The 72,089-nt window shown below is 41.4% G+C and overlaps 1 protein-coding gene across 12 annotated transcripts; it reads left to right on the top strand.

Annotated features, from left to right (window-relative positions):
* Positions 1-14,051: 14,051 nt before the first annotated feature.
* On the top strand, positions 14,052-51,750 carry LOC133957154 (neural cell adhesion molecule L1-like protein). Of its 12 annotated transcripts, none has more exons than XM_062392604.1 (32): positions 14,052-14,226; positions 16,299-16,457; positions 16,909-17,017; positions 17,144-17,322; positions 17,430-17,552; positions 19,778-19,948; positions 20,281-20,319; positions 20,518-20,629; positions 21,059-21,240; positions 21,385-21,519; positions 22,050-22,190; positions 22,806-22,917; positions 24,169-24,335; positions 24,849-25,014; positions 25,338-25,462; positions 25,622-25,726; positions 29,886-30,083; positions 30,812-30,882; positions 30,985-31,207; positions 31,409-31,444; positions 32,109-32,224; positions 34,397-34,601; positions 35,092-35,214; positions 37,182-37,364; positions 43,376-43,414; positions 43,761-43,823; positions 44,275-44,388; positions 45,041-45,202; positions 45,608-45,739; positions 47,300-47,372; positions 47,571-47,634; positions 51,257-51,389. In XM_062392604.1, exons 2-31 carry the CDS (start codon positions 16,376-16,378, stop codon positions 47,632-47,634), a joined length of 3,750 nt encoding a protein of 1,249 aa, XP_062248588.1. In that variant the 5' UTR covers positions 14,052-14,226; positions 16,299-16,375; the 3' UTR covers positions 51,257-51,389. The 12 variants fall into 12 exon arrangements, with proteins under 12 accessions (XP_062248588.1, XP_062248587.1, XP_062248586.1 ...); XM_062392603.1 differs by having other exon boundaries at positions 45,608-45,787; XM_062392602.1 differs by lacking the exon at positions 47,571-47,634 and having other exon boundaries at positions 14,074-14,226; positions 51,257-51,750.
* The last annotated feature ends 20,339 nt before the right edge of the window (positions 51,751-72,089 follow it).

Below are 72,089 nucleotides of genomic sequence, written 5' to 3'. Positions count from 1 at the left end.
GATTTAATTTTCAAAGCTTTCTAAATGCTAGTGGACTAGATCTCATCGGTATTACCCATTACGATCTGACTGTCATTCACCGATTTGAGTCGCCTCAAAGTAGTGAAAACGTGAGAGTGTTTTCTTTTGTAATGACGCACAGTAATCACTTATTTTACATATCAATAGTCTGAGAGAAAGCACTCGTGTGGATTAAGTGTTTTGGTGCCGTTTAAGAAGATAATCTGCACGAATGAATCAAGCAATCTGTGCACTTCTAAATCTGCTCTCGAGAACGTAAGATAGCAGCTGACGGTGACAAAATGTGATCTTTGCACATTTAAATAATGTCTTGTGCAAACTGAAATTGGTACAGATGCATGTTTTTGTATTACACCCAGTCTCCGGTAGCACTGTCCATCATGTGCACGGTCTCCCGTACAAACGAAATATAAAGAAGAATCTGAGCGTTTGATAGGAGATGGCAGGTGGCTCTGCTGTGTCGTTCCCATGGTCCTTCCTGCTGTGAGTTTTAGTCTGTGTAGAAACTCCCTGCTTCTGGGCCATAAAAGGACAAGCAGAAATCCCTTCTCCACCTCCATCTCTGTAAGATAATGACGCGCGGTTGACTTTGATCGGAGAGATGACCATGAAAGAAAAACTTAAGGGGTTGATCGGCGATGTGTGTATTTGGCGAGGAAATTTATTGCTCCGCTCCCAGGACTGCCGGTCTACGTTTGGAATGCTTGTGAAATATTTACAGGGCTCACTGACACAGGAACTCACCACAGTCAACACCACGGCTTAAAATAGAGGGGTCGCTGTCAGGAACTGATTGTGTCTTCAGCCTGTCTGTCCCGTCTGCCGGCATTTGTTGACAAATTTGATAGCGATCAAATGTTAAGGGGCTCAAGCTCGTGTCCTGTGGAAATTTCTTTCAGAATCCTCAGTAAATCTTTCCAGCGCAGAGGCCGGCGGTCTGGTTACCATGGTGTCTGGCTTTCAGCCTGTGGGCTCTGGCTGTTCCTAACAACCGGGAGCAAAGGTCGCGACCGTTCCAGCCGGCAACTGCTTGGTGAAATCAACGCCCCACACAGGGGGCACAAATAACTTTGCTCCCTGTCTGAATTGGTGCGTCTGAAGTCTCTGCAGAGAGCTAGGGGAGAACGGGATGATCTGGCTTTGAGGGCGGTCACGTATGCTGTCCTCAGCCTCCCTCCAACCACCCCCCCCCCCCCCCCCCCCCCTCGTGTGCTGCACTTTCAGGAGCTTTTGCACCAGTTCTTTTGACAATAGGTTGCATTCCTCCTGGTGAGTGAGTAACATGGTCTGCTGGCACTTGAAACACTCCTCGCGGGATTAATCTGGACTCTTGGTTTTGAACAGTGCCCTCCCTGTTAGGACCTCTCTTTTCGGGGCACTCACTTTGAGACAGAAACACAGAAATAAAGTGTGACGTGTAGAGCGTGTTGCCTTGTTGACAGTGACAGCATGTCCCAGTCGGAAGACTATGGAGTAAACATCCTCTCTGTGTGTGGTCACCTCCTGTAGATTTCTGAGTGGATCACCGCACACTCTGTTTTGTTTTGGTCCTGGAACCTATAAAGAAGAAGCAACTTAAGATAGGCGAGTTCAATATCAGGGCATGCCACACCATCAACACTATAAGTCAGACTGAACAGTAGACACGTGTGTGTGTGTGTGTGTGTGTGGAAACACAGGCTAATGATAAGATGCCTTCTGTGTTTGACAGATGTAAAGAATTTTGCTGTGACGCATAGATTTCATGTTCATACATGTTATTTCGCTGTAAGGCTTATCTGCACAATCCACAACAGGTCCCCATGAAAACGTGAGAGAAACTAATAAAGACTGGTCTCTTTCCCGGCTCTGCTGCTGACGTGTAGAAAGTCTAGGGGTTTCATGATTCATCACTACCATATACAGTAGTAGACGGAGGTTGAAGTACTTAGATCTTTACGTAGGTACGAAAAGCCCTGAAAGGAATGTGGTAAAATACAAGCAAATGCCCTAAATTCAATATTACAATTCATTTTCAGCAAAATGTGACATCAAAAGTATTTTTATTTAGCTTTATAATCATCATTCGTATAGTTTATATTAACACAACAACAAATTATATATACATTATTTTTCTTAATAGACTTATTCATCACATATCAAGTATCAATTTTATTCACTATACTGGATGACTGTGCTCATGTGAAATATTATCCAGCTGCCAAAAGTGGATCATTATCTGGATCTGTATTGTTAAGTGTTGAATCTTTGGATGCAAGTAATGATCATTTTCATTTTTTATCCATTTGCTGATTATTTTCTTGATTAATTTGCTATAAAAAGTAAGAAAATAACATAAAACGTCTGTTGCTCATAAGTTCTCCAATGTTTTTAATTATTAGAAGCAACGTTCTCTTTCATGTTCCGCCCTCTGCTTGTCACAGTGCACACGAGTTGTACAAACTTGTATAAATTCCTGTGTCATGGTAATATATGTTTTTCATAATTTTCCATCATATTTCCCCCAGGCCTCTGAAACTCGTAGCTACTTTTGAAGCTCACCATGCAATGATTTTGCTCATCTACTGATGGTATTCCTAACAACGGACTCTGGACTGAATGTCTGTCTTTTTTTTTCTTGCTGCTGGAATTTGATTCATATGCTAATGAGCTGAATTCCCATGGATTTCTCTCTCCTAGGCCATAGATATTACCCCCAAAACTCCCCCTTCTCACACTCTGTATGTAATCGTCTCTCACGCACTCACCAACTTTTATTGCGTCTCTGGGTCACAACCTTCCTAACAATAATCTTACACAAGTGGATATGTGTGTTCTGTCTTGACGGCAGGTGTTAATATGTAGAGAGTTCTAGTCAACCAAAGGCAGTCTTTGTCGACTAAAATTGTATCTCCTCTTAAACCAATTGATTTGTCATTGGAGTAAAACAAATCTTACCGTTCCCTCTAGATTAACTAAATTAACCACAGTTGAGTGAGTGTGCTCTACCTGGAAGCCTAAATATATCATAAAAAAACATTGAAAGCAAATATTTGCAGTGTATTAAATCAGTTTAACCTAATTATTAGACCAAAGATATTGCGGAAGCCTCAAACACACAAGGTTGGCAGAGCCTCCCATCAGAGAGAAATTAGGTCTAGTTTAAAATGATAGTTCATGTTGACGATTGAGCTGTCATATGCAAGCTGTACTTTATTAATGTTCGTTGATTTTGCCATATTGCAGCTACATTGACTCAATTTTGACCGTGTCAATTAGTTTGGAGCCAACTCCAAGTAAATGTGAGGAATTTGTGAATTAATCGATAGTTAGCATACCTGCTCTGAATGTGCAGGATATTTGGCTCTGAATGTGAGACAAGAGTTCAGCCTACCCACATATTCAGTGAAGTATTCATTAACCTGACTGATGAATTCACTTCTTATGTGGTCCACCTGTTCACAAGCTGATAGCAGTTCATCGTCTGCATACGGTTTGATTCAGGCCATCATGTTATTCAGAATTTATATTTTTTACTTTGCACTTGCACTCTCGTCCACACACCAGCTCCCAAACATCCGATTCCAACACAGTAGAACCCCTAAAACACTCCTTAATGGACCCTTTCAATTGGGAGCACAGACCAGAACAAACACTTTCATTCATGGGGTTCCAGAAATGCTAATGAAGCAAGGCCCTGACACTTTCACAGGGATACCCCTGTCATGGGCCTGTGTTGGACAGTGGTGAGGCTATCACTCACACAGGGTGATGCAAGGTACAAGTCCTATGGTAGCTGTCCTAATTGTGATTTGGACCAATGAAGTTGATGAGTCTCCTCAGGCAGCATTGGCTCAAACAAGCAGGAATTAGGAAATTAGTGACGGTTGCCAGGAGCAGCTTGTGAAATGCTGTAGCTGCCTTGAGTGATGTCATTGTAACAGATTTTATCTACCATTTGTCACGTTTAATAAGGATGAACCTGAGGTTTTAACTTTTCCATGTATAGATTCTCTTTGCTCTGAACTCCGGATAATCTCCATAATCTCTGGAGTGTGTGAGAGAGCAAAAGTCCAAGTGAGAGGCTCTGGACTTTATCCAGGCAGCTCTTTAGTAAAATCTCTGGATAATATCTGAATGAGCTCATGTGAGAAAACAGCAGGAGATCCTCAGGAGGATTCACTGCAAGCGAGTGGGGGTGTTGATGACCTTTCTATCATGTGACGGATGCAAAAATGAAAAAAGAACCAAACACAAATAGGAGGAAAAAGGTGGAAATCACCAATGAATGTCAAGCGTGCTTTTGGTGCTAGGGGTTGACGCCAGTGTCAAGTGACATTTTTTGCTGCAAGTGTGTGACTGGAGAAAACTCCCACTTTCTTGTGCATGTGTGAAAGTAAAATATCAGAGAAAGCCCAGACCTTGTTGTGCGGACATTCTCTAGAGTTCATATCTGAAAACAGCTTATGAATTAGGTATTTTATTCATTATGCTGTGTTATTTCAACATATATATGGTTCGATATACATTTTTCTAATTTTGAAAAAAGTTTCTACGAATCTGATGTATTTGTGTTGAGAGGCCTTGTCGGTGCGTGATGCATATGTGGCAATATTGAGCAATAGCTTTGATGGAACACGATGAGGTGACTCATGAGTCCCATTCTCCTGACATGTTGCAGCAGATGCCTTCGAACTCACTAATTTCCAGCTAATCATGAGTAAGCAAAATCAAAATGTACTATCTGATGAGTTTCTCACGAGCATGCCGATTTTTTTTTAAGTGCAGTAGATGCCAGATGAGTTGCCCTCGCTGGTTTTTAATTCCAGAAAGCATTCACTGATTAAGAATTGCCGCCATTCATTATCATGAAGGAACCACATGGATTCTCTCCATCCCATCTAGAATTGTAAAAATCTTTTCTGTAGATGATGCATTCCATGTTATCATTTGTCATTATTACCCCATAGTTCAGTGATGAAAGGGTATCATGTGTTCATATATACACAGATATTTATAGACTGTAATATACTATAGAGTTTATTATTAGACTGCTCTCATCCAGGCAAACACATGTCATGGTGGAAAGATCACTCGTTGTCCTTTTCTGTCTTATTAGAGCAGAAACTAAGCTGCAGGTGCTGAGGAAATCACCACAAAACGTTTTTTTTTTTCAAAATGACAGAAGTGACAGGAAAAATTACTCCCATTTTTTCCTTTTTTCCTTTAGTCTGCTTAAAGCTTGAGGACTTACATGATCCCCAGACCTTGTTTTCTGTTTTCTGTGTTTAGAAAGCAGGGTTGCAGAGGGCATGTCGCAGAGAGAATGTTCACAGTGGTGAGTGCACGCACAAGATCAGACAGGTCTCGTTCTGAAGTGAGCCCTCATTACTTTCTGTGTCATCTCCGTGGAGATGAATGTTAATCCCATGGATCGAACAACAGCTGTTATTTCTAAACATCATAAGATGGCATTTATCACAACTCGACAAGGCGTCTGTTGCTGTATGGGTGGCTGTTATTGTCAGAGAGAAGAATAGTGTAAGTAAGCGTTAACAGGTTTCTCGATCATAGGCTTGAACATTGTCTCAAGTGGAACTTTTACAGTTACATGTATTCATTTTTTGTTGGTATGAACCGTAGATACATTTATAAAACAGACTGAGCTTGGTATGAAAAGTAGACCAATCATGACCCACTTGATCTATTAAGCAAAAGGAATATGAGACAAATTGCTCTGCATTTGAAGCTCCCAGGGGTAAATCCCTCTTAATTTTCTGAACTGAATTCACAGAGTGTCTCATGTTTTCTTTATCTAATCCAGCATACAAATAGACACGTATACACATAGTTGTGTGTTGTATATATAGGTTGTCTACCCTCAGCAAATAACCACATGGAAGTTGTTGTTAAAAATAAATAAAAGATGTAGATGCAAATGTAAAGAAAATGTCGGAGGGACTGGCTATGACAAAATCTATCCATCCATCCAGCCGTCCCTTCATCCGTACATCCTGTTCATTCTTTGAGATTCGAGCGAGAAGCTGGGACTCATCCCAGCTGATATTGGATGAGAGGCAGTGGACACCCAGGTCGGCAGCGTATCGCAGGGACATCATAGAGAGACAAGCAACCATTTACACTCAAATTCACACGTGGACAATTTAGAGTCTCACTTACAAGTCTTACCTGTGTGAGCTCTTTTAGAATGTTGGGGTGTCACCTAGTTTCTAAAAGTACCAGAGCAGAGAGTGAAAATGATATTTCACAACAGCTTAAATGTCTTTGTGTCGAATGTGTGTCAAATATTTGGAACACTTCCTCTACCTTTTACAAAGTGAAAGCACTCATGCGTTTCTATTGACTGGATCATTCATTTTTTTCTTAAAAGGTTTAGATTTTTATTGTAGGTCTTGAAGATGAAAAGCTTCATATCGTACAGTCCTTGCATTTCGTTGGGTACATACTTCTACATTTATTTGAGGAAATACAGTAATCATCCCAAGAACCTCACCTAGCTGCTCAGCATCCCAAACACTCCCTGTGTGAACAAGATCCGCAACATGCTGCTGATCAGCAAAGCGGCCGTCACATTAAAACAAAACAAACCCTGTGTGACCTGGGCGTAACCCCGATCTATATGTGGACTTTGGGAAGAAGCCAAAATACCAAGAGAAATCAAATGAAGACAGGAAGAGAATATGCAAACTCCACCCAAAGCTGGGATACGGACATGGAACCTTCTTGCTGTGGGGCAGGCGTGTGAAGCGCTGAACCACCATTCCGCCCAAACACCAAATCATGGTTGGTTTAACACATTGATGTTTCAATAGGTATTGATCAGCATCAAATTTAAGTTTATTTTCAACTATAATCCAAATATTTGTTATATTTGAAGTCTTTTGCAAAATTTACTTTTTACTCCACCAACCCAACGATATACCACTTTAGGCCTTCAACATTATCCCATAAACTAATTACCAGCTTGGTTTGGAGCAGGGAGCGCAGCGCTGCTCGCTTATCTGCCTCTTCTTCAACTGCGATGAACAGGGGGAAGGAAGATGTGAAGAGGTCTTCTGGTGACCTCTGCGTTGTAAGGGAGGGTAGCTGACTGTGACTGCTTGTCTCCACTCTGTCTCCCTTCGTGCTGTTTGCTGCAGAAAACAGATTAAGCTCCTGAATGGCACTCTGTCACTCGTCCTTTCCACAAGGGACATATTTCTGGAGTGATTCATGTTGTTTTTCAGTCAGTGTCACTCAGTGGTCTTTGATTTTCTTTTTTTTTTGCATGGAAATCCAGTATTTGTATTAGACTAACATGAGATTGTAAAATGCAGGAGATGTGACTGATAACGCAGTAGTCGAGGACAGGAACTTCGTTTATTTTTTAAACCGTATGGCATGTGTTTAATGGCATGCTACGTGTGCGTGCCAGGCTTGCTGCTGTTTAGAGAGACAACCCTTCATGTGTCATTCAACAAAGCACTGTTTGCCAACACAGGAACCACTTAAACCGCACCTGAGTGTGGCTGGGTGGCCCTTTAATGAACAACACACCACAACTAACTGCCACACAGTACATGTGTACTGCAAACATAGCATTTGGAGGAATGAAACCACTGGAACCATTAGAAAGTGAGGGAGCATGTGATGTGCTGTAGGGTACCAAGTACAAAAACAAGTTTTAGGTGAAATAAACCGCATGGCAGTGGTACAAGAAATGAAAACACAAGGCAGAAGTACTCAAATACTAATGATTTTTCCTTTAACCTTTTCCCGCCCATATGCTTTGCAGCGCTTTTGTTGATGTGCTTAAAAGTTTTGAAATCTAACCTACTTCATGCTTGGCTTTAAACCCTTTTGTAAAATTGGAGCGCTGCTGCCTCTTTACATAATACTGGAAGCACAGGTTTGTTTTGGTTGTGTCTGAAGTGTGTCAGAGAGCTGTTTGCGTGAATTCCAGCCTTGAAAGGTGATTACTAGTTTCTCAAAGTGCTCGGGGAACTGACACAGGTAGTTTGAGTCGCTGCGCTGAAATGTGATGACGGAAAGATGCACCGACCTTAAGGGTAAGGGGAGTTGTTTTTTCTTCTTAATGATTTAAAAATCTTGATGTGTGTGGAGGCAAGCATGGCTGTCGGCGGTTCTGCTTATACGATTTGTCAATAAGGATTTTTTCCGTCTCTACTTCAAACACTTGCGGTAAATGCCTCATGTTTTTATGCATTAGAAAGTCATAACTGATAAGAATTGATTGAATTGGCACAACTTCAGTGCATCTGTTACTTTATGGACAAACTTGAGTTATCTTCTGATAAGCTGAGCAATCATAGAAAGCCATTAAAGAAGACTATATAGTTTATATATAGATTATTGGTATTAATCATTGGGATTCACCACACAACTTTGAATCGGTTTACATCTCCGGGGACTGAATGATTTACTTCACTCCTCAGCTGACATCTGGTCAAGGTTATGGATGGAAACCACATGAGATCTACCAGTAATATACACAAACTAAACATGAGACACATAAAGGAACACATTCCTCAAAGCCTCAATCCTGTTTTATGTGGTTTTGAGGCTTCACTCTTCTGTCCCCGAACTACATTAAAATAAAAGATTGTGAAATCCATGATGCCTGGACTGTGTTTATATTTATCACCTAATTACAAATGAGACCTTAAATAACCCAACTCACTGAGTTTAAATTGGTTTGTGTACTTCGCTGAACCAAATAAGGCAGAGGAAAGTGTTGGTGGCAGTAGCCCTAAACTATTTGCTCTTTCAAAGGTTTGTCTTCTGACGGCTGGCTCACTGTCTATATGTCCCAGCAGGCTTTGTGTGCAACGCTCTCTATCATTCCTGTCATTGTCTATGTTGAAAGCAAAGCTTGTCATGATATGTTTCTTAGGGGCGTGCAATCGTACGTTAGGTGTCTACACACGCAGCGTAGCATGGGTTCACACAGTCGCTGAAATTGTCTCTATTGTGATTTCAAACTGTGTGCGAGAACATAACAGACACATAATAGGTCACAACATCCGCTGCCTCTTTATAGTGTTGCAGTATAGATTTAGGTGTGTCCTGTCTCGCCGTCTTCTTTGATTATACTCATTACAAACATGTTCATTTTGTCCGCCAATTATAGTGTTCGTCATGAGATATGAAGTACATATTAGCTTTTAATCATATGTTAAGGATTCTATCTGACCTCCCACAAGTAGGTTATGATTTCACCCCTGTCTGGTTGGTTGTTCTGTTTGTTTGTTGCGGAGCAGGAAATACAGAAAAAAATACTTAACAGATTTCCACAGATTTATCAGTTTCAAATGATGTGACTGTCACTACCCACATGCCTCTATACCTTGGCATGGTTGTTAAAGTGATATACACTAGAGGGCAGCACTGTGTCTAGATTTTGTGACGAAACCAAGACGACAGATAAGATTGTTATGACGTACTTCCAGAAAGAGGAAAAAGGGTCTGTTTGTTCCTGTGCACAGATACAACTCGAAAAGTCTCTACTCAAAAAGTTCCACAACTGTTGAAATTGCTTGAGCTATGGGCAACACTGTTTTGCCATATCCGTAAGTTTTCAGATGATACGGAGGAAACGAATGCAGAGTAGAATCAGAAGTCTCCGTTCATTCCTGTGTATATATCTAGCATTGAGTATTGACAAGTCTTAAAGTAAAGATACAACAAAATTAAAACATGAGTCAATCAGAGAGTAACAAAGAAAAAATACATCTGCAACAGAACCTTATACAACACCAACCATTCAGTTTTAATTTTTCCAGAAAAGTTGATTGTGTTCTGTAGCTGTGTCGACCTTAGTGGTAGTTTTATGAGAGTGTGACAAGATAGTATTTGGAGTCTGTTTGCACATTGAGGAAGCTAAACTTTCGGAAGCTATATACTATGAACTGGCCTGACTTCATGTAGCTGCATTCCTATAGCATGTATGGCAATTACGTTGACTTGTATTTTATCATCTATGCAACACAACAGAAACAGGTTATAACAGGGTTGGCTTTTGGCACAGGCGACATATGCGGTTGCCTAGGGCGCAAAAGGCCGAGATGGCGCCACAAGCACGGATTTATCAGGACTTGATACATACGTTAACCAATGCAGTAACGTCACGGAATCTAGCCTAGGGCTCTCACATTGCCAACATGGCTGCTCATGCTACTGCATTTTTTCCTCATCTGTGAGCAATGTAGAAATGTTTTGTAGTTGTAAGATGCTAATAATACAGCCAAGTAGGACCTAGGTTGTTTCCTCAGGTTTATTCCCAGTGGTTTTGGAGCGATAGGGCAGAAACAGATCTACACAGCCACTCTCAATGGCATTATACATAAAGTGGGTCCTAACGTCAACCTGTGTTTTTCCAGTCATGTTTTCTACTCACTGTATGTTATTTGATCTCCTATAACCACAGTGCATAGCCAGGACCAGTCTGGCACTGCTGTCAGTGTGTACATGGTTGGAAAAGGATTCAGCCGTGCAGTAGGGGAAATGTGTATTGGAGCCATTCAAAGTTTGTTTCAGTTATATCACAATAATCAAAATCTCCATTTATGTCAGCAAAGAGAGGAATTATATTGAAGATACAATTTGATCATTGTTTTCATAAAGTTAATTAACACTCGCATAAACATTAAGAAACCCAGTGATTATCAGTTGGTCGAGCTTTCCGTACGTTTATTCGGAAGGAATTTTGCAATTAATTTGTGTAAGTGAGCTTTGCAGAAAGACAGAAGTAAACGACTTGTAATTATCAGAAAGCACCAGAGGCAAAGGACTGTTTGGGAGGAAACGGATTGAGACAAAGGCAAAGGGCAGAGCTGCCTTTTCAGTTAGTCACCACAGGAGACTGAGAAGTTGGTGGAGATGTGAAGTTGGAATCCACAAATGAGGTTGTCTCTCATTTGTTTAAACATTCACGTTAGTTTACCAAGCGACTCTCAGCAGAGACCTTGAAAACACAATACCCAAAATCCTGTGTTTTCTCCTCCAATGTTTTGGGGTTGATTCTATTATGTAAGTATATATGAATCAGTAAGCTGTGATTAATTGTGCACACTATGATACTTTGAACCTGAAATATTTTAGTATGTTTATTTAATAGATATAAATAGAAAGACATTTCTTCAGTTAGCAGAATTAAAAAGCAAATATTAGTCCTTTTGACTTGGGATGTCAAACTCAATATGACCATGTCCATGTGCCAGCCTCCTCTTCTAAGTTTTCACATTATTCTGTTCTTGTACAATAAAAGTTATTGTTACTTTCCAAAGAAAAAACAGGAAACATGCAACATTTAAGGCGAAGACAAATTCCATGAAGCTCCGATGTGTGTTGCTCACCATCTGTCTGAGATATGGTGTAACCATTATAATTAAATTACATTATGTAATGTATTAGCTCTGTTCTTATATTTTTAGTCTCTTTTTTTCCTTTGCTTGTACCAGTTCTCACAAAACACAACCAGGTGTCTATATGTGCATGTTTACTTTGGCCTGACAATGCATGTTTGGTCATGTTACAGCTGTTGGTTTTTGATTTACATTAAGCTTTTGTGCACATGGCCCCCACGTCTACACAGCTCGTCCAGCTCTGAGTGAACATGTGAGTCCGTTAGACTTTGCCTCCAGGGCTTCTTTCTCTGTGTTTAAATAAGCTCTTCCCTCTTTAACGTGAAAAAGATCCATTTGAAGTGATGACAACAATGGACGGCGTAATGGTATCCAGCCATTCTGCTCTCACAGTGACTTTAGGCAAGTCACTCACTGATTTCAAAGAAAAAGCTGAAGGACAGTATGAGCTTAGTCAAAAGCTTAGTTGATGTAATTTGTTTATCAGTGGGAGGATCCAGGATTTCTTTCTAACATTCTGTAACATTGCAAGATATGGCTTTTTTTTTACTCTGAACATTTCATTGGTTTCTCAGTAAATATAGAGAATCACATTATTAATAGACCTTGATGAAAAATCAAGACCTAGTGAATTCAGTGATTACATGAGGGGACTGTTGGGACATGGCAGAAGTATGTGCTTTTCTTTGTGCCATTCTACTTCCACTTGTATCTGTCTGCAGATCTTTACTGTCATTTTTCCAACTGTCAAAGAGGTTTAGGGTTTCTTTATACAGTCTTTTTTCTGTGATGTCCTTTAGAGGCACAAACACTCAGGTCAGGGTGTGTTTAAAGCCAGAGATTTTTAAATGGTCCATGTTGGGACTTCCAGCTGACACCAAGTTCCACACCTTACCTCTAGAGGTGGTTGAAAATGGTTGGTGCTGTGGCTTTTGCTTCACATTTGTGGCTTTTTTTGTGCTGGTACTTTTGCATTCTTATTTTCCACTGATGCACATGAGTGTAAAACTTCTAGGCCACCGTACCACACTGACTAAAGCTGAATAAAACCCTGCAGATAATAGCCAAGCTGCTGGTCCCTCAAAGCCACAGCTGTTGTACACGGCCTCCACACTGTTCCCGTCCTGAAGTTGACCAGAGCCTTTAGTCTGAGGGCCAATGTATCTGCAGCACTCAGCCTTTCTTTGAGCTCCTCTATTCAACTCAGACGATCATGGTCCCTCTGCTTAATGGCAGCCTCCTCTCCAAGATGCTGACATTAATTCTGCTGGTTCAGTTTCTCCGTTTGCCACGTCCAGTTTTACAGTGAGAAGAGCAACTGTTAGCTCAGATTGCCTAAAGATCGACCTCTTCTAACTCACACATCTTGGCCATGAACCTCCACTCTTCAATATTGAGGATGATGTGTGCCGGTTGAGGAGAGTGGTTCCCAGCAGAGCTCCAACATGAGCCTTGTTCATCTAAAGCTCTCTGACTTTGTACTGGACAGTGGATTTGACATTAAAGCTCCTCTTGTCTTTTGCCCCTGAGTCTCCCAGCAGAGCTCTCAGATGAGCTTCACTCCTCTTCTGCTCTCTGAATTTGTTGGACAGTGGACTTGTTTTTTATAGTTTAACGTTGTCACTCTGTGTGTATTGGTTGGTGTGTCTGCTCTCCAGATGTGTTTGCTCTCAGCAGTGTCTGTGACAGTACGGACAAAGCTCTTTGCCTAAAGTACATCTTTGAGTTGCATTCACATTCAAATATGTGTGATGTCTAAATAACAACATGCCCAGAAAGCTCACTTTTTGTAGCATTTAGAAATGTCAAGAGTTAGATCATTTCAGTATAACAGCAGCAAAGAGCTTGCACTAGTTCTTGTCAGACTTTGATTCACTGGGCAGTGAATGTCCTTCTCGTTTGATGATCTTGCAAAGTACTGCTTAGTCTACTGGTATATGGTCATTATGGCCCCATAAGCAAATTATGTATAGTTCCCATTATTGCCAATACAGTGCAGATCAGGACACAAATGTGCTCCACAGAGTATAATGGGTCCTAATGAGATAATTACAAATAGCTACTATTAGAGCCTTCCATAAAACAGGCATTTAAGTTTGTGGAAGAGCTTCATGTTGAATGGATTTGAAAAAATTGAAATGAAAATCAAATCATGTATCTAAAGAACCTGGCCTTCCATCAACAACATCATGTCTATTTCAGGCACGTTTTCCCAAGCCTCCATCTGTATCAATACCCTGAAGCACTGTATGCATGTAAATGAAAGTACACTTTCACAAAAGCTCTAGTCTCGTGAGATAAGATGACTCCTTCCCTTTTCAATGGAGCTAAGACACATTGCATTAAGATCACTGAGACGGAGCAGGGTGTAAATGGGCGTGTGTAGTTTGTAGAGGGCAGGATGGAGGAATCAAGGCAAAAGGGGACAGAGAAAAAGAGAGAGAGGGGGAGAGGCAAGCCTGTACTTCCTCTCTGCCCATTCTTTAATACTCACTGAGTCGCCCTGCAGTGCAGGCTTTGTCCCACTCATTGTCACAGACTTAGAGAGCCTCTTTGCCAAGTGAGAGGCTTTGGTGACATATGTCACTTCAGTGAGTCTCCTGCCGCTTCTTTAGCCGCCTGAGTGGAGGGGCGGGGGGGGGCGTATCCGTGCACCAGGAGAGGAGCAACGAGAGGTGGCTGGAGGAGGGAGGACATGTCAGAGATGTTGGCTCAGAGAGAGTTGTTGCAATGACTCCTTGAAGGTTTCTGTCCTGCACTTTCTCTATGGGTCTGTAGAGCTGCTGCCTCCACCGGCCTCTGCAGGAGGTGGACCTTAGATGTAGAATGACCCAACAAATGAGTGAGTATTATTCACTTGATGAAAAGTCTGATGTTGTTAATCCTAGGGGAATGATTTCTCTCTGTGCTGCAGGTTTGTTTGAGTAGAGTGCACAGATTACTTCTGCATTACTACATCTACAACAACCTTTACTTTGCAGCCACACCTATAGTCTTTGTATGTGCTGGTGGGTGTGAGGCTGTTTGCCCTAAGTTTAAGTTTAAAGACGTTTTAAGTCATTGTGTACAATGTGAGTTGGCAGGGATTAGTTGTGAAGTCGTGCTCCGGCTGAACCATTGGTTTAAAAAGCATAATCCCCGCAGATCTGGGGCTATGATCTGCCATGTGTTCAGGTAATAGATCCCTCGGCTTCCAAAACAAATGCTTTGCTTTGTGTTTACACAGGGACTCCACCCTGTTTTACGCTCTGAGTATTTCGCCTTTTAAACAGCCCGTGGCAGCTTTGTTTGAGTTCTGCTCAAAGTGGCAGGTTCTGCAACTCTCCACGTGCGTCTACGCAGCTTAGTAATTTGCCAAACCCACATGGGTCTTTGAGTGTGCACCAAGGCGGGGGATGTTCTGCTCATGAATGAAAGTTGTCCATTTGGTTGTCGCTGTGTTGTCAGGATGAAAACAACCGTGGATAAAAGAGTTCACTTCTCATGTCACTGGACGAGTGAAGGCCTCCCACCCAATCAGGACTCATGTGTGGTTTCTGTCTCCGACTTAAACCACAAGCCTCTCACGTCACTTTTTTTACCTGTGTAATGGTGCTGTCGGCCTTTATCCAATGTGCACGTGTTTGTGGGCGTGTGTGTGCCTCCCTGTGTGAGACTAAGACTTAGAATGAAAGAGGCTTACTCCTTTATTACAACATGAAATAAATGTTTACTCCACCAGAACAGACATCTAACCAGCTTTGTGAATCCTTCAATCCAATTCACTCAAACTTCTTACTTCAAATGTTACTTTGCTGCGATCTCTCAATTTGTTCAATTGATTCTAAGTCAAGCAGCTTAATCCTGATTGTTGTCGACAACGATTACCACATTAACCTTTTTTTCACTAAGACCAGGAAAGACACACCGCCTCATGTCCTCAGCACAACCCTGAGCGGCACTCAGTCATTGTTAAGCAGCGTACTGTATGACTGCTGGAGCACCCTGCCTTCATTCTCCTCGATTGCAGGATTACCTGGAGGGTGAACCCATTTGGCATCGCCGGTGCTGCCGCCACCCTCTCCACGCTGCGGAGAACTAAGCCGTGAAATACTGACAGGCTTAGGCCAATTTATAGTCTGCCATCTTGGATCTAGCCATCGCAGCAGACAGCAGCTTAGCTTTTGTGCCAGCCCGGGTTTACTGTAAGCATGCCATGCGATGCCACCGCCCAGGCTTCACAGTTCAAAGGGTAATCTCCAGACAAGTGCTGCGCTGCGCTGAGCTACCACATCACAACAATGAGGGGCAACTGACATGAAATGACTCGTGTCCTCAATGGGACATTTTGCATAAGATAAGCACAAGTTCTTTGGAGGAGCCTCATTACAGAGCTTTTAATTTCCTCTTTTTTATTCATGAGAATCTTAGATGTGTAATGTGTTAATGGCTGAAATTTAATTATTTCTTTTCAAGCTTTTTAAGTATTTCATTTGAAGGAATATATTCGTTTGCTGATAGCTCTGCCTTAAGAGTTCCCATTCCCTTAAATGCCCTTTCGCTAATCGACATGTTCGTGCAAAACATCACGAAGAGCATTTTCTTCCCCTGAGGCACACAATCTTTAAAAATGATTTTCATTTGGATTATCAGAGAAAATGGATGGATTGTAATGCTGTCAGATCACAAATATTTATTTTACTTCTGGTAGTCTTTAAGTTCACTTCACAATAAGCCACACACAATAGAACATTTTTAACATTACTGCCATTTATGTGAGAATTTACAGCCCAGTCAGAACCAAGCAGATATCCCCCCCTGCGATGTCTATTCAGCGGTTTATACCTGTGATAAGTACGCTTGCTTGTAAGCTCCCTATAACCGAGCTATTGAACCCGGGACTTACACAGTTTGATCTTATTCTGACTCCTCCAGGTCCTCTGTGCCTTACGAGTTCCAAGTGACGACAACGTTTTCCTGATCGCAACTGTCTCCAGTAACCAGTGGAGGGGATGAGGCGGGCGGGGGGCCTTCAGCTGGTTCTGTTTCTGGCCTTGACCTCCAGAGCAGCAGGCCTCAGTATCCCTCTGGAAGGTAGGAAGTTGTACTAGCTCACTTGATATCCAGTATAAAGGAGATTAAAAGTTTGATGGACATTGAACTTAAAATGTATCATTATATAGTAATCTTGATTTTCCTCTCACTCTGTGCGGAGCAGAAAAAAATTTGTCAGAAAGGCCTGTTTATATCTTTAGCTGTAAGTGTTTGTAGATTTCCATCCTGCCTGAGCATAAATGTTTGGAGCTGTTAGAAAAAGGACAAACAAATCTCAACTTAAAGTAAATTGTTTAAGTCATAGCTCTTGAAGCAGCAGAGGTTTCTTTGTTTTGCATTCAAGTCCCGGTGTGCCACTGTACCTCCCTGACTGTCCAAGGCGCCTTATTTGTCCCGATTACGCTGCTTTCTTGGCACCCAACTTGTTTTTCCAAGACTTCTCAACATCGTGACAACATTTAACATCTGTGTATGTCTCTTCATGTTCTAGTGGAGCAGCCACCGACCATAATAACTCAAACCTCTGGTCCCGTCATTGGCCTTCCCTTCGACAACTTTATCACCATCAGGTGTGAAGCCAAGGCCAACCCCCCACCACAGTAAGTGACCTCAACATTACAAAATTAAATCATCCGACAAGATCAGAGCTCTCATCAGATCACTAATCCTTGATCACTGATTGGAGATTGATTGAAGGAAACCCACTGTGTGTTTTGCTCTCATAGATACAGATGGACAAAAGATGGCGAGGACTTTACTCCTCCATACATCCCCACCAACAACACAGGTGGAACTTTTGTGCTTCACTTCAAACAGCTCACCCAGTTCCAGGGTAAATACAGATGCTATGCCTTCAACAAACTGGGAACTGCCATAACGGAGGAGATTGAACTGATGGTTCCCAGTAAGTAATCTTCGCACTGTTAACTCAGCTGTCATTTAAAGTTGCTGACTAATGCTTTTCAAAGGCATCACACAACTGTGTTTAAAAGTTTTTTTTTATGTTATTAGATATCCCTAAGTTTCCAAAGGAGGAAATTGATCCGGTTGTTGTTATGGAGGGAGAGCCAATCCTCCTGAAGTGCAACCCTCCGCAGGGTATGGGTCAGCGGCAGATCTACTGGATGACTATTGGTGAGTAAAGAAGCAACTGTAACTTACACGGTGGATATGCCTTTGTGTCGGTTGATGACATGAATGAAGATAATATAAACTTAAACGTTGGATAAACGTTGAAATCCCGGCTGCTTTCACTCCTCTGCCCACCTGCTAATCACAGCCCAGTGTGTGTGGCTGACTGTTTCAGAAAATTACTAAACGTGCTGGGAGAGTGTTTAAGAGGCTGAAAGGCCATCCTAACGTTATTTAAAGATCATGTGTGCGACGCTCGTCAGGCATCATGTCCTTATCAGTGCTTCTGGTGTCGAGGCCGGCTCTGGGGTTGGTGTAAATACTGTGGACGTCTGTTTGTGTCACTCCTTCCTGAGTTTCAGAGCAGGCAAACAAAAGTTGCTGTTGACCTTTGAAATGGTGCTTTGTGTTTTCTTAGAATTTTGAACTCACAGCACCCTTATCCCCACCACTGCCAAACAAAGTGATTCACTGTGATGAAGGTCACCTCACTTCTGTCTGAAGTGCTCAGTGGAGAGAGGCTGAGTTTTCTGTCCGAACCTTCAAGAGGTTCTTACTCGTCTTCAATTAAACTGGCCGATATCAGACAGAAAGACATGAGAGGTTACACACGGGCTTGAGACACAAACAATGAAAACACTGTTTGTTTTTTTGTCTTGGTTTATGAGTACTGGTCTCTGTTTGATTTAGTCTTAGTTTATATTTATGTAACATTTATATTCTGTCACAACAACGGATAGATCAAACATTTAAAAAATAGTTGAATACATATATAGTAGCTTCTCTGAAGTGCAGACAAGTCAGGGGGAAAACAGTGAATGGAAATATTTTTTAATTATGGCCCATGTTGCCCTTAAGCTACATTTGACATAAAAAGAGATTGTTTCTGATTGTCTGTTTTTCTGCACATCCAACTTTCGTGAACTTGACATTTTGAGATTCCCTTTTCAAATGTGGCCAAAATTAACTAATGAGATTTTGATGACCAAAGGTCAAAGGTCACAATCACTGCAAACCTCACCAGCACAGTTTTTCATTTGGACATTTTACCTCACTAGCTCGATATCTTAGTAACACCTGGAGGACTCATATCTGTAACTTTGGAACAAGTATTCACTTGGACTCAAAGATGGACTGATTACTGAATCAGTTTTCAGTTATATGATTAATTTTTGTTGGATAAAGCTCAAGGATACTTTGACCTCACAACATGTTTTTTTGTCCATAACTCATCTCATCAGGTCATTTGCACATTAGGACAAAATGCTAATAATTTGGTTTAAAATCTCCATTTCTCCATATGACCTGGACATGTATGTAAACTGCAACCTGACTGGCTGGCGTATGCTTACACCCATGAGGTGGACAATTTAGTTCACGAGTTGTCTTTGTCCAACTAATGTCTGGAGGCTGTGTTTTAAATAAAGCTGTTAAATATTGTGAATGGGAAGACGAAGGAGTGAAACAGAGCGTCGCTGACCCATAACTTCCAATAATAGCTTGATCTTAACCAATCTGCTCTCCCAGTGAAGTGCACTGTAGGGAACTGCACTGAAAGAATTCACTGGCTCTATACTACACAAGGAAACTCTTCAGGGCATTTCCATTACTGTCCAGTGGAAACAGTATGAGGCCGTGCTGTGTTTCAGTTTGATGTGATGAGGTTGGTGAAGTAATTTTCGCCTTTTGATTCCCCCCCTCCCCCCTCTGGTGCACCAAGTGAATCTATAAGAGAATGCATGTCGTCCTGCTTGGACAAACTGGTGCAGTGCTCGTTCAGTTCGCTTGACCTGCGGTGACGCTGGTTGCAGCTTTCTCTCTGGAACTGTAAAAGTGACAGTGCAGTAATTGAGCCGCGGCAAATGAAGACCAGCTGCCGGAGTCATTCCACTGAACCCCGAACTGGAGAATCAGTTGTGGTTGCGGTTGTTGTGAACCTGCTGTTCTTGTGATCAACAACGGTCCTTATGTTGATGGGTCCCAGCAGCTGCCGCCAGAGAGCACTGGTCACCTGTTTATTACATTTGATTAAAATTGAACATATCGCTTGTCCAAATTGACCAAATTTGACACTACACTGAATTGGGCCTCTAACAATACACATGCCCAATGTAAAGCCGATAAGATGTAGAGTAGTAGGTATAGATAAGAGAACATGGGTCGACATTGGACACGTACATTTTCGACACTGATTGCAGATCACTGATTCACAAATGTTCTTTTTCCAGATCTCCAGCACATTGAGCAGGATGACAGGGTGTCCATGGACGTCGACGGCAACCTGTACTTCTCTAACGCCTTTCAGAAAGACAGTCGGAAGGATTACTGCTGCTTTGTCGCCTTCTCCATATTTCGCGCCATTATCCAGAAGTCCCCGATGGCTGTCGTGGTCAAGAGCTGTAAGTTTGAAAAGTAGTCCTGTTGGCTTTAAGTCAAACTTTGAGTCAAAGTTATTTAGCATTGGCACCAATAACAGATCCCTGCGAGGCATAATGATAAGAATCAGTTACACCCATTTCAGCTTCCACCAAGAGGGTAAAAACAAAATGCTTGCATGTTATTGGTATATTTAAGATATTCCTCTGCTGCATACCAAGAGGCAGGGCTTGCCTTGTCATGTTTATGTTCCTGGAAACTCTTGGTGTGATTGAGAAACACATGTTGACGAGGACAAAGCCACAACCTTCACTGCCTGTATTATTCTCAAGGCTTTCTCTGTTTTCTTTTCCAGTGAAACCTGACAACAAATCTGCTAACGCCAGCAATGCCAGTGAGTCATATTATTCCCACATCAAAGCCTTCACAATTCAAATCTAAAAAAAAATTCTGCTATGTGAACAGGAAACACTTTTCGTTTGACTGCTGAACAAAACTGCAAATGCGATATTGACTGTGAGCTTGTGTGTAATTTGATGGACTGATTCAAATGAGTCATCTGAGTGATGAAGTCTCTCTGTGGTCGCTGCAGTTGAAGCCCCCCCAGTGAGAAAAGCTGGCCTGCTGCTGCCCTCTGGTGTTCAGACAGAGAAGGTGCTGTTGAAGGGGAGAGATCTGAAGCTCGAGTGCATACCAGAGGGATTGTATGTATATGCTACAGTAACCACATTATTATTTAGTTTAACATTATTAATTACAGTGGTATTTAGTTTGTTGATGAGCAGGATTACGCGAAAACTACTCAACCAATTCCCTTGAAATGTTGTGGAGGGATGGGGCATGAGCTAAAAAAGCTCTGGTCCCAATTAAATCTTCAATCAGGACACTGGTCCAGGGATTTGTCCAACAGTTTGTTGATTTCTCAGAAAATAAGTCATGGATCTTGAAGAAAAATTATGTTTAGGAGGACTGATATTTATGAATGTGTGTAATTTGATGCAGTTTCAAATATAAATTTGAATCGAGTACATTTTTAAATGGTTGCATACGGGGACTGTTGGGCCTGGGCAGAGGTCTGCGCTCAACCGAGTGCCATTCTACGTGTCATGATATGTCTTTGTTTCATGTTGTAGTCCCACTCCGACCGTGAAATGGATAAAAATGGGGGAAGACCTACCAGCAAGGACAAAATTCAAAAACTCTGGAAAGCTGTTGACCATCTCTGCAGTAGAGGAGAGGGACCAGGGGAAATACATGTGTACCGCGGAAAACTCTGGTGGAAAAATTGTCCACTACTTTGACGTCATAGTGGAAGGTAGGTCAACATCAGGGCCTGATCACTGTGTATACGGTTTGCATGTTTCAGTCCATTTGTTTTGGCTTCAAAGGCAAAGCTGTTGACACAGGCATGCCAGCTGTTTTGACTCAGACCAACACACATCTCCTTAATGTCTCCCAGAGCCGCCAAAGTGGCTGACAGAGCCTCCTCAGAGCCAGCTGACTGTGATCGGGGCTGATGTTCACATCAAGTGCTCGGTCAGCGGAAAACCACTGCCAGACATAAGGTGGAGGAGGAACGGAGAATTGTTCGAAGGTGACTGGGAACGATTCTTGTTGTTGTCATTTTTGTGCTGCTGGGCAGGAGGACGGTGCAAAACTTCAGGCCTACAACCAGCAAGCAGCTGTTCTGTTACGTGTCCTTCAGAGACCGGCTTGAAAATGAATGATTTTTTACTCTTTCAAAATATAAAACACAATCCCCTAAGTTAAAGTATACACCGATACTATTAGTGAAGCAATATTTATTATCAGTTAATCTGGTGATTATGTTTTCTATTTAGAAATTCATCATTTCAATGAGATTTGAGGAATGTTTTCAAATGTCATTTTTCTCCAATCATCATTTTGAAACCCAAATATATTTGATTTATGATTTTTATGAAACAGCTGCAAATCTTCACAGTTTAGAAGCTGAAAACAGATTTTGGCAAGTTTCTTATTAATCAATTAGTTTAATCCTAACAAATGCTGCCATCAGCATCAGCCTTCCAACATGTGATCTGTGATTTAACTGCTGTGGAAGGATCTTAATGTTCTGTCCTTATTAATGTGTGTTTCTGTCAGATGACCCTGGGAGCAACAGGCGAGTGCTCGACGACACTGTGTTGCTGCATAACGCCAGACAAGAGGACAGTGCTGTGTACCAGTGTGAGGCCTCCAACACTCATGGCAGTATTCTGGCCAACGTTAACATCATGGTCACGAGTGAGTGTTACAACAGCAGACTACAGCTACGCTATCGGCTACACCTGCAGCTAGTTTGTGCTTGTGAAGTTCTTCTCATAGGCTGACCACAGTCATCTACTGCTACTTTAAATAGAATAGAAATCATCCAAATGCCACTTGAACCCGACAGGTTTTATCTGTTTGTATGAATCCAACACCATACTCAGCCAGAAGCAGTTCATGTACGCTGCTCTGAGCTTGTGTGACCCTGTACCTGACATAGTTATTGCTAATTATATACATGTGCATTTTAAAAATGTAAGTAGGTTCGCCCAGCCAATATGTTTTAGTATACAAAATTATATGCATTATAGAAATCATAAGGTAAAAGGCTATTTTTATGTTTTGCTTTTATCCGCTTGACAATTTTTTTACTGTTATTCAATGTATTGAGTAAAACAATTTACATACTTTTATATTTTTTTCCTGGTTAACACTCCTAGACTTTAACTTATTGCACCATTATGAATTGAAGTATATACGTAGAGTTTTTCATGTGTAGGTGAATATTATCCGTGTTTCAGCGAATCTGTCCCTCTGTGAAAACTTGACATTTGAGCAGCAGTTATCTCTCTGCTCTCCACTGTCCTTCAGATGTGACTCCTCTGATATTGACGAGGGACTACCAGGAGTATGAAGTAATACTTGGTGATCACATCATCATGGACTGCACCGTGTTCAGCTCTCCACCAGCGACCATCACTTGGTGAGTCGTAAGAATATGAGGATTTAGTCTTGGTGACATCTGTCAAGCTTGACGTCTTCATCTACTGTGATGTAACTATGATTTCATCCGTGTAGTAACATCCCAGCATCAGTATGCATTGTGCGATCCCTCTGCGCCGTCTGTGCTGCAGCCCAGAGAACGAAACGCCGCTTGGTTTAATAGCAGAGAGTCATGCTATCAGTTCCACGCTGCTTCAGGTGTTTGCATGAACTAGTCTGATGATGACACTTGTGTCTGTGTAATGAGAGAATCCTCCTCCGCTCCATGGAAAAGGTCTAATTAAATGTTTCAACGAGCCCGTTGTCTCTGCTGCAGCTCCACAAATGGGAAATAGGATCTCAGACAGATCGGGACAAAACCTGTTTAACCTTACAAAAAGACACCCTCAGAATATCATTAAGATGGCTCCTCTGTTCCTATTAAATCATGCTCCACTTTAATGTAATCAACAAGCCTAGATCTGTTTTCCTTTCATTGAGATTATGATTTAACCCATTCATGATTTCCAGTTATTGTCAGAAGTAAGTGAGCAACTAACTAAACCTCAAAGGAAAAAATTAAACAAGATAAATTACAAGACCACTGTTCTAGCCTGATATAAACAAATGCTAACATCCAACCTAACCCCTTAGCCTGAACTAGCCAGGTATGGTCGAGCCATGTGGGCGTGGTTCAACAACCAGTCTTTATCCGGCCCACCGCAACTCCACCCAAGCTCTCTCCCATTTTTGGATTAGCTGGGAAGTAGGAGGAGTAAGGCACTGGCAAAATGGAGACAGGTGACCCGCCCAATTTTGAGCTTGAAATTCGCTCTCTTCGGAATCCTAGGGCGGATTTTGAGGAGGAAGTTGTTGGTATATTTTAAATTATATTAATATTGAACGTATCCCTCGCCCAAATTACAATAGCTTCCCCGGGCCCTCAAAAATACAGATAACGTGTGTGAAGGGGATGAACAGTTCTTTAATATGCAAACAACATACAGTCAGATTTCTTGAATTGTTAGATAGACAAACAGTATGATAAGCTGAGGATGATTTACTGTATGGAGGAGAAACAGCCAAAATTATAATCAACATAAAATAGGCATACATGATTTGAATCAAATCTGACTTAGATTGATTATTTTTTTAACTTAAAATTCAAAGTGCCTCTACATTGACAATGATTGATTAGCTCATCAGCTCTTATACACACAGACTCTAAAGCTGTGTAAACTTTGTCTTTCAGGGCCAAAGACTATGATCCAGAAGCTATCAAGGGAGGGCGATTTTTGTTTCTGCAGAACGGAGCGTTGCAAATCATCAGAGCAGAAAAAGACGACAGCGGGGAATATGTGTGTGCCGCCTCTAATACGGAGGGGGAGTCGGCCGTCACTGCTCTGCTGGATGTCAAAGGTCAGTAAAATGATACTGAATAATTTCGCTTCCTTTGAACAAAGTCACTGCACACGACCAGTCTCCCTTTTTTTCTTCGTTCAGGTGAACTGACCCTTTAAAGTGAAAGGGTGGTTGTGTTATAAACACACTTGGCCTTAACTGTGACAGGTTTCTGCAGGACCCTGGTTAAAGAGAAAGCTTTGCCTTGTACACAAAACGACAACAAAAAAACAGTTATGTGGTGTTGCATGAAACGTGCATGTTTACGATGAAAAGCCACTGATTGTCTTTGCATTTTGACTTAAATTAATCTTGAATTTAGGTTACAATAAGAACCAGCATGAATTATCTTGTGAGTGATTGTTGCATTTCATACATGCAAATGACCATGTGAGACATTTTGGTAACCCATCAAAGTCAGCATAGTCACAGTGAGAAAGAAAACTTCCAATATATCTTATCGTGATTTCTCTGGCTCCAGCCTAACAGGATAATCGTTTCTGTTTGTTCCCGGGGATGTTTTATCTTTAGACCCTACGAAAATAGTAGCTCCGCCTCAGGACGCGGAGATCATCAGTGGGAGCACAGCCCAGTTGACGTGCCAGGTAGAATATGATAAAACCCTGCGGAGCACCTTCCACGTGGTGTGGATAAAGGATGGGGAGGAGATCCTGACTTCCTTTGAGGAGAAGTCCAGGTAGAGTGGATCAGTGTTCAGTCAGTTTTCTGATGTGTCTGTTTAAATGGTTTAGTTCAGTCTCTTTTACTGCACGCTAATGCTAAGCAAGGAAAAATAACTATTAAACAGCCCAAAAGATGATTTCCTTATTCTTTATAGACTTAACATATATTTTGGTCTGGTTAGTTAAGTTAGTTTTTTTAACAATTGCACTCATTTATTGAAAAAGAACACATACCTTTTTAATACAATGTGCATTTTGTTTAAATGACACTCTTTACTTGATACTTTCTGAATCCAAATTCAGCAGTTAATAAAATCTCTTCTCATCACATGATCAGATACTTTATGGACGATGGCATGCTGCAGATCATCAATGTGAACCTGAGTGATCAAGGAATATACACATGCATCGCTAGAACCAATCTAGATGAGGACAATGCCGCTGCACATCTCACTGTACTGGGTAAGATACTTTGTTGGTAATATAAAGTTCATTCATTATATATGAATAACACATTTCTGCAAATGATTTATTAATCTATTTTTACCAACTGTTGTTTTAGGTGTTGAATTGTACAGAAAGTTCCTGATCTGAGGTTTCTGTGTGTGTTTTGTGTTGCAGACGTTCCTGATGCTCCAAAGAATATCGAGCTTTCTGAACATAAGGGCCCACGGAACGTCACATTGTCTTGGAAACCTGGAAGTGATCACAACAGCTCTGTAACAGGTAGAGGACAAAGTGTTATCCTCTTTTATTGGGTTGTGGAGGTGCAAAAGAAAAATGTGACCCTCAGTTGTTACACCACACAGTTTATGGCCGGATAATGATGTAATTATGTGTGATTTTAATTTGATTACAAAATAATAGGCATGCAATACAATGTAACTGCAGAAGAACACATCAAAAGAGTATTTAGGATTTATGATGTTGTCATTTGAAACAGATTATATCGTATCAGCCTTGGCCAATAGCAGCCATCCAACACAACCTGCTGAGAGGATAGAAGAGGTTCAAATAGATTTACTGTCAGAACACAATTCACAGTTCAATCTAAGATTCCAAAAATCAGAGACATTTAAAATTACTAATTTGTTTTCATTTGAACATTGAAATTATTACAAGGTGTTATATTATGAAAAATTAAGAAGAAACACTGATCAAATCAATTTGTATCCCATCCAATGTTCACCTGATATGAATAAGCCTGTGCCTTATCAAAAAGAGAACTTTCTCAGTGTCAGTCATGGTTAGACTAAAGGTCGGTGCATCACACTCTAAAACGCTTTGAAGAAACTGAATCACTTTTACCCAAACTACAATTGATCGGACCACAAGTGACTGCACCATCGGAAGATCAATACGTCAAGCCCTGCTACCCGAGAAAAGCAACTTCATCACAGAAACACGATTTTGAACTCAAGACTCCAATCAAAAAAAGGATTTTCTTGAAGAGGAGTAATGGCAGTTTCTAAACCACTTCTCAGGAGAGGAAACAAGACCAACAACTTTATAGTGGCCTAAGAAATACCAGCAATTCACAGAGGAAAAGGGTCCAGTTTGCTTATAAATCCACGCTGGAGATTGAAGGTATGAGACAGAAGCATGTCTCCAAGGAGACAAACAGGAGAGAGCATGAATCAATTCAATGTGAAACCTGGTAGTAGGAGTATTCTGCTGTGGAATTAGACACCTTTAGCTTACTGACTACACCCTGACTGAGGAGAAGTACCAGTCCATTCCTCAGACATGCTGAACCCTCTGATTTATGTCTTACTGGAGTAGATAATAAGCCCAAACACGCCTTGAAGCATTGCAAGAACGTGAAGAACAAAACATGTCATGAATTTCCTCCGTCACCTCAACATGATTCACGGGGGGCCCTTGAAGACGGTGAAAACCAAACATTTTTGTAATATTACGAAAAGATACATACTGTTTTTAAAAGCAAAACAAATTGTATTACATTTAAAGTAAATACAAAATGCAGGTATCTTGACTTCTCAGACAAATGCACATATATTATATATATATCTAAATACGCCTTTAAACAAGTAACCGGTGGTTGCGAGAGACACAACTTAAAAACATAATGAGGAGAAGCTAACGTACGGAAATTTGAATGACCAAAATGTTGCTTACCTCTCTGAGGGAGTAAAGGGGAGAGATGAATCAGGAGACACACGCTTATAACGAGGGGTCTCCCAAAAGTGCATGTGAAGGCACAGAAAGCAAATGCTATTTGCAACATTTTGTGTAGTTACAACAGTAAATGTTTCAAATGCATATTGAACTCTATCATACATCACCACTGTGTAACTGAATAGGGTTACATACCTGTTTCCAAGGGAAGATGGGACTTAGCCAGTTCCTGCTAGTTATGGAAGCCAGACCACATCTCAACATTATGCAGCACTTAGAATCTACAGACCGTTGTTAAATACTGGATTAGAGTCTCTCTTTGATTCTCCTCATTTAGCTCCTGCACATCACTAGTTACCACGTCTCCTCTGTTGTGAAAGGGGTTGTTAACAGCTTCTGCTGCTGTGATCACTGCTGAGTGCAAACTGAGTGTTGTTGAAAAAGACATGGCTGCAGCTTGTAAAGTGCTGAGGATCCTAGCGAGGAAGCTGGTTTCCTATTTACGCCTCAAAACAGGGACTCGTTTATTTTTGGAACTTAGTTTTGATCAGAATTGAATGGAGTGATAGATGTGTCCTGTCGGATGTTTGAACTGCCCCTAAGATTTGATATGTGAGAGCACTGAGCAGAAATTAGAACAGACTCACCTGAAGATCCTTGGAGAGAGAGAAATGTTTTAATTCTTGTTAGTTTTTTTCAAACAACTCCGAGCAAGAGACGAGCAGTTTGAGGCCAGCCCTTTTAATTAAAGGGGCCTGTTATTATTATTGACTTGTATTATTATTATGATTATTTATATGATAATACAATGTCGGAAGTCCATATAAATAATGTGTGTGGCAGGAGGCGTTATATTGCCAGTATTCAAACACAATATCTCAAGAACACATTGAGGGGAGGTTCTTCAATTTTGGCATAAATGTTCAGTTAGATGCAAGGATGAGCAAATTAGATTTTGGTTGTCTAAGGTCAAAGGTCAAGGTCACGGTGCCCTCCCAAAATCTTATTTTTGCTTTCTTCTAAGAATACATGAAGCGAATTCTTTCAAAATTGGCCGATTGAACATCATTTCTGAGTTCCGCCTCAAGGGAATTTCTTCAAATTTTGACCAGATGTGATTTGGACTCAAAGTGTTAGGATGTCAGGGGTCAAAGGTCATGTTGACCTCCCATTATTGTGAATGCAGTATGTCAGGAACAGCTGGAGGGACAAACACTCACAGGGCGATAATTCTTGTTTTATGTCGAGGGCGTAATATCCACAGAACTGAGACGTCCTGCTTGTGCACACTCATATTCTGGGCCAATGTGGGCTCCAATATGTCTGAATTGATAAAAAAAGATGCCATTTTATGTTGCGTTACTTAGATTTAGTTACTAGTTACCTCGTTTTACAGTACATCTTCGACCAGTTGACCGGTCAGAAGAAAGTGAGCTTTTCGGGATCTGAGCGTATATTGTTTGTTTCAGTCAAAAGCTCAACTGAGGTACTGCATAACTGGCGCTTTGAGATAATCAAGTCTAAATGGGAAGCTTAACGGAGTCCCAGAATAAAAATATAAAGCTAGAAATCAGCGTAATAGGTTCCAATTAACATTAACTGTGGAACTGGCTGAGCACCAGGTGGATGAGTATTGAAATATTAATTTAATTTAATTAACTAGTCATGAAAATTGTCAAAGGTACTGAATGTACTGTGTCTGAAATCCTCCCTTTGTTTACTCATTTATTATTCCCTCCATGACAAACACTCACTTGAGGCACTCTATACCAAGTAGTTAATTGGGATTTTGAACAGTTCATAATTTTCAACACACTCATAGGTGTAGTGTTGCTTAACTAATTTACACATCCATCATTTCAGAAGCAGGACGGACACTGTTGTGGGATTCTGGAAATTAGTTGCTTTTTATTGTTTTTAACAGTAAAAACATGGGACTTTTAAGTTTATGTAAATTCAACCTATAGAAGATTTATGGGCGAGAAAATAATGCAAGAAATGATACGATCAACACCTCTGGGATGTCTCAGCATTTAGCACAGAGATGAAGTCAAAGGGTGATTAACCCATCTTAGCCTGGAAACTAGCCTGGCTCTCTCACATCGATCTACCAGCACAACTTAAGTTCACTAATAAACACATGATATCTACGGTGTCCCTGAAGTGCCAATGTCAAAGGCAAATCACTCAACACAACAACACATCACAAAACACGTGGACAGTGTCTCCAGCCAATCAGCGATGGGCTGTGGCAATAGCAAGCACCTCAATACGTTGTGTTTTGTGATTTATTATTGTATTTTCTTATTGACCATGGTGTTTTGTTTAGCCGTTGTGTTTTGTGATTTATGGTTCTGTACTGTGATTTGCCTGCTTTTTGTGGTTTGCCGTTGATTTGCACTTCAGGGTTCTGTAACTATCCTATTTGTTTAATCTGTGAAATAACAGGAATTGCCAATTTGGCTTTAAGGCAAATACGTGTCCTTGTATTAAGGAAGCTGAGCTAATCACCATCTGACTCCAGCTCCATTCTTCCCTAATGAGCTTATTGATCGTCTTATCCACTCATCACATTTATTACACCATTAAACATCTCCTTTATTAGTCTACCTGTAATGTAGGTTGAAGAATGTCTAAATAAAATGAGTTTAATTCATGCTCTCCCAGCGGATGTGATCATCAGTTCATATGGTGATGACTGGATGTGTAATTGTTATGTGCGGTGCCATCTCCTCTGTGAGCACAGAATTTGTAGTGGAGTACGAGGAGAGCCAATGGGAGCCCGGCAGGTGGAGGGAGCTACAGAAAGTCCCCGGTAACCAGGCAACAGCCGAGCTGGCACTAAATGGACACCTCAACTACCAGTTCAGAGTGTATGCTGTGAACGCGGTCGGACCCGGACCCCCCAGTGAGCCCACTGAGAGATACAAAACACCCCCTGCTGGTAGGACCTACTCCTTTTAATTAACATTTTCTGATGTTGTTATCTGTGAGTGGTGAAAGTGTGCAACCTTCTTTTGAAGTTTGCAGAGAGGTGCCGTGTGGAGAGGCTACGGCCTTTGTCAAAAGGACCATGTAGCAGTAGAGCCGGAAGGCCCTCAGCATTAGCGCCTTTCAATGTGGCTCCTCAACCTTGACTTTCATTCCTTCAACTTGTATTTTAACTCAGAATACATTGAAGCAGAGATTTACAATAGTCAAAACAGAAAATAAACAAAACGTGCCGAGACACCAAGAAAACACAAAGAACCAAAACAGTATTACAAAAGTGAAAAAAAAAACATAAGTGAGAGCAGTAGAAATAAATACAGTTCTAAGATTTAAATTAAAGCGAATGAAACGATTAAAACAACTGAATACACTCCAGCAAGAACAGATGGAGATACAGCTTTAAACTAAACCAAAAACTTAAGTTGCCGTAAGGATTCAAATTTGTTAAGTTTGTATGGTTTTTCTTGTTTTGGCTGCTTGATGGGATAAAAAAAGCATTTACCAAGCTCATATATTGTTAATGAAATCAGGATCTCTTGATGCTGAATAGTAACGATAGGCACGTGCACTTTAGCTGTAAGAGGCTGCAGTAGATATACTGTAGTGAAGATTAACACAAATTACTTCATTATGTTTCATTTATTGTTATATAATCATACAATTTAACAAATTACCCCAAAGCTCCTGATAGGAACCCGGAGAACATCAAAATTCAAGGACACCTTCCTCATCAAATGGACATCACCTGGGAGGTGAGGGAAAGATTGTATAAGAAAGTATATCATATACGTAAGAAAACATATCATGGTAGTTTTTCGTGATTGCTAAGTCATCGGCATATTGTCTCTTTGTAGCCGCTGCGGCCGATCGAACACAACGGCCCGGGCCTGGAGTACAAGGTGAGCTACAGGAAACTGGGGGTGGAGGACACCTGGAAGGATCACATGGAGAAGAGACACTCGTTTGTTTTGAGGAACACGAGCACGTTCGTCCCGTACGAGATCAAAATTCAGAGCAGGAACAGCCACGGGTGGGCACCTGAACCCAAAGTCCTCACGGGCTACTCTGGAGAAGATGGTGAGTTGTAGAATTAATACTTCCTCGACTCTATATTTTATTACAATATAATTTCATTATATAACATGTCTATAAGCACATCGGTTTCAACTTCATTAAAACACGCCCTGAGGCTGAACTGGCACATGTGAGTGTTGCTTTATTTGCGACTTTCTTGTGAACTTCTCGTGTCATCATCCCCCCCCCCCTTCCTGTCTTCAGTTGTCTTTTGGCATTGTCTGCGGGAAAATGTTTCAGGTTAGGTTCTTTTCTTTTTCTTTTGCCCGTGGTGTTAACCCTGTGTGAGTGAGTCTGCAATAGTGACTTTTTCCTCCCTCCTCAAATCCAGCAGGTGGCAGATAACCTTTGTAGAGCAGAGGGATGTCAAATTTGCGCTTCTGTCTCAGAAGCTGTCGGAGATTTGACAGATCGCGACACACTTTGCACTGTCACATTGGCTGCTTCCCACTGTAGTGTCTGCTGTGCTTCCATCCTTCCCCTTATACCAGTACAGTACCATGTAGAGAAGAAATTATTTAGAGTATTTATTTCATGCCGTGTCTTGAATTTCTTCTGGCCTCAAGTAAAAAACCCCAGCTTTGAACAATTGAGGTGTTTTATCTTGTGTCCAGCTGAGAAAGTATTTCTGCACCTTAAAGCTGATCTCTTAGCTTTTCTATTTATTTACCAACGCAGCCAGCAACAGATCTCATCTACACAACCTGAAGCGAAAGAATGACCTCCTCCGTCTTTTAAGATATCAGCTCAGAGAAGATTCTTTTTGTTGTTGTTCCGCTCACTGTATCTCAGTCAATAGTCTTTCTTTAAACACGTTTCACGGTGGTGAGAAAGAGGCTCTGCGAAGGTGGCCTGTTGTTCGCAGGTTGTGTGCGTTGCTGACCTACCGCTGTGTGTTCCTCAGTTCCAACTGCGGCGCCGCGGGACATCGCGGTGGAGGTGATCAACACCACTGTTCTGAGAGTTAGCTGGACCCCGGTTCCATCTGCCACCGTCAGAGGTCATCTCGGGGGCTACAATGTAAGTTTCCTTTATGCTGGATCAGGATTTCATTTTTTCAGGCTACATTTAACTGAAGACTTAACCTGAGTGACTATGGAGCCCTTTTCATCACAGTGATGTGTTAGTAATTTTCCATCAGATGCGTACAAAGATGGAACTTCAGTCAATTTAATAATGTAATAGCATCAAAAGGACATACCAAATAACATTTGGCACTACTGAGGTGAAGGTAAAATGGTTAACTTTTTTATTATTTTAAGAGAATTTGCAATTATTGGACAAAAAATGAAGGGAGCAATATTTTGCTTTTAATTTTCTTCCCTTTATTCTAGTGATTTCTAAAGATTTGTGTTTATATAAAACTTCTTCAAAGATAAAAGGCTAAAAGGCCAAAAAACACTGCTCCTGAAACGCAGTGGGCCAGCTGGCCAATCATAGCAGACTGGGCTTTATCAGGAGGGGGGCCTTAAAGAGACAGCGTTTCAGAAAGAGGCTGAAAAGAGGAGCTGCAGCAACTAATACCACTAGCTTTGATGTGGAAAGTTACCTTTGGAAAATCTATGTCCTCTACCTGGTTTAGTGCAATTATATTTTTATTCTGGCATATTTTACTAGGTCTTATAATATAAATACATCTTCTCTTACCCCTTGTCACTCACCTGTCTCCAGCGTGTCATAACGGAGGACATATTTCCAGGAAAAAGACACTACTCATTTCCACTGTTTCCTACATGTGCCCTTATCAACCAATACTGTGACAGCAAATTAACATTTTAATGTGACAAGTCAAAACTGAGACAGAGACAAAGTTGTCTCTGTCTCAGTGTGATTTTAAATCAGTAAATCTTATTATTCTTGCGATACTGTACCCAGAATTTGTCAAACTCCACCTGAGCCGCAGCCCTGAGAGAAATCATTTGAAATCCCAGCTTTCCCTCATAATTTGGCTATTTGATGTTGATAGGTTTCACAGGTTCCACAGGACAATGTGAGGGACACATTAAATGACACATTGTATCTATTTTCTAAAAATAAAGTAAAATGTGTAACATATGCATTCTACATAACAATGAGAATCCATTATAATGAAGCACATTTTGAGCAACCCAATTTGTTCTCACTTTCTATGTTTCAGACTTCCCTAATAGGAATATTATACTGTTACTTTCAGAATGATCTTGACTCAGTTTTGATAGAAGTAGTAGTAACTTGCTGAATTGACAAAAATGGGGCTGCCGCACACTAGAGGATAACCATGCAGATTTTGGACCCGATTTCCCTTTCCGATAATCTGGAATCGCTATACGTGTCTAACGTTTTGGCCAAATCATCTAGTGTGTGCGTTCTGAAGATTAGAAAATCAACTATAAGATAATAACAATAAGTTTAACTGATAGAATCCATTAAATCTGTCATTATGTCTGTGGTCGCCCATGTTTTTAAAATCAGTCAAGGGTTGAAAATACTCTTGTATGCAAAGCCTTAAGCTGTGCATGATAACTGTGATATTATGTTACATGACCTGTAAAAGAGATGCTCTTTGGCACATCCTGCCTCAACTTCACTCTGCCACCTGTGCAGGTGTCGTCTCTTAAAGTATATACATTCCTTAACACAGTGTATTAATTCGTTCAGGGTTAACATGTGTCAGATATCTGCCTCAGTGAAACTAGTCTTTAATAGCTGCTCCTCTCCATCTCTATCCATTGTCTCTGTGCTGGGTTGAGATGTCAGGGTTTGATAAACAGGACCCAAATGCAGATGATGGACAAATACAAAATGTTGAGTTGTATAAACAGGCTTCCAGTCACCTGAGGAAGGAAGACAAGTTCATAGAAAAAGTGCAACGGTTTCAAAAGATGATGAGCAAAACTGAAACACTAGTAGCACAAAACATGAAACAAAGACAAACTGCCCAAGACGGAAGGAAACACATAGACTTTATGAGAACCAGGATATAGAACACAGGTGAAACATATTAGGAACAGGTCCAGACGGTCAGAAACAGGAAAAAGACAGGAAGTCATACAAAAGAGATAAGACAAGGTACAAAGTAAAAAAAAACAACAGGAAATGAAAAACTCGAAGGGCAAAAAAACGCAGGTACAAGAATCCCAAGCACAAGTAAATACTGAGTCCATAGCATAATAAAGTTGTTCTTCAACATTTTCCCTTACTTCCTTGTCACAGGTTCACTGGGTGAGGAAGCACAGTCTGCTGAATCCCAACAAGATTTTTGATGACCGCCAGTCGCTGTCCTTCACAGGGAAGAGGAGTCACGTCATCGTACCGGGTCTCAAACCTTTCACTGAATACAGACTCATTGTGAGCGTTTTCAACAAGAAGGGCAATGGGCCCAACAGTGACCCGGTCACCTTCAACACTCCAGAGGGAGGTGAGGTCATATTGGTAATATTGTTAACTTAAGTGGGTTTCTCACACACTCAAGCTGCTATCAGACATACACTCACCTCTGGATATTTTCCTGACATTTTCAGGAGGAGCTTTATGAGATTTGCTCCAGACATTATCCCCTAGTACACAGTCCGGATAATTTCAGAGTGAACCCATGTGACAATACAGCAGGAAAACAGACAGAATTTAAACGTCATGTCCTGCCCCTTGCATGCTCTACCAGGTTGCCACTCCTATCCTGAATATTCCAGACATTTTCCTGTTGTCATGAACACGTCTGACTTGCCGAATCTCCCGGAAAATAATAATAACGATAATAATAACTTTAATTGTATAGCACTGATCTAAACATGGTTACAAAGTGCTTAATATATGAGGCATAAAAGGTAGCATTTAAAATAATAAAAAAAAGGACTAGGAGGAACATATCCTTGCAGCAGATTAACTAACATTATTTTCATTTTTCATAGTTCCTGAACAAGTGCCTATCCTGACCGCCTCGAACGCACAGAAAGACTCCATTTTGCTGGTTTGGGGACCCCCCCCGGAGGCGAATGGCATCCTCACTGGTTATCTCTTGCAGCACCACCTCAGTACGTATACCCAATGTTGTTGTCATTCACAAATGTCTGTGCAGTAGTTCGGTTAGTAGTAATCTGAAGAGGTGATATTTTGTGTCTGTGTGTGTGTGTGTGGGGGGAGAGAGGAGGGGGGGGGTGCACTGCAATTAAACTTTAAGCATATTAGAGTTTTGATTCCCAATTGAGAAACCTTACAAATATGCAGCTCACACCCTCCACTAACCCTTTCCCTTATTGTCACCACCTGTGTTATCATTCTAGACACTAGGTGACAGTGTTTGACACTGAGCACTACACGATGGGGTTCAAACAGCCTGGTTGTGAGTTGAGCAGGTGACTTCAGATTGTGGTTTGACAGTTCCCTGAGTGTTTCTCATCTCAGATCCTCTCGGACTGAAGCTCCTCTCGCAAAAAAAAGAAAAGAAAAGAAAAGATCATTTGAGTCGATTCTGTTTGTGCCTCTTTTTCATATTTCTTACCGCATTCATCTTCACCCAGGAGCGTTTTCTCTTTGCACACATTCACTGCAGTTATTGTGAATAAATGTCTTTCATTACGCTCTCCCTGTTTTCAAAGCCCACAGTCTCATAGGCTGACATTTCTGAGGTCCTTTGTGTGAAATGTGAAGGCAGAGACTTTGCCGTCTCCACCAACACCCACAGAGTCCGGCCTGCTCTTCAATATCTGCTCCTCTGTCAGACCTTACACAGATACTCCTACACATGCAGTGTGTGTGTGTTTTTTTTCTTTTTTCTTTTTCAGATGAAATGATTCACCGTTTAACGTGTAAGCCCGTTTCAGATTTTGTCTTCTATAAACTCTATGAATAAAATATATGCTGTGCTATACGCGCAGTCTGCACATCCGCTGGAGTCATGAAACTGCTGTGTAAGTAGTAAATGAATAATCTCACTGTGTTCACAAACACATAAAATAAAATATCCACAATTCTCACCTGCATCTCAACACGCGCAGAGCTCTGACATCAACGAAGGGGGTTTCAGGAGAAGTGCGTTGCTTTCCACAGTCTGCACACATACTGTACTTTGATCTATAATACATGCTTAGAGATACGTTATGCTGCTTGTGATTGCCACTCCTCTAATTTCCTTTTCCGGCTTCCTCCTCACATTTTCCTTTGCCACTGCCTTCCCTCCGCTCTCCCACCTGTACCACCTCAATCTCTTCTTTTGAAAGTGTTGTTCTTTAAGCGTTTCCTTCATTATAAGACTCATTCTGGCATTCTTACAAACCTGGGTCCTATTTCCCCATCTTTCTGGCTCTCAATGATCAATAGGGTCATAAATATTTGCAGTATTGAGCCTATCTGCTGCATCTATCTCCGCAGGAATCCTATTCATAATGCTGCCAGACAGATACAATAACAATCTGACAGTCAGTGGTAAAAACCAGCACTTTGGTGGACATAGTGTGACTTGAACAAATGCCCCATTTTATTACAGTCCAGCCTTCTCGCTGTTGCCGGTGATTTCCCCTCGATTACTGGACTGATTCCAAACAGTTTTGCTCCTATTAATCATTTAGACCCAAAAAGACGGGAAAGCAGGGCCAAGTTTTGAAAATACTGGAATTATCTTTTAAGTTTCATTTCCTCCTCCTCTCCCCCTCTCTCCTCTCCCTCCTCGTTTCATCCATTGCCACTTGTTTACTCTCCCCCTCCCACTCCCTCTCGAGCTCTCTATCTGCTGCTTTCATCTTCTCTCGCTTTTCTTCATAATGTATTCCTCCTCAGCTCACCTGTCAGGACATGTATCTGCCACGTTCACCCTTCTGCATGAGCGAGCATGACATCTCCTCATCCCTAAGCGCCCCTCCCTCGACCATTGACCCTCATTGTAGTTGTGTTCCATTCACACATAACAGGGGACAAACAGTGACGACTCTCAGCCGCGTCCTCCCATTATAGGCTCACTTCAGGCCACGTGAACTGACCTGACATCTTTCTCCTTCATCTATAGTTAATGAGACCACACTGGAGGTGGTTGACTCCCAGGAGACGAACATCACTGGGGCTGACACCACTCAGTGGGAGCTCCACGGCCTGCAGGAGGGCAGCCTCTACCGCTTCCACCTCAGTGCCTGCACTCGAGCAGGTTGCGGACCTCCACTCGCCCAGGAGAGCAACACGGTCACTCCGGAACGTGAGTAGATGAAGTCAGTGTACCTGTGGTGATAGTGTGGCTAATCTGCATTGGTATTAATTTGAAAGCCCTTCCAGTGTTGGAAGCATAAATCACTGTAGACGTGAAATTTGATAAGTCATACAAATTGGAGATAGTTATGTTGATGATTTATTGTACTGTCCCCACAATGAAAACACTTTTTTATCATTACAGTGAGTAGCCTTTCTGCATTTGAAAACATTTTGTCACGTCTAAAAAAATAATAACCCCCTCATGACGTCATTACTGTTATCTGGGCCTGGAAACTGCTTATTTATGCAAAGCTTATGCTGCAGACTTGAAGCATGGTGTTAAAAACCGGGTGTTTACAAGGTATGGATGATCTAATGCAAATGCTCTGCTGAGTCGAGGGAATTGGGTTTTTGGAGCTCAGCTCACACTGAATAAAAGTTTGGGTGTTTTATCGACACTTCCCTGTTACATATTCTTGCCTCTCTGGATTTTCAGTGGTGGCCTTGAAATGAAAATCAACTTAACAACAATTGTGCCCTTCACACAAATAAAAAAACATTTAAAAACAATGAGTCAGGATGTGAAGAATAGACAAATAAGCCGTTTTCAGACATGACCTGCGGGTAAATTCCAGAGACTTGGCTAAGGACTTCTCCGCAGTTTGCCTTTAATACGGGCACAACACAGCGGGAGGTTCTCTGCACCGACGCGTTCCCAACAGAATCAAATACTCTGCCTGCATTACTCAGGCGAGAGGTGGAGCTGCCAGGTGCAGGAGACAGAGACAGGAAGTGACGTATTAACTGCATGGATCAGACAATTATCTTGACAAAACACAGCCATGGCATCTTTGTCTGTGTTTTCTACGTGTTTGTCATCCAGGGCAGTAGACATAATGGTGTCAATCCCAATGTCTAAATATGGTCAAATTGTCCCCCCCAATAAACAGAATTGTAAAGTGTCTGAATACAATAGTAAACGGTTATGCCAATGCTATGACAAGCAAACAAGATGACTGGAGAGGACAGGAGAGGAGAGGATAAAAGAGAGGAGAGAGGAGAGAAGAGAGAGGAGAAGAGTAGAGTGGAGAGGAGGGGAGGAGGAGAGGAGGGGAGGAGCAGAGGAGGAGAAAAGATGACTGAAGAGAGAGTTAGTGTAGGATCAATATAAAACCAATTTGCTAAACCTTTTGCTAAACTGACTGTACTTGTCTTTATAGATCTATAGCAATGCATATATATATATCTGTTCATTGTTTAAAAAATAATACAATCAAATATTTAACATTGTGGGCCCTAATGTGTTTGCCTCTTAAGACTACTGTATTTATGCTAATATAAAGATATTTGAGTATATTTTATATAATTTGATAAACTTATGAAAGTATATTTTGGAAAATATAAAAAAATGAATATATAAAGTTATAATACACATTGATATCTTTATATTACCAAGCACACATGAGACTTATAATCTAGTATTAAACATTCTTTAAAATCATTTTGGTCCCCCCCAATGTTCACTTCATGACTACAGACTTGATGTCACTGGTAGATATTTGTTTACTCTTTAATTCTCCTGGATTTCTACGGACATTATACTGGGAGGAGGTGGAGAAAGTCCGCAGAAAGTGGGGAGCGCTCTCACTCGGCCATTTGCATTCACACATAGAGACAATACGGAGGAACTGCAGAGTTCAGTGCATGTCTGAAAGCAGTTATAATGGAAACATCCGTGACTTAACACAGTGTATCATATTAAAAAGATGCTAATAAATGAAGAGCGAACCTGAAAGAGGAAATCGTTTCTGAAAATGCTGCTTTAGAATGCTCGGTGAGATTGTCTCCATATCATCCCTGTGAATGCTTTCCCACAGTTTGCTTATAAAGAGTGTGTCTCTATTTTAAACATGATAGGGGCGGCGAACAGCTTACAAACCAGCAGAGAATCCAAGTGACCTGAAGACAAATACAATATAACGACAGGGAGTCTGCAGTTTAGCGTGATCCTCGACCATTTTGAGCTTCGTGAAAAAGCAAAAAGACCTTTTGAATATTGCTAAGAGCCAGCGTAGCTCATGTAAAACTGGATTACTGTGCGTCCTCGTTTTTATGCATGTCTAGCAGCAGAATTATGAGCATTTTTATCCTCTAAATACCCTTTTAAATAAGGCCTGGGAGAAGATACAATGGTCCGTGTTTTAAAGCATGGATTGGCATTGTAGCGTTTTGCTAGCTGAGGCCTTTAAACTGGAACTGTTTCTCACTTTGGCTGGGTCCGATATCACTTGCAATTCACTCTATAGGTAGTTTGTCATTTTGTAGGGCTGTCTGAATGTTTAGGTTAGTTTTTCATTCCCCATAAAGTGCACTCATTGTTTCCCATAATGCATCCTTAAAAACGGTGTACAACCTATGGTTAATGACCGAGTAGTATCTACCATCATGCATTGCGCTGACGGTGGAGAAATGAGAGGAGAGAGTGTGGTGAATATGGGCAGAGAAGCACATCCCAGCACAAACTGTGGGAAACAAGTTATTCTTTTAACAATAAATTGCAAAATAAGCATTTTCCTCTGGTTTCCACTGTCCAAGTGTATTCTCAGTATAGAAGTCCATACATATCAAGCAGGGATAGTGAGTTAATACTAAATACATAAACACATTAGATGAATGAATGCTATTGTAATTAATCTGCTGATGTACGATTTAAAGCTTGGATCAGATTCAACAAACTATTATAACTGTTAACAAGCTGTTGCACGTGATTTTGCTGAGGTTTGTAGTTACAAATGTAGGAAAAAGTTCAAAACCATCAGGATTTGAGGAAACAGCAGCAATCCACGCTCTTTTCTCTCAACCTGGCTAGCGGAACTATAGGAAGTTGTAGTTTACTCCATCAGCTTTGTCGGCAATTATAAGCTACTACATGCAAAACCTTAGGAGATAAAATTATCTAATGTAATATGTGTTTGAATTGTAGAACCATCACGCCATGTTTCTGGTCGCCAAAGCCAAAAATGACAAATTCCTCACATGTAGCTGTTTAAGTTGTATCGCACTCAGTGAAACTCTTTGCTAAAACTTTACGTTACTTAGTTGAGAGCAACATCGTTCAATTTAGACATTCTGGTTTCCTTATTTGACAATATAACGTGCCCCAATACAGTTTCAGCTGGGTTTGGCATTTGTTCATTTCAGCCTTGATGAGTAACACTGTCATAACGAGTGCCAGAATTTCACAACAAAGTTAAAAGAGAAACTCTCTGCTCCCTCCCTTATTGGCAGGGTGAGAATATGTTTCTCCACCATCTGTATGTTTTCATAAAAAGTTATTCATTTCTCTCTGGCTTTTATGTTTCCTTTGAGAGGCTTTGCATCTTGGAGGTGGATGTCCAGCCTGAGAGCCATTAGATGCACTGTTTGTGTATAGGCCTGAGTAGGGGCTCGGTGGGGAGATGAAATGGTTCTGTTTTGGAGCGTGTCCTCGGGGCGTGTTAGTCACAATGCAGCAGAGTGGATTTATGGCTGCCAATATCACAGAGCAGGGGCATCATGAATTTAGAGACATTAATGTGGAGGGCTGGAGTGGCAGTGAAAAAAGAAGAATGCATGTGAGTTATAAAGCCCCAGTGAGCAGGCTCTGGAGTGTTCCTTTTAAAGTTCACCTTTGACTGAGTGAGCTTTTAATGCTTATCACCGTTTAAGTACGAGAAACAAAAATTACAACTGACATACCCTGTGTTTGTGTGTGTGTGTGGCTGTTTGAAAGGGTTGTGGGGGGGGGGGGGTTGAAGTGAGAGATTTACAGAAGGATGGAGTGGAACATCTGTGAGAAAGGCGAACAGAAAGAAAAACAAAGAGTAGAGCGAACAGCCACAGCAGAAGAGAGTGCGGCAGACGGAGAAACTGTTTTTCTCCATCAGGTTTAATGAGATAACAAAGCAGCAGAGATAAATTGGGTTACAAACTAGACAAAACGCAGAGAAGAGCACGCACCTCTGAAGCCACACACACAAAACCGGCTCCTCCAATTATTTGCTCTCCAGCACAGCACTCGAATACCCAAGTTGTTATCGCCGACACATTTGCTAATGGCTCGGACTTAATGTTTGAAAAAAGTTAAGCTGGAAACAGTGTATTCAAGGGCTGGCTTTATGTTCATTCTAATTAGCTTAGGATTCAGCAATCAGAGCAGAACAGACAGCTTCAGTGTACAGCAGTATTATTATCATTTCTTTCAATGTACTGTAAGTTCACGCAGGGGCTCCACATGCGCACAGTGAGATCTGTTTACCACACTTCTATTACTGACTGGAAATCCAACTTCTGGAAAAAATATTTGTGACGCCAGAAAAACAGTTCATCAGATCTATAATCAGCATGAATTTATCTTTTCCAAAACCAACAGTACTAAAATCGTACATTCACTTATTAGATTCAGGGTTATCGGGTCACCTATGTACAGGTTGTCATTTGTTCAAGAAGCAATTCATTAATATACAAACCTGTAAACTTGTACGATAATAAAAATACACAATTACGTTTATAGTCTTAGTAATTACAGTTACAACTGCACCTTTTATGCCTTCAGCCAGTTGCCAGAGGCAGTATGATTTCTGGTTGTCTGTCCGTCACATTTTTGAGAAAAGGTCTTCAAGTTTTGAGCCAACGTTCAGTTAGTGACTCATGGCTTAAAAAATATACATTCAGGTGGTCAAGGGTCAAAGATCAAACATCAGGGTTTCTCTGACCTCACAAAGCAAATTATTTTGCCTTGTGAACAAAGTTTATCAAAAAAAAATTGGTGACGTTAACGTGGACCCACAGATAAACTGATTGGTATTTGTTTGTAAAAGGTCGAAGTTCAAGGTCACTGTGGCCTGGAAAATCATGATTTTGAACTTTTGAAGATATCTCCAGTCTGCCTCAAGGGAATTTGTTAAAAGTTTGACCAGTTGTCTCAAATATTAAGTGATTAGAGTTCAGTGGCTAAAGTTAAAATGTCACACTGCTTATATACTAAAACTGCATTGGATGGAGGAGGCAAACAACTTGTTTGAGTTTTAAAAAAAAGCAGTTCCAAGTAGCAAAATGATTATTAAGAAACTATTGTTTTATTACTAGTTGTTCATCCTTCCATCCAAGATCTATTAAGCTTACCCCTTAAGGATCGCCGGGGGGCTAGAGCCAGTCTTTGCAGCCATTGGATAAGAGGCTGGGCATCTTCTGGACAGGTCACCAATACATCACAGTGTTGAAATAAAGACAAAAACAACCACTCATGCTCCCATAGTCACCTATTGTCAGTTGAATGTCTCAAATTAAACTTAGCCTCTTGTCTGTGGACTGTTGGAGGAAACTGGAGAAACCCATACAGACATTGGGCGACATGAGACTCCTCTCTAGTTATACATGTAAGACACATGCATACATCATACCACTGTTAAGCAGTTAGCATAATAATCTAAACTCAAGAATTTAAAGTTGATCAGTTGATGTCAGTCAATCTGGGATTTTGTGGGATTAATGGAAACTTGTCAAGCAATGAGGAAAGATTCATTTTTTCTTTTAATGAATTCTTTATGTCATCTTTTGATTTGCCGTATTTTGTGCCTACAAATGTGGTTTTATCCATCAAATACCAATTTGTTATTGATTACATTATCTATTGTGATAAATACCGGATCACTGGTTAGAGTTAGTAGAAGTAGTAATTTGGGAGGGAGAAGGTGTATGCTTCTTTTGCTGCGCGGTGCCCTCTGGTAGTGTGTTCCTCCACCAGTCACCTCATCTGAAGAACAGATCACCGATGCAGGTTTCGCCATGCGAGGATCTGTACACGGGGATGTACTGCCCACGTACCTGTATGTGGATATGCATGTATGTGCAGTCACGCATCCCTACAAATCTGCAAGGAGAGTGTGTCTGTGCGCCTTTTCTAGAAACCTTAAAGCTGGCTTGCCGTATATTTCTAATATTCTGCTGTTATTTCATTTTCTTTTTATCCCTCTGAAGATTTGTCCCTGACTCCAGCTGTGGCCCCTATTCAGAGCAGTATGTATCAGCCCCTGCAGTGGCTGCAGCATGCCAACGTAGAAGTAGTAGCGCTAGGGATAAACAAGGTTGTAGGTGTGTTGCTGTAGTGTGTAGCTTGCCATGGCCTCAGCAATTGTTTGTCCTTTATAGTTGTATAATGATGTTTGGGTAATTCCTGGAAACCAACTAAAAGGCAATACGAGACTCCCTGCTACATTTGCTAGCATTAATCCAGTTTCCCTGGTTTCTCTAACAATCCTGCCTTCATGTAATCTCAGACCTCACTCTCTTTCACGATATAGAGCAGTAGATCTGACAGTATTGTTGCTGGAATCTAACATCTGAGGGTTCTCTTTGATTTCAGCCCACAACTGCTCTCTCTCCTTTCCAACCTCTATGCCAGGCAATTCTACTCATCTTTCCTTAGGTATACAGCTCACACTCACACATGCACCGACAATAATACCCCTGTGATCCCATCCAGATTGTACCTGAACTTTCAACTAACAATGGGAGTCGAGACACAGAGTCGTCTCCGACTGTTCTGATGTCTTCTTTGGGGGGATGTGGGGCCGGGGGGGTCGGAGCATCAGGAAATGTCAGCTTTGCTTAAGAGCGAGAGAAGACAAGATGTCAACGCCGCCCACAATCTCTGTTCCTAACCCTTTATGAGGCAAAATCCAGCTCCACTCAATTAAGTCTCGGGCCCACTGCTGCCTTCTGAACTGTCTTCTTGAAAAATTTTTTTGCTGCTGCTGCACTGTTTGCCTCTGCTAATCCTCTTTTCCTGCCTTCTGTCTTTCTCCTTTTCTCTGTGATGGTCTATGTTTTCCTTTGTCCTTGATTTCTCCTCCCACTATGTCTGCTCTCTTTATCAGTTCCGGCCCTGGTGAACGTAAGCTCCTATGTGAGTGACACCTTTGCCAAAATCAGCTGGACTGCCAGAGAAGAGCAGCAGGACTCACAGCTTTATGTGGCTTATATGAATAACCGTAAGCTACTTTTCCTGTCCCCAGCCTTGCTAAACATTGATAGGAATTTTAGTTGGCACCACATTTATGTGAATCTGAATTTCACATCCTACATAAACTACAAGCCTAGTGTCTGCATGGTAACTTCCATCATTTCCACGATATCGAAGTGTATTAAAGGAGACATAATATATGTATATGTATATGTAGTATATGTTTATATTCAGGTTCATCTATCTACTAACTCCCAAAAAAATGTCTTTTCTTGCCCCCGCTCAAAATACTGCAAGTCACTGACATTTTCAGAATGAAATCTGCATTACCACTGCATTACAAACAGCCCATCACAAACAGGCATATTTAGGACAGACAAACACTGATCTCATAGTTTTAATTTCGGATATTACTTTAAAACGTTTACACATTGTTTTCCTTATACTGTCAATTGCTGACAAAACCCTTTATAACACCCTAAAACAAAGAGAAATGTTGATTCAGCACAATATGTCTCCTTTAATATTTAATGTTAGATTAATGTTAGATTTAGTACAAAAAGTGTGCTTGCATAGGAACCCTTTGTGACTCGGTGACAGGTTATCCTTTCCTCTTTCTCTGTAGCATGACCTCTAATACAGACTTGCTGCTTGTGCACCTCTTGTGCTTGGCTGTGTAGGTGATGGTAACTGGTGGATTTCTGAAGCCGTAAACACTTCTCAAAGTTTCCACGTAATTGATGGGCTCACACCCGGGACGGTGTACACAGTGCGCCTCATGGCCAAGGGACTACTTGATAACGCTAGCATTTTCGAGGACGTTATCCAGACTCAAGTCAAAGGTGAGAGGAGAGACAGAGGAGTCCCAGTCCGTACAGTTTAGTATCCTGCCATAACAATGCAAACCTATCATCAACGAACTGATATTGACTGTGGTGAATGTGCGAGTTCATTTATTTTCCTTGTGTTTCATCGACATTTTTTTTGTTTCCTCCATATCTAATGTTTTGTTTCCTTCCTATCTCATATATTTTCAGAAGAGATTTATTGTTATAGCCGAAGGGTATGTGTATAAAATACGATGTGAGAATCCTCTCAAACTTGAATTCAACATGTTGCAGCTTTTTTGTTCCTACTCAAAGATAACGCTGTCTGAGGAATGCTTGTTGTACTCAAGTAGACTATACTCAAATAGACTATGTGTTAGGATGATCTTTGAGCTCTGCGTCTCCTTTCTTAATTCTCAGGTGTGGAAGGTCAGCAGAGAAACTCCTCGACCCAGGGATGGGTCATTGGGACCATGTGTGCTCTGGCACTCCTCACCCTTGTCGCACTCATGGCTTGCTTTGTGCGGCGAAACAAAGGTGGCAAATATGCAGGTACGCCACCGCCGCGCCGGCGACCAGACATGTTCTCCATGGAAAAAGGTCAGTTAGTCTTTGACTGGGGTTGGGCCCCCTTATCATCTTGCTTCGGGAAGTGAACCAAAATGCAGCTAAGGAAACAGATAGAAGATCTCAGTCTGATTTGGTTACATGCATCATTTCTGACATTTTCAAACACCACCAGTTTTCCAGGGTGATTCTTTGATCTGACTCTTTACTCTACTGTCATTTTGGTTGACATCCCGAAGGAAAGTAAATGTGCAGTGGACCTCAACCCTCACCCCAACCCTGTTTGGAAATCCACCCTGCATGCATGTTGGACACCTATGCATGCCAACCCCACCAAGTCCGAATTCATTAACCCCAAATGGGATGAGCTTGTGTAATTTGACTCCTTGTGGAATCATTAGTGTGGCTCTGTTAGTAGTGCTTGGAGCCTGTGATCACAGAACTTATCAAGCGAGATGAGTGAGAATCAGCTGGCTTAGCTCCACTGCTCCTCACCTCTCACCTGAGCAGACATCCTGGCTCTTCCTCTGTGCCTTTGTGTAACCTTGTGTCCGAGCCAAATTCAGTTTCACAATGCCACCTACCTGCAAATTGTCTCCTCACTCGATTTCTTTCCTCTCAGCCTGATTTTTTCCGTCTTCTCAACACAACTCCACTTCTTTGCCTGCAGCAGCTTCTGACATGAAGCATTGAATGTTTCATCAGCTCTGTTGGATTCTCCCCCACTGCCCATCCAGCTCTGTTGATGAAATCCCTCTTTTGTTTTTCTTTAAAAGCAGCTGGTATTTTTAAAGCATATTTACACAAAGAGTCGATGTGCAGCACTTTGTGCAGAAAGCTTTCAGTGTCCAGACTTGATAGTTAGTTTTCCGTCATATTTAGCTGCACTCAGAGGCTGTTTATGCCTTTACACTTCCAACATCAGGTTGACCATCCGTCTGTCCTTCGTGTGAAAGCGATAACTCAGGAACGCCCTGGGAGATTTTTTCCACCAGTTCGCCTAAAGACGACCTGATAATAGTTTAGCGGTCAAAGGTCAAGGTCACTTTGACAGCAGAAATCCCATTTTTGCCCATAACTCAGAAATTCACACTCTAATTATGACAAAACGATAAATATGTCTTGAAATAGATGAAGCGATGACATTTTTACACCCAAGAGGTCAAAGGCCAACTTCACTGTGACATCAGAGTCATTATTCAACATGATAACTCAGGAGCAAAGCAGGCGATTGTGACTGTTTATCCTGAAATGACCAGTTGGTCCATTAATTCTCACCTGCATGAGACCGACTCACTCTTACAAACTGACTGAGCATAAATGTTCACCTCTGATGATAAACGCTAACCAATGGCAGATGCTACTGTTTGAGTAATCTCCCTTGTGAAAATGTAAGAGGACAGGAACCTTCCTAGTGATCTGAATCTGATGCATTACAAATGATATCACATCCCAGCAGTACAAGTGAAATGTATTACAACTATGGATGAAAGTGCTGCTCTTTAACAATGGCGCTGAAATGTCTGTCCTGCCGTCCCCCTGCAGTGAAAGAGAAGGAGGACCTCCATCCTGACGTCGAGTCACAAGCAATGAATGATGACACCTTCTCTGAATACAGGTGAGCTGAACTCCCACTTTACAGAGGAAAGCTGCAGCGCCAGAAATGTGTTCTGGGGAAATTACCTTTTTCTTTATCTCCTAGAAATGCCTTGTGTTGTAGTCATATTAATCTAACCACCATATGTGAAATATTTTTGTGGCTGAGAAACTCATTTGTCATGTGTCACAGTTATTTTTTTCTCTCCCATCCCGAAAGCAAACCTTGCATTCACGAGCAGGATCGGCCTAGAAGCCAATGTTCTCCTCATTTAATGGGCTAGGTAATCACACCGAGTAGTTAAGAGTAGATGGTGACACACTTTACTTTGTTGTTTGATTCTGTGTGCATGTGCGTGCTCAGTGGAGACTGTGAGTCAGCTTGATTCAGTAGAGATCAGCTTGTGTGTGTTAGTGTGTGTGTTTGTGCCTACCTGTAGTCTGCTTGTTTCTTGTTACATGTGTAATTTATGAAGTGGCATTTCGCTAGTTGAATTAAATGGCATCTGCACGCTTGCTGTCGCTGAGTGTATTACAGCTGACTCACAGTATGCAGGTCAAAATAAATCATCTTAACATACTCACACATTCACCCGATCAGATTTTCAGAAGCCAAACTCCAGTACCTATGTGATACAATATGATAAATAACATATGAGCCAAATATCTCATTCAAATGCTATCTCATATTAACACCAATGCATTGATTTTGTGTAATATTGCAAAAGGTTCCACTACCCTTCATTACCTTCCCTGACACTGATTCTGTTGTTTGACTTTGCATATTGTCTGATATCAAGTCCTGATCTGACACCAGTGTATTACAAGTTGTGTGCTACTAACCTTTTATAAGAGTGGTGGTTGATATCATTGTTGTTTGGCCTATTCCTAGCAACAGTAGTGGCAGATTGTCTTACTTATTCGACATTACAGCTGCCATTTTAGCTAGCTCTGGCTAATGCTACACTACTACAAAGTACTTATGTGTGGAATCCTAGCACAGCTGAGCTGCTGTTTTGGTGCGGCTAAGAAGAAGTGATTTCTGGGAAAAGAAAATTTGCACTTATTTGGATTAAGCTAATATACTCTAAAGATGTGGTATCTGTACATTTATTCATGCACTCGGCCAGGTCCGACCCCAGCATTTCCTGTTAGCTGTATCAAAGGCATTAAAGGTTGTTGCTGGTATATGTTTCTTAACAAAATAATTTGACCTGCAAGGGACTTGGGGCTGGCTGTAATCTTGAACCAGAAACGTTTCCCTTTGAGTGAAGGGCCGGCAGACAACTGCTTTTAACAATTGAATTTCTTAGATCTGCTTATGATTTCACCATCTCTAATGTAAAAGGATGTCTTTAAGGAGACTGGAGCAGATGCAGATTTACTGTTCACATTGTGCACTACCTTCAGTAGAGGTGACACATTAAATTGCAATAAAGGAAGCTCCCACCGCGGACGTACGGATCGATTATAGATTTACTGTAATTGCTCATTGAAAATATCTTATATTCAGTGTAACATACACACACTAAGCATGGCAAATGGCTGGAAAAACTGAAGTAGACAGCTGTTGTTTTTTATAATAGCTGTTGAATTTCTATTGTTTTGGCTTTGTTTTGCTGCCACCGTGACAGTTTAGGGAAATCGACTGGATCCTATTTTTGCTCCGCAGCGCTGTCAGCAACTGTGTGACAGTGGTGTTTGTTTTGCTACAGAAACCACCGCAAATAGCCTCTTCAGTCAGCTTTGATTCCACTCATTGTCACATTCTTCAGAACATGATTACTCAAAATTGTGTAGTTGCTGCCAAATGCGTCCCTTTGATTGTTGCCAAGACTATAATTCTAATAAAAAAAATGCATTGTCTTGCGTCTACAGCTCGGTTTATAGATAACACAGTTTAAAGATGTAATATTTTCCAGCCCCAGAGCCCAAGATCATTATAACAGTGTTGCTGCATGGTGTTGTCATTTGTTGCTGTACACATGTGGTGGCGGTGCGCACAGCTTTGGGATGGTTTTCTGTGATGCCAAGTTTATTTTGTGAGTTCCTCAGGGAGGAGAAGCCATCTTAATATGTGTGTGTGTGAGTCGGTTGCAGCTGTGTGGCTGCAGCCTTTTGTTTAGCATGCCTCTCCTGGCTGGATTCTGACTACGGTCCCCCCAGAGTGCCCTTAGCCTCACTGAGATGTTGTTTTCCTGGCTTTAGAGTCAGATTCAGGGCTCTCTGGTGCACTTTGAATCTCTGAAGACAATGGATCACCCACTGGTATGCCAAGTGTCTGGGGAGCCGACAAGTGGTTATTATGGTTCTGATGATTTCTCTTTGGTGACAGGCCGCTGCTCCCGTGTCCCGCTGCCCACTGCAGGAACAGCTGGTGTCGTGGCTGGATTAGGCTGTTAGCCAACATAGCCATGCATTTTATTTCCTTTCCTTCCTTCTTTATTTGTTTACCTCTGCTCCTCTTAACTCTCACCTTCCCACATTTGTATGTGCAATTCGGGAGATGGCAGCAGATCCTCTAGCCACCTTTAAACTAAACTGAATAAAACTTCAGTTGAAAAGAGGGGAAAACATTTCTGCACTGCCCCCAAACCAAGTCAGCATGGGTCAATGTTAAGAGAAATGTAATTACCTTCTGCCCCTTGTGTGATGTGCTTCCATTTCTCACCTGTTTGTGAGGCTGAAGAGCAGCAACAGCTGAGGCTGAGCTGGATCCCAACCAAGTTCCTGAACGAGCCTCGGCTCAGAAGCACCCAGTCCCGTTTTATCACTGCATTCAAAGTCACTGTGGGCGAGCTGCCACGGCTGTGGAATACCGCTCCTCTTAGATAACAGCCACTTATCTTCGGCCCTCTAGAGTCGTCAGAGAAAGACGGTTTGATAAGGAATGAAAGTGTGGCTTGCATGGTAAACGGCCGTGTGAAATGGGCTAGATAAGGTCAGTTATTAAAAATCCCTGTGAAGGAGACCTGATTCGTAATCTTGGCTTGAACTGCCTGTCCGTGCTAAAACGCTGCTCGAAATGTCAAGCTTGTATTCGACGCAGGTGTCAACGACTGCACGCCCTCAACATGCACCAGCATACAGCAGCCACCTGAGCGCTGTTGCCGAGCGCAGATGCTCCGTGCCATGAATACTAAAGCGGACAGAGGTGTGACCGATCACCGGCGCTTTAGGGAATTAGAAAAGAGGACAGGGAGGAAAAATATCCTCTGTGTTTTGAGGTGACCCCGCGTCTTGTAGCGAGACACCGGCAGGTTGGCCAGTTGCCCAGCCGTAAATTGGCATCTAATCTCCTCAGCCTGCGTGTGGGCCCTTCGGGAATACCAGGAATGACAGGCTGTTTGTCTGGGATTGCATATGCCCCACCTCTTCCTTCTCCTTTTCTCAATCTCAGCCCTCAACCCCTCCACCCCTCCGACACACACACACACGCACACATCTCCCACCCATCTTCTTTCTCACTGCACTCTGGCAATTTCCATCGCTGGCTCTAAAGAGATTTGAAATTGCCTTTGGTCCTGAAGCCTTGGCAATTAGCAATTAGTGAAGTGATTGTAGCAAGTCCCCCGCCCCCTCCCTTGTGCTCCCTTTTCCTACAAGTTCTCCCATAAGAACTTGCTTTTTGAGTGGGAGCCGGTGGGCCTGTGAGTGCAGCCGTGCATTTAACACACTGTACATGCTGGTATTGCTGTGAGTTTGTGCATAGCGTTTGGTTCTGTGTGAAACTACTATATCTGTTCCTGTGTGTGATAGAGCCGCCCAGATCCATGTGTTTCTGTGTGTGTGTGTGTGTGTGAGTTTGTTGCTTCCCGAACATCTGCCTGACATGCTATACAATATGTTTGTTTATGCGCCGCACCACTGACCCCAGTCATCCCTCTCTGTTGTTGTTGATGGCAGTGACAGCGACGAGAAACCACTGAAGGGCAGTAGCCTGTGTTCCCTGAATGGCAATGACACAGTCGGGGACAGCGTCAGCAGAGACAGCCTGGGTGACTACGCCGAGAGTGAAGGGGAATTCAATGAGGACGGCTCATTTATCGGAGAATATTCTGGACGCAGGCACAGAGGTTCAGTGAGCGAGCCCAGCGGATCCGGCCCAGTCACTGCATAAAGCATGGCTGCGGCTCAAACTGTCTACTTCAAATCCTTTCAAGAGACTTTATAAATTCAGCATCACTGGCATTAAATATAGCTCCGATAGCCAAATGGAGGAACAAAGATATTTTTTTTTGAAGACTGGGAAGGGAAGAACACACCAGTCATACACCTCAGTGGGAAAAACCATGTGAGTCTTTGTACATACTGTAAGAGAATGGACTGTATCGTTTGAATGTTTAAATTTCTTTTGGAATAATTTTATTGATGATAATAAAGAGCTTTTTTGTACCTAACGATCTTCAGTGGTGTATATTAATTTCATACTGTAACAAAAAGGATTTTCTACAAAGTAATAACCGGATACATCGTAAAGGCTATTAGTCGTTTTTAAACACTGGATAAAAATGTACACATAGAGTGGACATACATACAGTTTTGTATTCACTATATATGTTCATTAATTCAGTGCATGGTGTCCGACTTCCTCTCACTCTCATGAATACAAATATCTATTCATAAATTATTAACCGTCAATTGTTCTACATCACATGTTAAAATTGATCATATTTTATTTTTTATGTAAGAAATGCTGACAATGTTCTCATATCTCTTATAACCTCAAGTTTTTGATTTCCCCCGACCATGCTCCTGGTCAGTTTATTACAGGGTATAGATTGGTGTGATAGTATGAGTATGTAGGTGTACAAGTGTAATCATGGTAAGGTTTGCCCTTACTGGTGAATAACGTTTTCACCACAGGGAGTCTCCAGAAATGAAGTGGAGGTTTTCAATCTAAAGAAGCTAAAAAATCTGCTGCTTTCATTCTACATTACTTTCAAACTATCAGGGGGCTATTTATTATCCCCAAACTATATATATATATATATTTATTTATTTTTCATTTTAAACTTGCAATCATCAATTTGTATTTGTTGCTCTGTTTAATGAATTAATAAATCAGGACTGACCACTGAATTGTAAAACTAAGATATCTATTGCCAAAATTAACAAACAATGCCCAAAGTCTAAGTGAAATGAAAATAGAAACAATGCACAAATAAGCTATATGTTCTCAAACGTCGGACACTTTTAAACTCCTGAAAATATTTCGCCCCTTAAATCTGAAGTAGATGCAGTGGATCCTTACATACATAATGCACGTTGCTGAAATATTCAGCAAGGGTATAACTCAAATAAAGTGGAGATTTGACCTATTCAACAATCTGAATGAAACAGATGTAATAATAGCGGCGGTGCTGCGTAAGTACTGAATGTTTCATTGGCTTACTTTTTATGTTTCCGATCCCATGAGCTCTCTCAAGATATGAAGACCACTTCAAAACCATCGTACTGCATTTCCTATTGAGGAAAGAACATGTGGTGTATAGTAATGCAAACCAGAAAAACTCTTTGTTCTCAGTTTGAGGAGAAACTTATATCCGCCCACATGATAAACAACATGAGAAACAATAATTTATTTCCAAAAAGTGCAAAAGTGGTCATAAAAAGTTAGCCGATGACATAGAGACAAAAATTGTAGCCAATCTCTTTCCCGTCACTGTACCAGGTCTCATGGCTCCAATTATCTGAGCCAAAGCAGCGCCCGTTCTCTCCTTTTCATTTTCTTTGGGGAAAGGATAACACTTTTGATGAGGCACGAGTTCCACCTAACACAGATAAAAGATGATTGACTCATTCGTCCTTTGCTGGGAACCTCTTAACATCCTCCTTTAAATTACCACTCTGGTTTAGTCCTTTACTTCTGAGTCAATTTTTTAAGATAAAGATCCTTTTCTATACTCATCATATCTGTTTGACCCCAAATTCCTACATTTTTTGACTGCTATCCAAATTAAATTGTATTGTGCATTCAGAGACAAGATACCCACAAGACATCCTCAGAGACAGTGTGAGTACCTACCTACTAATTCCACATACGTCTGTCGGTCCTTCTGTTGGTAAGTGGAACCTTTTATCTTCTCACTTAGCTTGTGTGTTTTTTAAACTGCCTGAGGACGTGGAGTTTGGTGCGATCTGGACAAGCAATCTTTTTTCAAAGCCTGTTAAAAGACTAGAACGTGTCTTTTTTTTACATCCTCAGATAAATCAATCAATCAATCAATCAATCAAATTGTATTTGTATAGCCCATATTCACAAATCACAATTCGTCTCATAGGGCTTTAACATGGTGTGACATCCTCTGTCCTTAACCCTCAGCAAGAGTAAGGAAAAACTACTATAAACCCTTTTAACAGGGTAAAAATACGTAGAAACCTCAGAGAGAGCCACATGTGAGGGATCCCTCTCCCATGTCGGATCCACTATAGTCCACAGTCATTGTCCACTGCCGCTTTTTAGGATCCATCATCAGCCGCCAACCTCGGCCGTGGTCCACCACCATTATATGATGCCAACGCGACACAGGATCCGCCATTACCACTACGATCAGCCCGCACGATACAGTATCCGCCATAATGGATCCACCATTGCGACCTCTGATTCGCGATCCACAAATCGTAATCCATAAACTACATCAGCAGTCGACAACTGGGTCAAATCGCAGGTCAGAATTTCAGCCAGATAATTCTGATCTTGTTCATTTTACCATATTGATAGTGGCATTGTCGTGTCACTGATCTCTATCATGGCAACAACATTCACAGAATCCCTTTCTCTGGAATAAATGGTCTTCAAATTAAAAGCCCCAAATCAGTTTTGTTGCTGCAATGCTTCATATCAAGCTGAAATACAGAGCTTTTATTTTAAGGAGTTGTGATCTTGGGACTGACGATTGTGTCGATTGCTTAGAAGACCTCTGAAATAGCCGACATAACCCTTACCCAATGTATGAAAGAATAACAACAGTTTGTATATATATGTATAAATATGTGTATATTTTTAACCACATATGTGAACAGTAGTAAAGCTAATTCAGTTAAATTGTATTTATATATTGACTGTTGATAAACCAGGTAGGATGAACACAAAGTCATCTAACTTCACTCTGCACATGAAAATCTGTGAAATTTATGAAAATCAATGAAATTTATGAAAATCAAATGACCAAATGATTATTTTACTTCATTCCAGCTATCCCTTAATCAAATCCTCCTCCTTCCATCGCTGGACCTCTTGCACATGTCTCCCCGCCTCCTTGCTGCGGTTCTGTTAGTAGCCTGGTGATTATACAAGGGCTTTCTAGCCGTAATCAAACCAGACTTGGGATAGTGGAGTTGAAAAGCACTCCATGCCTCATGGCAAAATAAAGGTCATTTAAAGAGATTATCTCTGTATTGTCAGGGATTACGCCCTTATCCGTTTTAAAATTGCTTTCTCCGTGAAACGTTAAAACCTCTAAACAACAACGAACGATTACTCAGGTCAAAGCCTCCCTGAGTGTCACGAGCAGCTTCTTTTTTTTTCTTTGCTAAATATCCCGAGGACATGGAGGCGACCCCTTTCAAAAGTCATAATAGCCCTGTTCTACAAGGAGCCCGGGTCAGGATCACATTTACCATTCCTTCAATACGTGCCTTGATTGCTACTCTGTGTTTTCATGCTCATGTTATCTGATGGCGGATGCTGCACACACACACACATACACAGACACACACACCGACAAGCCCACAGCTCTGAGCTCAACGCAGACAACTCCCGCTCAGCTGGGTTGATCGGCGCTGATATTTAGACTAAGTGCCCTGGAAATTACCTGGTGGGAGGAAATCAATAGCATGCTCACACATGCTGTGAGTTCAGCCCAGTGACTGCGGGCTGTATCCACTCAGCATTGTATCAACTTCAAACCAACCAAAGACACCACAAGGACAAAAGAATGTTGCAAAAAACAGTGGTACGCAGGGAAGATACGTAGTTTCCTCATGGCGCTAGATGGTGACTTTACACCGCAGCTGCCCGGTAAAGAAGTAGTTAGCATGAAGGCCATGAAGACCTCATCAATAATGTACACTGTCAGGTTCACAGAGAGGGGAACTGTGACAGGTGTTTCCTGAGTTGCTTTTAAGGTAGGCCTCTTTCCCTTTGTTGGCTTTTGAAAGAACGCAGCTAAAGCGTTTGCCGGAGCGTTCAGGAGTCAAATCAACGGCACAGGTCTTTTAACAAATAGCCATTCGGGCCTGCTGGGAGCAATACACACTAGTTCTCTCAAGGACAAGCTGTGGGCACTTTACCAGAGAAAGGGTATAAGAGTGGGTGGAGAAAAAGGGAGGGGGGTTAAGTACCGAAGGTTATTTGACTGCACGCTCCTCATTGAAACCTGCTTCAGCAACATTGCAGATGAAGAAAAGAGAGTGCAGAAAGAAATCTCACGATCTCACGACTTTGACACACAAATGCCACTGTTTTATTTTCCATATTTCTTCCAATAGCCGACACTCTTTGTCTGTATGTTTTTTTTTAAGAGGGTTGGGGGAACAATGGCCAGGCTTATCTAATCATAGAAATCCAAGGCAGTCTAAAAAGAATCAAAGAAAAGCCATCGAGCAAGACATCAGCGTCTAGACACGCTTTTGAGAGGCTGCTGTTGGAGCGATATATACTTTAAAGTCATTAAACTTCCTAACCTCACGGCTCTTATTGATGCACATGTTTAACCAAACTAAAATCTGAATGCATTAATATCTCCAATGATTGCTTTCACGGTCACAGTAACACCTGGAAGATCTCCCATCTCATTTAGGTCCCAGACGCCCTCCCCCCTCCGTTCCGTTCATTCATTTTGTCAGCCCAACACGGTGCAACACTCACCTTCTGCTAAAATTTAATTTGTCTCACTAGAATGCAAATGGCACGGGATGATTCTGCATACAGAGAATCCTTTCAGGGGGCTATTATTTCCCCAGTAAACTGCTTTAGATGCAAGCCCAGACACTCTCAAATGCCAGCCAGCAATTGAGTGGGTATTTGTGTGCGTGTGTGTCTGTGTGAGAGAGAGAGAGAGAGAGAGAGAGAGAGAGAGAGAGAGAGAGAGAGAGAGAGAGAGAGAGAGAGAGAGAGAGAGAGAGAGAGAGAGAGAGAAGGCAGGGACACTCAGCCATGGCAGAAACTAATGAGACATGCATCGGTAATATGATTACAAAGTCAGCGCGTCTATGTCAGAGAACAACGGGTGGATCGGGCTTCGGTAGCGACATCTGCTCCGGACAAAGTGGACACTGACATGTTCAGCTGCACCACATCCGCGTCACGTTACTGGACCTGGAAGAGAGTGGCGGTGAGGTACTGGCGGGAAAAGGATGCACAGACCAGCTGTCACTCAGATAATGATAATCAACCAAGAGAAGCTTGAAGACGCATTATTAACGACAGCAGTCCATTCCAGTCCCCTTCCAGGTCCATACACCCCAAGGTTGATCCCCAAAAACAGGATTTCATCTGCTGGAGGATTAGATAATACACATGCAAGTACTGTGTGGGTTGTGAATAATTCTCACCTTCCTGTCTTAGCCTGGGGCTGTCACAGCAACATTTGGAAGAAAACCATGAAAAAATATGTTTTTGCATCCGAAACTTGCCCAGGTGAATCAAAAAATGACTTTCTTATTCATTCAAGTTTGAACACTCCGCCTGCTCCCCCGCAGCGTGGTTTGCAATGCTATTTGTAGCGCGCCGACATTTTCGTTAATAACGATTGAATTGGTCTATTTTAGCAAATGTCAGAAAACAAAGTGCTGCAGTATGTTCCGATGTTTTCTCCCTTTGATGGAAGTAATCAGACTGTGGTATTGATAAAAAGACCTCAAAGAGACAAAGTGAGTTTGAAACCTGACACTGATATTCAGTTTTCGTATTATTAATGTACAAAAGGCTGGAAGAAGGGTTGGACACAGCCCCCCCCTGCACTTTAACAAACAAATGAAATTCAGTGTTTTTCTGTGTTCCTGCTTTTTAACAGGCGAGTGATGAGCAGCTCTGGATATCAAACAGAAGAGACTGCTTCTTCGGCGTCAATTTTTTATTTTTCCAAAGCAATTCTTTTTTTAATGATTTTGTATCTGTGTTTCTCGTCGAAACACCGCTCCTGAATTATTCATGACGCCTTCATTAAAACACCCCCATTTGCATAACACACAGGGGCCACATAAGATGCATTAGGGCTTTTGATCCTGGTGTACACGTCAAATAATCTAGAACAGAACCAGGACCGCCAAAAAGCCCACGGAACATGGGAGAGTTTAAACGTCTCAAAGTAAGCTGGCCACAAACCTTTGCTCGCCTTGAAAAATTACCAAGCAGAGAAGGAAGTGGGTCAGAGTGGACCCCTTTGGTGAAATAACCCACTTGAAGAAGTAAATAAAGTATGTTAAGGACATTAGTGCTTCTCTGTGAAGAAGTTAGAGTTACGTGATTTATTATAAGAATTATTCTGACAGCAGCAAAGTAAGTTGTTTGTCAAATGTGTTCTTCCAGATCGACACAAAATGACATTCCATATTTTATTGAATCATAAAGGGGGGGGTTTAGGACTTCATTATTTTTGTTTGTGGTTAATATGTCAAGAGAAGGAGCCTTAGAGACCCCAGAGTATTAAAACTGTGAACAACAGGAATACTAAAAGAGACTGTCTGTTGTGATGGCAATTTTATGTCGTCATTCGGAATAAAGAGTGAAACAAACAAACCGTTTGTTTGTCTTTGATTACAAAGCTTCGGACACAAGTCAAACACAGAGCAAGGCTGTGTGCTTGAGAGTGCAAAGAGCCTCTCAGAACTGGCAGTTTAAGAAGCCCCTCCGAGTTCTGCAAAACAGTAGCAGGAACTTTCAAAAACACATGTACTGCACACATGGAGCAGGCAGATCATCTGATCAACACAATAACAGTATATAAAAAACAGAGGTTCAACCTTTAAGAAACAGCATTAAAAACAGGAACTTTGTCTAGACACAGTCTGGCACAGTATCCAACAATAGATTTTTAGAGAAAGTTTCAGAACACACACACATTCAATGACTCATCTGAAACTAGTGGTGACAAACATTGTTTCAAACAATGTTTTAATGTTAGCCTGGTCACTGATGCAGATGTATCAGATTACAAATTATGATTAGGTAAATTTGGACCTGTGTTGTGTTTACAAGCACTACAGGAACAGTAGAATTTGTGCACTGTCCACTTAATTCACCCAATGGCATTAATGCTGTCAGGATAATGTCTCTGCTTAATAATCTGCCCTGGTCCTAGGTTGTATTTTATGTTTATAATAACTTTGTGTATTTAACTGAAACCCTTAAGACTGTTTAATTTACCCATTTCCATGAAGTGGTTTCCTGTGATCCACTGGTTTCTGAGAGTCTCCTAATTTACAAAGTGTGTGTCATCAGCCGTCCTCACACCGAAGTTTGACAAGTGTTGTGGGATCATTTCCCGCAACTCATTATCCAGGTAGGGGGGGGCACCTTTAATGGTGGCTTCAATTATGCTCCACCTGAAAAAAAAAAAAGCTCCATGATGAAGTGCAATAACATCAAGGTGAAACATCTTGTACAGTGGCAGCACTGTTAATAGTCAGCAAGGGTATCCACACTGACACAAATTTAATGAGGCTGTGTGTCATGCTGCACAATGTGGACAGCCAGATCCAAGGCTGCACTGACCACCGATTTCCTGCAAACAAAATAAATCTTTCCCTGAATGACCACAAGCAGAAGAATCCCACCAAGCTCATGACCTCATTAACATTGAGAACAACCGCCAATCTTTTCCACTGTGTAGCACGACTGTGTGCGACAGAACGGGTTTCTCCTGTGCGTCTTCCCTGAACACCTCTTTGTGTCTCTGCAGCTTCTTCAATGCAATATTCTACATTGGATCGTCATTGGCTCACTTGAAGAACAAGCTCCCCTGAATGCAAAGAGGGCCTGTCAAAAGCAAGTGGTGCTTCTCTGCCAAAGTACTATAGAGGTGGCTTTTTTAAATAAGGAGCCTCTGTGCACGCTGTCAAAAATATGTTTGAGAAGATAGTCCAGTGGAAAAATTTGTGGAGTATTGGAAATTATACTCATACTAACAGGCTTCCTGGGTGGTGTGAGCTACGGCTGCATTTGTAGACCAATTGTGTCACAGCGACTCGAATAGACCCTCCCAGTTCGAAGGTTCCTCCGAATGCACTGAACAAATGTGTCCGAGTAACAGAGGCATCACCGGGTGGATCCTTCATGGCCCAACATCCCATACTTCATTGCGCTTAAAGGTAATGCCAGGAACAAATCAATGCGTAAATGTCAGGAGAATATAATTTTTCTATGTAAGTAGTCAACCAAACAGCTAACTGTACATATGTTGAGACCTAGGGGATGGCTGTAACTCCCTGAACAAGCTGGTGACGCCCATGGTAAGACCAGCAGGACGCAGTGTACCTGACCTTTGGAGGAAGCAGCCGGCTGCGCAGGCCTGGTCCTCACAGGGTGCGGCCAACACAGCTATGGAGACAAAGACAATATCTACTATCTCAAGCTTGATGCACGATTGCCAAATGTGGTCTTCAAGTGAATTCTCTGCATATTACACAAAATCCCTGATCAAACAGCCGTCCTCGCATCCATGAGCTAATATCTCGCCCACTCATCTCAGAGCTTGTGTTTCTTTTTGCCAGATCAGAGAGGATTCACAACTTCAAACGCATCTTGCTACGAGATCGCTGAAACTGAGGAAGCCAACCTTTGCCTAGTGTGTCTTCTTTGAAGGCTTTACCATTCCTCACATCTTCAGGCACATTTGAATTTTCTACTGAATGCATTTCAACCCTTTTTTTTATTGCTCTCTCCCTGATGGTAGGGTTCAGCAGAGCTTAAAGAGTGTATTTCACTGTGATTCACTGGCAAAACTCCACTTTAAGCCTTAAAAACAAAGAGTAACCTGCATCCGCTGAACATAACTTTAGCCCTAAATTGTGCCAATTTGTCTACAAATCCTTTAATCGGAAATTGAAATCTTTAAAAAGTCTTCGCAAGGTTTAACAAACAGCGGTGGTAAGTATTTATGCATCATTCTCATCAATTAGAGGGGACATAGTGGAAGTAGACTAAACAATTATTACCTGCATTCAACATTAGCCAAAGAACCACTAAACTCTGAAAGTTCTACTGTGTCCTTCATGTCCTCATTTCCCCCCGTATAGATTGGATGTTAAGACACCCCCCCCCCCCCCCCCCTCTAATCTAGAATGCATCTCTGTTGTTAATAATGCAGTATTGACAGATTGTTGTTTCTACTTCCACAACAATCTAAATGACCTGATTGTGATTCACAGAGAAAATATATTTCCTGTCAAATTGAAATCTGATCATGATGTTTTACCGGATTTTAAAGTAAAGAATTTGTCAAGTGTCCATTATTATAAACTATTGAAATGTGTCACACACACACACTCACACACCCACCCTCATCTGCACATCCATCACATTTTAAAAGCCTCCCTCTTTGTTCCTCCCTGGTTGCAGCAATCAGGCTAATGAACACAGATTGAATGACAAAAAGCTGCATTGGAGAGAAGGTGACAGGTGTAACCACCGGCCATTTTGTCGAAAGCATTTAAAGCAGATTGCATTAATATTGATAGCTCCAATAGGGCAGATGCCACCTGTCACACACACACTTTCTTTGTACTGCAGCAGTGAGTCCTAAATCCTAAAAAATGTGTTATTATTTTTAAACTTATGTTTCAATCAATCCATTTCTGTTTGGTTTGATGCCTAAAAGAAAGTCTGAGTTCAAACAAGCACAAGACGTTTTCATGATTGAGTCCACGACATCAGTAAATACTCCACCCACGCATATACAAAAAAATCAACTCCACTTTTAATGCTTTGATATTAAACATAAGGTTGCTAACAAGTATCAAAATAGACTGTTGTTGGGGACAACAAATATGATCACTAGGCTGAATTTACGCTCTCATATTGTTCTTCTGGGTTTTTGCAAATCATAACTACCTTTTTAAGAGGAAACTCTTCTGTGGAACATCTGCAGAGACATGTTGCTTTACTTTGGGGGACGATGTTCTGCTCTGCTCCTCGGGTGAATTTAATCATCGCTCCGCACTGCTCCATTACTCTGATCCTTGTTTTCTTTTTAGTACTTCTTCCTCACTTCTTGACTTCAGACAGGGATAAAGTCTCCTGCTCCTCCTCGTGGGAATACCTGACTGAGAGATGATGGAAGGTGGCGGAGGATTACTGAGCTGCAGTCACAATGGATTTGTCAAGATTGCGTGGCTGGTCAGTGATGCAGGATTATGTACAATCATCATCACTTAAAAGGTGACTCTGCACTTGTGAGACACACGCCGTTTCGAGTCGAATTTGAATGTCTGGGCCACCGGACACTTGGATGACATCACAAGAGAAGTAGGGAGACATGTTATGCAATGAGAATCAGGGTTGTGCCTATTTTCTGTGAACGCTGAACTGAACAAATCGAGTTGTATGAATGATGACCGTGAGCGGCGTTCACTCCCAAAAGATCATCATCGTACAGGCCAGGAGCGAGCGAAAATGTGTGTGTGTGTGCTCCCTAACAGAATAAAAACACCCACACACAGGCCCCCGGCCCCACTCACTTGCTCAGAGCGACACACACAGTGAGATAAGAGGAGCATTAACGGGAAGCAGTTGGTAAGCTACTTTGTTGAAGAATGGTGGAAAACAACAGTCAAATGGTAAATTTATGCCAAGCTGGAGTTTTCTGTGTCCTCTCCAAACTCCTCTTGCTGACCTGCTCTCACTTCAACTAATACACACTCATCACAAGTTATTAAGACCGGATCAGTTCATTACATTACATGTCATTTATCTGACGCTTTAATCCAAAGCGACTTACATTTTTAGAACACTCAGCATTTATGAGGGGCCATTTAGGGGTTCAGTATCTTGCCAAGGACACTTAGGCATGCAGATGGGATAGAGTGGGATTCGAACCGGCAACCTTCTTGTTGCAGAGCCCCCGCTCTATCCCCTAGGCCACGCTCTCCTCCCCAGCTCATGAAGTTGACTTAGTGTTTGTTTGATTCACTCCAGAGTTTATGAGGATACGTTGAAACATAATGAAAAATGAGTCGTCATTATTTGGGCGCGCTCAGCACAACAAGGTGTGACGCACACAACCAGGACTCCGTGGTAAAGGGACCGGAGCGACCGGTATATATTATATATATACCAATATATAATTGTAAATTTGTCATGTAATAATCCAAATAAAAAAACTGAACAAATTGAAGTACTTCATTTTCATCCGTATGAACTGAACTTTGAACTGGTTCTTGTTACGTGCGAACGGGCACAACACTGCAGAGAAAGGCTGATTAGATTAATCCCCAGCAGCAAGATTTTTGTGAGAACCGCATTAAATTCTATAATTGGATACTATATGTATATACCAGACATTCATATCATAAACAAAATCCCCTAATTAGGCCCCATGCCACTAGCTTTCTGCTAAATTCCTTGTAATTTGAGAGGTTTGATTCAAGCCTAATATGTCTAAATTTGTGTTTATGAAATGCCTGGGATGGTGATGGGGTTTTGTGGTGTGGATCAATGTAGGGCCACCCTGAGCCCATTTATCTGGGGCTCCCAAAATCCCTTGAAACACTCCTGCCTGCCTCCAATTGTTCTCCAAGTTTCCTCAAGAATCAAAGAGGTTGCATCGTCAGAACCAGGCATCTTGAGGGATTTGTCAAATACTTGTCGATGGACTTGTTGTTGATTTTGCTTTGTTTTTCTACAGTGAAGAAATGCTGACAGACTCCCAGTATGCTGATGTGAGGTTTAGATGTTTTCGATTCGTTGCCCCTTTTTTTCTCCATTAGTTGCGAAACGTTGAGAGTGGATAAAAAATAGAAGTAGATCTGGTGCACAAGGCCTGAACTGGCCAGAGATAATCACACAAGCGACTCTTAAATCCTGGTGGAACACTAACATGAAATCCTTCATATTTGGTTCTTTTAATTCCACTCAGCACAGACTGATTACTGTAATGGATTTGTCCTGTGATACACCAGGAAAACGCTTGATCCGTTTTTTGCATGCAGTGTATCATTACCGCCGAGCATTCAAACACACACACACAGACACACACACACACACGCACTGGAACATAGAGCACAGATGGGTATTATGTGTTTAGTGGCGATTTCTATCTCTCACTGTCTTTCTTTATTACAATCTTTATTATAATCATGTGTTGCCCCTTGAAGGCCCCAGTCCACACAAATAAATCTTGTAAAAGCGCAGGTTGACAGCGGCGGCAGCAAACTCTGTTTTGTCGTGAAAGAACAGTGCGGGTGTTTATTTTTTTCAACAAACTTATTTCTCTGGTGCGATTCCTCTGTGAAATTGCTGCACTGCTGCTACTTCCGGATGATCATTTTGTTTGGGAATGATTAACTTAACTCTCAAACCAAATGGCAGCAACTGGCAACAGTTGACTGGGAGTTAGAACACAGACGCCATCTGATGTCTCCGATGATTCAGAGAGGATTAATTGTTCAGCTTAGCACTCCGGGACATGGGGGGGATACGAGCCCTGCCATCAAAATACTGTGTTCCAGTTATAAATCATAAAATCACAAAGTTGAATTTAACTGCCTGCAATTAGTGAAAACTAGCAAGCATATAATTATCCTATAACACAGTAGATTAAATAACCCCTCTCAATAGATAATACATATGACATCGACAATATGATCTAAAAAAGGATCATGCGAGTAATTAAGTGTGTCAATTTAACTTGATATGCATTTTCAATTGGTACATTTAAAAGGTAAAATATTGCAAAAGACATAATAATAATGATATTGTTGTTATTATTAGAATTACTGCAACCAACTGTTCATCAATAAGCCCAACTGCTAATATTCACATAACAGCAGTGGGTGAAAAGTTAAAAAGTGCTTTACTGACACATTCAATGAAATTATTGATTGCATTTGGTTATTTCTTGGACTTTTATTAGTACTGGGATCATTATCATATTGTTGGATTTAGCTTGCTTCTGTCCCTGCTTAACTCTTGTCGTGAACACACAGTTTGTCTTTGTGAAACATTTGACTCTTGAATCTATAGACTTGTAAATGGACTTTTTGATATTTATTTTGGATTTTCTTCTTGTAATCTCCTTGAGTTTGGACTTTGGCTTTACATGTTTGGATCTGTGGACTTGTTTTGAATTCATAAACTTTGGAGTTGTTATTTTCTTCTGTTTGGTTTTTGGATTTATATCTCAACTGTTAGCGCTTTGAGTTTATTAGTTTCTGTTCAACTTTGAAGCTTCTGCCTCAAATTGCTAATTTTACTATCATCTTTTAATTTGAACTTGCAACTTTACGTCCAACTCTAACAAACCAATTAGGATTAACACACACCTTTAAAGTTATGATGTCAAACACACCTGATCCTTATTCTTTGCTCTTGGTTATTATGTTGATATTGATAAAGAGGTATCAAAGTGTTGTTTAAAACACAAATACAACACATTCTGTTTACAGCTTCCAGTTTTTTGGGCCCTTCCAAGCCTTTATATATATATCTATGCTTCCAAGCAGCAAGTGGAAGCACAGCTCCTCAGTCTTCTTTGTTGGTTTGTCAGTTAAGATCCGTTCAGTTGTTTGCACAGTTAGTTCCTTGCTTGGTTTATCACTGTTTCATGCCCTTGTTTCTATGGTTTTGCTGTTTCTAAGTTATGTAAGCTGGTCCTTTATCAAATATCCCATTGCACCCTCCTGTTTTCTCTGAATTTGAGTCCAGCTACAACAGGATTATTATACCATTATAGCACTATTATTGTAACTTTCTCCCTATACAAATAAAAACTCATCTAGCTAAGTCTTTGTTTTTCTTTTCGGATGGTTTTGTCTTTTTTCGTGGGTCTGGATCTCCTCCTTTTTGAACCTGTTCAACCCACAGAGACAACAGAAATAAACTTGACTTGACTCTAACATGCACTGCACACTCATGCAAACCCACACACTAACATTCAATGACACGTTTGTAGCTCAGCCTCCATTGTTCACACTGCATGACCTGGCTTCCGTGTCAAGCTTCACCTGTGATGTTGGATTCGACATCGCCCCCATCCACGATAAGAAGTTAGGGACGCAAGAGGTTGACTCATCTGGACTCATAATGCCGACGTTCTTATAACTTGTCACACTCCAGTGGTCGCGAGCTCCCCTAAGGAGCTGTGTCCTCTGTATCTTCCATTCCAAATCACCTCATTACATCAGCCTATTATACTCCATCACAGCTTCCACTGCATCTCCCTTATGACTTCCAAAAACCTGGCGACACGCAGCGAGACAACACAGGGATGCCTCTCCCTCAATTAGTGGTCAGTCATCCTCCTACTGGAATCCATCAAGTCCTGCCTACCTCATTTATTCCCACTCACCCTTCTTCTTAACTCTGCAATTTCTGCCTGTGAGAAATCCCGACATGCACGATGACTAGAAAGCCTCTCACTGTCCTTTCCCATCATACTTACTCAGCTGTGATGGAGCCTAATTTTGAGAAGGCAGAGTGTGAAATTCCCTCTTTTCCATATGTGTCATATACTGGATGTGAATGGATACAAGCGTACGCACAAGACAGCAGTTTTCAATCATTCAAGTCTTTTCTTTGTTTCCCCCCCCCCCCCCCCCTCTTTAATCATTGGCACATAGAACTAAGAATCCTGGAGTAGAATGTGTGTGAACTGAACATGATGTTTCGGGGGCTCTGCGTTGGCTCCAACACGCACAGCCACATGGAGCCAGAAGACATTGTCAAAACCCTGTAGCAGCAGAATGGAGAAAAGATCATCAGGGAGAAGTTGGAGTATCTGTTACCTCTTGCCCCCCCTGAGCTCTCTGTGCGGCAGGATAACTTCCAGCCTCGGTGTTGTAATTAATTTGTGATGATTCCTGGATGTTCAGACGTCACTCAGAGCTCCAGGAGAAGCCGCTCGCTTTGGCATTCGTGTGGCAGTTGCTACCAGCAGCACACCGGGGTCATGTCTTTGGAAATGACTTCACCGTTCTGTACAGCTTTTCTTTTTATTATCTTCTTTTTTAGATACACTACATTAATGCTGCTTTTGTCCTCTGAGACCAATTTCCTCCTGTTTGCTGCTGAGTGCTGTAGGAGAGAAGAAGAACTACTGTGCTGGCGTTGCTTTCTGGCACCACACACATAGACAGAATAAGCTAATTTAGCAAAATATATGGAGGAACCCAGTTTTGTTGTACTCTGTATGCATGCAGCATATTGGATTCATCCTCCAACAGGTATATTTGTTATAAAATATTATTTTCTACAGAGATTTTGCTGTGTACATAATTTTTTTCTGCACAGGAACTCATGAGTAGATTTTATTACTCTTTTCAAAGACTAAATACGTAGCACCCCTGAAGCCGGACTGCAGCGTAGCATCCTATTAAATAATGAATTACCGGCTGCCTTATATAACCAGTGTTCCAGCAGACCTGGTGGGCTAATGTCAGTCTTGTGGGTTGGTTTATTCCCAGTAAATTGAAGATGGTAATGGGGATGATGAATGAATAAGTCATTACTGTCATTTCTACTATCTTTTTATTGAAGGACCTTGTGCGGCTTTCTTTCCAGACAGTGTTTGGAAAACGTCCACTAGTGAGAGGAGGAGTATAATCAGACAGTAGGTCATAAACCCACAGAGAAATGTGTGTGTCTGTTCTGAGATGCTCTCCTCTCTTCTGCAGAGTACAGAGGGAAAACTTTCCAGAGCCTTCAAGACAATTACAAATCTTCACAAGTCCCAGGAGAGGCATACAGGGCTGCACAAAGCTGGAGCTGGAAACTAGTGTGTCTTGGATGCACTGTTATCGTGAAAAATATGAATCTTTCACAGCAACATATTTCTAAATTATACACTGATGTGGAATATCTCTATTTGATTTAATAGGCGAGGAGCTGAAAGCAAATACTCTTTAATTGCTTTTGGTAATTATCTCTGCCAGGGATGTTATGTTGTTACAGCTTGTTGAAAGGATGCGGTATGGGTCAGGATGAGCCCATTTAGTGTTGGTGCAGATCCAGATCAGGGGGAAATGCAGGATTATATTAACTTTCTTAAACGTGTCGATATAGGCTATTTATCATCGTTTTCACTGATGCGGAATTATGTGTGAATCTTGACGAAAAACTCCCAATATTTTGAGGGTTGGTTTGAATGAGTCTGTGCAATGTTGTGCAGATGCAAATAAAAATCGGGATCGGAATTTCCACCGGGCATGGTAACAACACTATAGCTGAAAAACATAATTTAGCCTTGGATTGTAAGCAGACTGTTGGGCCTTGGTGGAGGTATGCACTCTACTAAGTGGAATTCTAGTTATATCTTAAATCATTTCAAAGGAAAAAAAATTGTAATAACAGATAAACAAGCAAGCACCCGGCAATGAAGACATTATTTAAGTGATACTCCTTTAGATTTCATCCCTGTTTATTATGTTTACTGGTGTTTACAGCATGTGCAACTCTCAGGAGCAGGTAGTTATGTATGTATTGTATTAGTTATGAAGGTCAATACATGGTGCCGGTTGTTTTCTGCACAACAGCGGGAGACGTCGGAGTTGGTAACCTCACCGAAGAGATGGAGGTGTGCAGCCTGTAGCCTGCTGCTCTTCATCTAACACCTGACGGAGGATACTGCTTCCTGTAAGAATTGTTCAGTTTGGTTTATCAGTAACCTATTACTGTGTAATGCTGAATTACATCCATACATTATCTGTGTCCCAATTCAGGGGATATAGATAGAACATCCAACTGTTAGAGCCTTTGATTCTCTAAGTTCGCAGGATAAATTTGCCAGCCGTGTTTGGAGAAGCCGTTGAAAAAGGACAGATTAATCATGTGACACCATCGAACTTCAAATGTAGCGTCCGGAGAATGCTTTCTTTTATTCATTTGTGTATTTGACAGGGACGATACAAAGCTCTGTGGCAGTACAGGAGTTCCAGCTATAAGCTTATTTTCATCTGGTGAAACAACAACAGCAATAAAAGTACACTAAAACACAGCAGCAGCAGCAACAACAATACAACACACACAAACATGTATGTTAAGTCTAATTAAAGACTGTTTGTTAAATCTGTCCCCAGGTGTCATCTGTATTTGGCTCCTATCCTTCAGAGATGTGACCGATACATAAACCTGTCAAAGTTATAAAATACAATATACAAACGACTGTCACTTTACACATTTGATATCAGTGTCAGAATAATTCAAATATTCTGAGTTTATTTTCTAAAGTTATTCTGCTTACAGTGATTAAGATTAAGATGCATTTATTCATCCCAAACACATGCACAGACATGCAAAGGCACACTCATGCAGGTAGGGAAATTTAATCTCTGCTTTTGACCCATCTGGTGCAGGACACACAGAGCAGTGAGCGACCATGTACGGCGCTCAGGGAGCAGATGTTGGGGGAGTAAGGTGCCTTGCTCAGGGGCACTAGACAGGGTAGGGAGACTCTTGGATTTTTGGACAGATCAATCCAGGTTCGTCTTTTGTTGTCTCTCCGTGGAGTCGAACCAGAGACGAACCAGAGACCTTCTCTGCCCATAGTCCAAGTTTCTGCCACTACCAGGACCTCTACTACAGTTCGCTGCAAACCTCCCACTTATTTGATTTGGCTCTGATCCGCCCCTAGTTAAAACATTAGGGCTTGTTTATGGACTGTAGCCTGCAGGAAGATGTGGAATTATCTGGAATAATGTCTCAGTCTGATCAATATATGGTAAACAAGGCAAACAGGTTGGTTATGTGGAGAGAAAACAGAATGTATGTATTCTGAGTTCCGGTTATTTGGCCAGTTTCCACGGGAATTATTTTCTAACCTTCAGATACCTGTGTGCAATTCCTGCCCGCAGTGAACAACCACAGATATCAGGAGCTTTTTTAGAGGGTGACAAAGCAGGATCTCTTATCGCAGTCTTCACTGTGACATCCCCCGTCTCAGACACTGGGAATTATGGGCTGCGATCAATCGGCGAGCGAGCGAGAGGATGCCTCGATACAACAGAGGGCGACCATCACAGCAACTGTAATTTCAGGCATGCATTATTCAGCAGCGCTGTAAGATCTGTGAAGCCTTTAAGATTATTTACACTTTGAAACGCCTTGGCAGGGCAATTGCAGGCATGTCCTGCAGAGGCCAGAGGTAATATTTCAGTGTAGAAATATGTGTGTACATGCAAGTTTTGTAACTTAAAACGCAAACCATAATATATTATGCTCTAGAGTTTTTCCATTATGATTAGTTTGAACTGCTGTCTATGAATATAAAGCTAAATGTTAATAAGATGACAGAGTTATTGAGAAGGAAACTCTAAATTCAGGCGAATACCTGACTTTTCTTTATTTCAAGAAGACAACCATCGTTTTACTGTGGGCTTTTCTTTGCAATAGTGTCTGTGTGTCTGGGCCTTTACATTCATTATGATAATATCTATGGCAGCCAGTGATGACTCCTGCGTGTCCACTGAGCTGGCGCGACACAAAGGCCATGGCCCATACCCACTATCGTGCACTTCTCTGCAAGTTTTTATTTGTGACTGCGTGTCCCCGCTACAGGCAGTTCCCCCACAAGCATAACTCAAACTCTATGTCCTTTTATTTCCACATCTTCCTCTCATTCTCTTCATCTTCTCGGCTCGTGTGTGTCGGGGCGCCGGGCGTGATGGCGGAGCTCTGTAGCTCTAAGCGTAAACATCTCTCCATCTCCACATGAAGACAAACAGGGGGGCATTATCGGGCAGAGGGATAGACCCTGCATCAAATCTTTGATTATAAATAAAACCAGACCCCCTCCTCATTGACATTCATGAGGTGAAACGGCAGCTTGGAGAAAGACCAGGAGCTGTGTTTGCAGTCTTATTCGTCTCATTTGTTTAATCAAACATTACTGCATTGAATTTATCACACTTTGTCACTCTCCCTGTCCCCGACTCTCAGGAGCTTATTCACACCGGACTGTTCAAACAGCACCTGTTGACTTTCTCCACGTTGTTTTTCGTGATCACATGGAGAAGCACAACCTAGTCGAAGAAAGTTGACAAATAATGACAAACAGGAATTATTTGCTTTTCCTGTCAAAACAAGAAGATTGAGCTCAATCTCATCTCAGTGTGGTAAATATGGAGGTGCAACCGTCACCTGGTTAGCTTAGCTTAGCATAAAGATTGAAAACAGGGAGAGGACTATCGACTATCAGCTCTATCAAGCTGGATCACATTTCACACACTAATATATACAGTATATCAAGCCTGATTTTCATGAAGATCAATGCAACATTCTCTGGGAAAATCAGTGAAAATATCAAGAACATTTATAAAACTGTCTCGCGAGGTGAAAGAAAGTAACACAAAACATTTAAGGGGATCTGCAAAAAATTGAATGCTTTGTTTCATGACCGATACTGCGTCGTTCCAAGTTTCTTGGTAATCCGTCCAGATTTTTGCGTAATCTTATTTACAAATACAAAAACATCATAACCTCCTCATCAGAGGTAATAACAAAAACCACCAAACCACACCTTCAAATCTCAGTGATTAACTTCAAATGACTCATTGACTCATCTATCTTGTTTCATTAATCTGTATAAAAACTGAATTGTGAAGCGGAATCGTGTGGCTATACAGTCAATGCTGGAATGGCTGCCAAACTTTCATCCCAATAAAAGTCCAATATAAATTGAACATCAATGCAATCATCAGATATGTTGATGTGGTTTCACAACAAATATACAAAACAAGGACATCAAGGAAAGAAAAAAAACGTGTGAACACTCTCCGCAGTCAGAATAACGGGTGTGAGTCATTTGAACTGATTTATTCTTAGTACTGTATCATTACATTTGTACAAAAATGAGTCACTGACTTACAGTACATAATGATGAGCAAGTTCATATTTATATCCTTGCCATCCCCAACACTGAGCATGTGGAACAACAAGATGCTGCGGCCCAGATATATGATGTGTGAACTGGACAGTGTTGTGTGAGTGTGTCGCGACAGGAAACACACTGAAAAATGATTTTAAACGATATTGACAATATATTTTATATGATATTAATGATCAAATATGCATCCAATACTTTGTATTCACCTTCTGTTGTCCAGGAGTTTGAATTTTACCACTTTTACCAACCATAAAGATGGTTGGTAAACCGTCATAAAGATAAAAAGAGAGAGGGGAGAGGGGGGGGCTATGTATTCTCCACATTTGAGTGGAGAATACGGAATTTACCCTCGACAACTGACATTTAACGGAGCAAACAGCGGAGAAGTTCTTGAAGATGGATGACATTAAATTAATAATTGAAGTGGAGAAGTACAGTGAGTTGTATGATCCTCGGAACATGTTGTATAAAGACAACACTAAAAAGGACACATGTTGGGCCACTGTTGCAGTTAATTTTGGAGCAACAAGTAAGTATATGCTTGAAAAATATGATTAAATATCGTTTTTACTGCAGGCTGATAACAGCAAAAGAAAGTGATAGTATTAGCGCTTACGCCACGCTTCGGCGTCGCTTTGGCGTCGTAAAAAGTTTGAATGTCTTCTAGAACCACTTGCTCCTTAGAAGCTTCCCGTCACAGT

The sequence above is a fragment of the Platichthys flesus genome, chromosome 7 (assembly GCF_949316205.1).
Source record: "Platichthys flesus chromosome 7, fPlaFle2.1, whole genome shotgun sequence".
NCBI lineage: Eukaryota > Metazoa > Chordata > Actinopteri > Pleuronectiformes > Pleuronectidae > Platichthys > Platichthys flesus.
The sequence above is the reverse complement of the archived record's forward strand: the minus strand, read 5'-3'. Positions and strand labels throughout refer to the sequence as shown.

Excerpts from the sequence above, each read along its gene's own strand:
- LOC133957154 (XM_062392599.1), top strand. The coding sequence starts at position 16,376 with ATGAGGCGGGCGGGGGGCCTTCAGCTGGTTCTGTTTCTGGCCTTGACC. Across the intron at positions 25,015-25,337 it reads TCCTTTGAGGAGAAGTCCAG|ATACTTTATGGACGATGGCA; the intron begins GTAGAGTGGATC and ends TCACATGATCAG. Across the intron at positions 31,208-31,408 it reads GGGCTACTCTGGAGAAGATG|TTGTCTTTTGGCATTGTCTG; the intron begins GTGAGTTGTAGA and ends TCCTGTCTTCAG.